Source organism: Dromiciops gliroides, chromosome 6 (assembly GCF_019393635.1).
Source record: "Dromiciops gliroides isolate mDroGli1 chromosome 6, mDroGli1.pri, whole genome shotgun sequence".
Classification (NCBI taxonomy): Eukaryota; Metazoa; Chordata; class Mammalia; order Microbiotheria; family Microbiotheriidae; genus Dromiciops; species Dromiciops gliroides.
In genome coordinates, this window is record NC_057866.1 from 168,976,107 (window position 1) to 169,048,195 (window position 72,089).

Consider the following 72,089-nt stretch of genomic DNA (forward strand, 5'->3'; position numbering starts at 1 on the left):
CTATCTGGATACATTCCTCCTTCCCTCATTTCCCCATGCGTTGGAGGTCTTGGAGATAGTCAATGCAAGGGCATGAAGATGGATGAATGAACACTGCTGTGTGTAAGGAACAGTTAGAAGGTTCTAGACTAGTTAAAACTCATTAATCCTTCTCACAATGACTTCAAATATTTACAGATTATAGTTTTCTTCTACAATTGGGCCATTCTGGAGGGTGATTGAGTATTTGTTTATAATCCACAGCGTAATGTACATTTCTGGTACTTTTCCAAGAGAGGGATAGAGAGACAGGATATCACTGGCTTTGACAACCCTTGGAAACAGCTAATGGGCCTTAAGTGCTAGCAATTTAGACTGAGAGGCAGCATGGTAATAATGATAATTATTGCAGACATTTACTTAGCACTTTCAAGTTTATGGAGTGTTTAACATACATTATTTCATTTGATCTTCACAATAACAAGGATATAGAGAAGTTACATTATTTCCCAGGAATCCCCAGTTAGTGTCCAAGGCAGGATTTGAACCTAGGTCTTCATGACTACTGGTCTAGTGCTGTATCTACTATACCATGCTATCTTGGAATATGCAAGTGATTCTAGAGCCTGGCTCTCCTTTTTTATTTTTGTATGATCTTGGGCAAGCTGAGTTACTTAACCCATCCATGTTAGCTTCAGTTTCCCAAGCTGTATAATGGATGATGACCAATGAGTCCTGGGAATGTGTATTTGGTGATTTTGCTTTTGGAAATATCTGATGATGCAGAGTAAAGGGGCTTACTTTTCTATTTCTAAGGCCCCTTTCTGTATTCTTCCTTCATGCTTTTTTTTTGATTGGCTGCTGTGCCAGAACTGGGTGTGCAATGCAAAAGAATGTCACCAAGAAACTCAGCTCTCCTGTCTGGCTGTATTTTTGTGAGGAAGCAAGAATGGCTGTAAACCTTTGGGTGGGGCAGAGGGAAGGAGGGAGAGAGAGAAAGAGACAGAGAAATGGAGACACACAGAGAGACACAAAGACTGACAGAAAGACAGAGAGAGAGAAAAGAAGAGAAGAGAAAGACACACAGAGAGACAGAAACAGAAAGAGAGACTTACTCCTCCCACTGGGGTTTGCATGAAGTCATGAGTATGTATCCCTGTTCAGTTTATTCTTTCCTACCTTAGATGAAGGAATATTGGAGATGGAATGGATTGGGTTGCACTGTGAGGCAAATGTCAGGAAAGCCACCAGAGATCTAGTGATGAGAGTCCATGCCAGTCTATGGCTACAACCTTGAGGAACACACTATGGAACTCAGTCTAGCAATGAATGGATTAGATCTGGTAGTTAAGAAATTGCTTTCTGCTGTGACTTTATGGATTAACTATGACACATTTAGAAGGGAACTTGGTATAATGAATGTCTCCTCCTGGACCAAGGAAGCATAGAGGGGAATGTGACCCCCATTCAGGAGAATGGGTTATACTTCTATTCTTGCTATATCTTCTCAATAAATGTCCCCTTGTAAAAAACTAATTGATGTTCACTGATTAAATGAAATAGCAGTTCTGATCACTGGCAATTAATATTGGGTAAAATACACCAGAATGGGGGCTTGAGCTGTTAGCAAAGAAAGAAACCCTATAGTCCCTAAGGGGTACTTCTAGAACCCTAAGGGGAAGATATAGGCAGTTTTGCTCTGGAACACCTAACTTGTCTGTGCTAGTGAGAGTTGAGATAAGGAACACTAGATTTTAGAAGAGCTACAACTATAAAAAGTGACCGTTGTACCAGAGCAGTGACTTCCAAACTTTCTAGATCAAGCACTACTATCAACAAATAGAGGTGGGTATTCTTGGGGAGGCAGATAAGTGAGTGAAGGGATTTCCCCACTAGTGCATATGCAGCTGTTCCTGTGGGTGCCCATTTGTGGATCAAGTTATAACTTACTGAATCACTCTAGTGAGGATCAAAAAGGGAAAGAAAGGGGGGAAACCCATATAGTGGTGGGAAGGGGTGTAGTAGGAGTGTTGTGCTATAATGGGGGAATGGTAGCTGTGGCTGGACTGGAGATATACCCTGTGATTTGCTATTGTGCATAAGGTCGAATACAACTAATTTTCTGTTCCTCTTATTGTTCATTACATATCATGTGGAGGTCAATCCATAGTCATTATTTTGAAGAACACTGAGTCAGAGGCTCTCTAAATTTTCTTCTAAATCTAGAGCTGTCTCTGACCAATGATAAGCAGTTCAACTCTTCCTTGTTTCCTTTCACTCTCGTCCAGGCATCCTCCCTATTCAACCAGGATGTAACTATATAGACAGTGCCCATAAGAATTGTTAATGCTATTTTCCATTTGGGAGATTTCATGCCCTCTGGTGGCCTGTGTCCCCAATGAACATGTGAAGGAAGAGAAAATCACTGTAAGCCCAGGTTTTTGTTGAACTACATCCCTTTGGCCAAGACTAAGCAACATATGTTCCATTCCTAGGGGAATTAGCAAGCAAGGGTCAATGACTTTATGCACTTTGTCCCCCAGAGCAAATGGTTGACTCCTGAGTCTGTCATAAATTCCTGGGATGAGACAAAAATCTGTCCTGTTATTCCAGAATTCCACATGGTTCAATCATCAAGGACCTACTCCAAGCTTTGGTGACTCGCTGACCTTCCTGTTTGATCTTAATGGATGGCTTGGTTAGGCCATGGTAGAGACTGCCCCAATTATTCTCAGGAATTTCCCTTTTGATAAAACCAATAGAGTAAATAAACTGTATTTCTATTGCTCAAAAGCCTGCTCTTTTCAGAATGTCAGGGTTTCCCTGGATAGCTTCTTTTAGCCTCTTGTGGCTCCTGAACTCCGTCTCAGAAGCAAAAGAGGTGATTCAAATGAAAGTCAATGATGTTGGGGCAGCTAGATGGTGCAGTGGATAAAGCACCGGCCCTCGATTCAGGAGGACCTGAGTTCAAATCCGGCCTCAGATGCTCAATGTGACCCTGGAAAAGTCACTTAATCCTTGTTGCCCCGGAAAAAAAGAAAGTCAATGATGTTGCCTCTCTCTGAGAAGTAATTTGTCAGCCATTAGAGGAGAACCAGATCTCTTCTTCTTCTTCTTCTTCTTCTTCTTCTTCTTCTTCTTCTTCTTCTTCTTCTTCTTCTGCTGCTGCTGCTGCTGCTGCCTTTCACTGATGTCTGAACCCATAATTGTACAATCATCAGTTAAAGAGAAGAGAGGTATGTTATTGGCACAGTGGACGGTCTTGACCTTGGAGTGGGAAAGATCTAGGTTTAAAGTCTGACACAGACCCTTCTCAGCTGTATCCTGGTTAAGCCACCAGGTAACTCACATTTTTTTTCCCTCATCTGTAAAATAAGGATAGTCTCATCTGTAGTATCTACCTCACAAAGTTGTTGTGAAGATTAAATGATATAATGTATTTAAAGTGCATTGCCAACTTTAAAGTTCCACATAAATGTTATATTTTATTGTTATTATATTAGCAAATGTCCCTGCCAGTGGATAATACCATTACGGGTTGAATCTCGCATGAAGTAAATAGTTACCATTCTAGGTACTCATTCCTTCCGTCAGTGTTATTTTCTGGACCCCAGTCTATGCAGTGACCCTCTATTAACTTTGGACCCATCTCTTCCAAGTTTGGACACCTGTTACTGTCTAGTTCCCAGAATCTGTCCCCTTATGGATTTGGTGCTTTGAACTTTAGATGTGATTGGCTTTGAATCCTGGCCCTGAGAATGACTGAGTGACCATGGATAAGTTATTTCTCTCCTCTAGAGAATTATCTTCCTCATCTAAAAAAATAAGAATCAATCTCTCCCTCCCTCCCTCCCTCCCTTACCACCCCCTCCCCTTCTTCCCTCCCCTTCCCTCTTCTCTCCCACTTTATTTGTCTTGACTAAAATACAATTGGGAAATGTTTAACAAAAGAAAAATACAACACAACATAGATGATGTTATTTTATGGTTTTCTATGTTAATATGAGGCCATTAGAGATACATTTCTATTTGAGTTTTACACTGATGAAATTGCAGGCCCCATAAAAAGTACTTTAGAAAAGTGAGTTATTAGTATTACCATTTGCCCTGTTTGATCCCTAGATTGGGGCATTAGTCCTAGATCCCTTTCATTTCCTTGGCTTCATTGACTCTTACTTGCTAATCGCCCTACTCACTGGTGAGAGCTGACCCCCTAGAGCTGCAGGTTTTTATTCCCAGTCTATCAAAGGCTGTCTAATTAGGAGATATGAATGATAGCCACAGTTTTATAGAATTTTAGAGATGGGAGGGATCTTAGCAGCCTTCTAGTCCAACCAATACTGAAGACTTTCATAGATGTATTCTCACTTTCAAAATGTATTTACACGGGGGGCGGCTAGGTGGCACAGTGGATAAAGCACCGGCCTTGGATTCAGGAGTACCTGAGTTCAAATCCGGCCTCAGACACTTGACTTACTAGCTGTGTGACCCTGGGCAAGTCACTTAACCCCCACTGCCCCGCAAAAAAAAAAGACATCATTATTATAACATAACTCACTAAAAGAACAACACACCCAGTCAATGATCATCTAGTGGTTAAGTGGTGATCTCGTCCTTGAATAATTCGAGTAAGGGAGAACTCAGTACTTGTTGAGGAAGCCCTCTCTACTTTTGGTTAGCTCTAATTGTTAGGAAGTTTTGCCTCACATGTGGTCTCAATTTGTCTCATTGGGACTTTTACCTGAGGCAAAATAACACATCTCTAGTTTCTTTTCTATGTGACAGCCTTTCCAATACAGGCATACCTCGTTTTATTGTGCTTTGCTTTATTGCACTTTGCAAATACTGGGCCGGGGGGGGGGGGGAGTTGTTTTTTGGTTGTTTTTTGTTTTTTACAAATTGAAGGTTTGTAAAAATTTTGTATTGAACAAGTCTGTTGGTGCCATTTTTTCCAACATTATGTGGTCACTTCATGTCTTTGTGTCACATGTTGGTAATTCTTGCAATATTTCAAATTTTTCATCATTATTGTATCTGTTATGGTGATCTCTGATCTTTGCTGTTACTACTGTAATTGTTTTAGTGTCACGAACTGTGCTTCTATAAGAGAGCAAACTTAATGAATAAATGTTGTGTGTGTTCTTCCTGTCCCACCAATTGGCCATTCTTTCCAACCTCCAAAGGCTTCTCTATTTTCTGAGACACAACAATATTGAAATTAGTCAAACTAATAACCCTATGATGGCCTCAAGTGAAAGTAAGAGTCAATCCATGTGGCAAGCTTCATTGTTGTCTTCTTTTAGGAACTGCCACAGTCACCCCAACCTTTGAAAACCACCACCCTGATTGGTCAGTGGCCATCAGCATCAAGGAAAGACCCTCCAATAGCAAAAAGATTATGACTCGCTGAAGGCTCAGATGATGGTTAACATTTTTAGCAAATTTTTAGTATTTTTAATTAAGGTCTACACATTTTTTTAGACATAATACTCTTGCACAGTTAAAAGATGACAATGCAATGTAAACACTTTTTATATGCATTGGGAAATAAATAAAATTTATGTGACTTGCTTCATTGTGATATTCACTTTATTGCAGTGGTCTGGAAATGAACCCACAACATCCCTGAGGGATGCCTGTAATTGAAGAAGTTTCATGTCTTCTGTGAGTCTTCTCTTACCCAGGCAAAACATCCCTAGTTCCTTCACCCTCTTGGGTCCTTCCCCATCCTGGCTTTACTCCTATTGATGATCTCAGCTCAACAACATCTTTCCTAAATGCTTGGGTCAGAGCTGAACACAGTACTCCAGATGTGACCAGTCCAGGGCAGAGTACTGTGGGACCATCCCTTCATTATTTCTGGAAGCTGCACCTCTTTTAAGGCAGCCCAAGAACACATTAGCTCCTTTGACTGTGATATTTTGGCTAATTCTGAGATCGTAATTGATCCTCAACAAGCATGAAGTGTCTATTATATGCTAGGGGCTACATTAGGCATTGAGGATGCAAAGACAAAAAATGAAATAATTCCTTGCCCTTCAAGAACAAGGAGAATAACTCATCCTGGAACTCTAAAGAGTCCTTTTCTTTCCTTCAAGAAACATCTCAAGCATAACTTTCTGCATGAAGTTTTCCCTGGTCCTTACAACTGTGAATGCCCTGCCCCCTTCCTCCCAAATTATCTCACATTTAACTCTTTGTATTTACTTATTTCTTATTTTTCCTATATATACTTATAGATGTACTTGTCTCCTCCATTCTTTGTATTTCTAGAGCCAAGCACAATGCCTGGCACATGTTAGGTACTTAATAAATGCTTATTGGGTGATGGATTTCTTTTTATTCTACTTTTTGATTCATAGGTTTACTTTTTATTCATAGGTCTTTTTGCCATTTCATATGTAAGTAATCATTTGCAATGTGCTGTTCAATTGTTTTTCAGTTGTGTCTTACTCTTCATGATACCACTTGGGGTTTTCTCAGCAAAGTTACTGGAGTGGTTTTATCCAGCTCATTTTACAGATGAGGAAACTGAGGCAAATGGTTAAGTGATTTTCCCAGAGTCACACAGTTAGTAAATATCTGAGGCCAGATTTGAACTTCTAATTCCAGACCCAGAATTCAGTTAATACCTGTCATACTTCTCAACATGCTTCTATTTGTGGATGATATTGTAGTAATTGCATCAAGTGTTAGAACTCTACTGAGTCACATCATTGAGACTGTTAGCTCTGTAAGTATTTAGTGACTTTTCATGCTAACTTTAACTTATCTCCTTTGTGTCAACTGCTTGCTGGTAAGAAATTAAGCTTTTGTTTGCCACTGTCTATTACTAATATTCATGAACCTGGAATGTCCCAGTCTGCTCCAGGTGTGGGTATGGAGAAGCTACTCATTGATCGCTTTCAGATGCTATTCCTAACCAGAGTAAATGTTTTCACTAGTATTGTCCTAGAGAGTAAACTATATCCTGGGATTAAATAAGACAGATTCTTGGCTTTGTTTAGAATGTAACTAAGACAGCATAATGGACCAAACAATGTTTATTGGAAGCCATTGTTAACTGCTGTCTTTATTTCTCATCAATGATAGGAAGTTAGGAACAAAAATTTTCAGTAGCATTTTTGGACATAGTGATTATGTTGGAAATTAAAATTTTGTTTTTGTTGTTGTTTAGATTATAAAAACCTCTAGACTCATAGTACTATTCTGGGTGGTCTGTCCTCCCAAGGGGAAAGAATTTGAGCTCGCTTGGGAGTCCGGGAATCTTTCCTTTTGTTAGTTCTCATTTTCCTTGGAATTCATAAAGTTTACATGACTTGAAGCATCATTGAAGAGATAGATCTGGGTTGCTTTTCCCTGCTGTGCTGGTCTTTGCTCCCCAGTGTGTCTTCTTTCTGTATCACTGTCCAGTGAGAGCTTTTTTCTTTCTTTGTCTTCTCAGTTATGAGGAACTCTCTGGAGCATCAGGTGTCATCTTCCTTTGGAGGACTTCTTTTCTCTCCCTTTTGCTTTTGATTCCCTCCCCCAATATGGCACTAGTTTTTGGCTGGACATGGGTTGGGAGGGAAGATACATAGGCCTCCTTGGAGGTACCAGCTTCTCTAAAGTGTGTGGTCTAGTTGTGAACCCGAGTTCCTGCCAAGACAAAGGCCCCATCAGTGGGACAATGAGGAATCAGGTTAAGGGAAATTTGCACCTTGCCAAGAAGACACAAGAGAGAAGAAGGCCTCATAAAGGTTATCCTTGGGGTGTGAATGGGCAAAAATGCTACACTAGGAAGAAATCTGTGTTAGGGGAAATGAATACTCTGAAATTACACAGACAGAGTAACTAAACATTGCCATAAATGTTTAAAAGCCTAGAAAGTGTTCTTAAAATGCCTGGAGAATCTCTATGAAAATTTTCAGTTGGAAAATCTTCATCTTTTTAGTAAACTTCTTTTTCTGCCAACTCCAGTAGAATTCAAGATAAACAAAAATCATTTATTTCTCAACATTATCATTTACCTGCATTACTGGGACTTTAAAGTTGGCATGTCCAATTTTATCCAACTTATCTCTCCTCTCAATTTCCCTGCTTCTTTTGATTGTGTTGCTTTCTCCAAACTTGAACCCTCAGAGTCGTTTTTTTACTCCCTTGCCCTCAGATATAACCATTTGCCAAATCCTGTCAATTTTACCTTTCACCAATTTGCACCAATTCATAACATCTCTATTCTTCCAATTTCTTTCCATTACCATCCTTAGTAAGGCCCCTGCCACCACTCACTTTGTTCCCTGATCTGTCTGCCTATTTCCAGTCTCCTGTCTCCAAGTAAACATTAAAACAATCTTCCTAATGAATGCACAGACCCCTACCCAGCTCAGAACACTTTGGCAATTTCATATTTTCTTTAGGATAAAACACAAACTCTTCCGGTTGGCCCTTAAGGCTCCCCCAGCCTGATTCCAAGCTACCATTTCAATCTTATTCCACTTTACCCCCCTTCATACAGCGTGGGTCCAGATCTGCTAGCTACTCCCTGAGGTTGGCCTGCTGGTTTTCTGCTCCTCTGTGGTTATCCAAGGCATCCCTCCTTAGGAGTACTTGTGGAAATCCTTCACTTTCTTCAAGGCTCAGTTCAGTTGCCAAGTTCCCCATGAAGTTTTCCTTGATCTCTTCAGCTGAAAATTTTCTTTACTCCCCCAAGTGTTACCATAATACTTTGTATCTTTCATCTGGACATCACCTTCTACCTTGTAATGCATACGCACATATGGATGAGTTGCTTATATGAGTGTAAGTGGACTGTGGACACATGACATTCACCTTAGTAGATTCTAAGCTTCTTGAGGCCAGGGGTCCTGCTGATTTGTATCTTTGTAGCCCCAGGACAGAGCTTTGCACATAATGGATGCTTCATAAATGTCTGATGAACCAAATATTGTAACAGTATTTTTTCCTGCAGTTTTTATTGCAATTGTTCCACATTTCAGGTAAATTGTGGGTTAAGTGAGTTTATATGGGCTAGCCTGGGAACCTAACCCTAATTTATAACATTGTTTCCATGGGAAAATGTGTTCTGTTCTCTAAACAACCAACTCACAAATGAACTTTTGGAACGTGGCCTTTTTGAAAGTTGGGGACTTCCTGTATTAATGTTTTTTGGCCCTTGTGTAGCCCCGTGGCCAAACGTGCATAATCCTGACATGTGGTTTAAGGTTCATATAACAGCCGGTTCATTTAAATAATGTTAACTGGAGCTCAGTTTTCAAGTTCTCAGATTTCTGGCTAATTTGAAATAGTGGAGACAACAGACTAGAAGCAGTGAGTCAGTCAATGGCATGGACAGAGCACCCAGCATTATGTCAAGCTTTGTCAAGAAAAAAAAAATGGGAAAGACAGAATTCTTGCCTTCAGAGAATTCACAACCCAGTTTTTTCGAAGTCAGCATCTCTGTAGTTCAGACTTTTTAGTCCTGTTGAACAATTTATCTTAGAAAAGAAAAATTCCCTTTTAGAACCAACTGTGGTTTCTAGCCTCAAGCTTCAGTCTAGGCTATTCTCATTTATTGAGAGCAAGGATTCTCTCTGCAGGAAGAGAAATCTAATTGTAACTCTTAGTGGGGCCCTTCTCTTCCCATGTCTTCTCCTTTCCTCATCCCCCCACCCATCAGTGGCCTCAGTTTTACAGGAAGGTGTCCAGACAGCTAGAATGAGACATGGCATTTCCCATTTCTGACTGCTGTTCCTGAATCAATAAGTATCACAAATACATCCCTTTTTTTTTTTGAGATTTCTGGTCACTTAAAGCTGGTCCTTCGGAATAGGAGGAGACCCCATAGGTCAACTAAGGATGCTGCTGGAAAACCTCAACCTGACCTGGAAACTATTGGTTAAATTTAGGTAGCTAGGTGGTGTGGTGGATTGAGGATTCATTTGGAAGTCAGGAAAACCTGGGTATCCAGCCTGCCTTAGTCACTCATTAGCTTAGTGATCACAGGCAAGCCATACAATCTCCCTCAGCCTCAATTTCTTCATCTATAAAAAGGGGATAATCTGCAGCACTTACGTCAGAGTTAATGTGAGGCTCAAATGAGATTTTATTATTGTTATTATTCAGTCATTGTCGGTCATGTCCAACACTTTGTGAGCCCATTTGTTGTTTTGTTTTGTTTTTTGTTTTATTTTTGCAGAGATACCAGAGTGCTTTGTCATTTCCTTCTCTAGCTCATTTTATAGACAAGGATCTGAGGCAGACAAAGTTAAGTGACTTGCCCAGTGAAGTGTCTGAGGCTAGATTTGAACTAAGGTCCCCCTAACTCCAGGTCTAGTGCTCTGTCCACTGCAGTATCACCTAGCTGCTCCAAAATGAGATTATATATATATATATATATATATGTGTGTGTGTGTGTGTGTGTGTGTGTGTATCTGTCTATCTCTATATATGGTTTGTAAAGATATGTGTATGTATGTCTATGTCTATATGTAAACACAGGCATACACACACATGCACATCTTCATAAACCTTAAAATGCATATAAATACTAATATAATAATGATGATTGTGATGATGAGGATGATTACTATTCCTGGTTGGACCTAGGAGAATGCCAGTGGTATTCCTTGATATTAGGGGTAGATGATGGAGGTACAGTGTGTGTTGAATACACAAAGGGTAGCCTATTATGAGAGAAATGTATCTAAATCTTCCTTAAGTCAGACCTTTACTAGACCCTTTACATCTCCAGGACTTGATATATTTTCCATTTCAAAAATGTGGACATAGAACCCTTTAGTATGGCCACATCGTGGGGTCGGCTAGGTGGCTCACTGGATATAGCACCGGCCCTTTCAGGAGGGCATTTCAGGAGGACCTGAGTTCAAATCTGGCCTCAGACACTTGACACTAGCTGTGTGGCCCTGGGTAAATCACTTAACCCTCATTGTCCTGCAAACAAACAAACAAACAAATAAATAAATAAAAAAATAAAAATAAGTAGTATGGACATATCCCTAAGTCACTGTACCCTTATCCCGTTTACCTCATAGTGAGAAATTCCTGCAGACATAGATTCAGAATCCCAGAGCTGGAAAGGACCTCAGAGTCTATTGAGTCCACCCCACAACTTATTGAAAATCTCTTTATGATAAATGGCCACCCAACGTCTGCTTGAAGACCTCCAGAGAGGGGGACCTATGAATTTCTGAGGAAGCCCATGCCACTTTTGGGCAGCTATAATTATGATGTTTTTATTATTTTGGGCAGCTAGGTGGCATAGTAAATAAGAGTGCCAGTTCTGGAATCAGGAAGATCTAAGTTCAAATGCAACTGTAGACACTTATTGGCTGCATGGCCCTGGGTGAGTCACTTAACCCTGTTTGTCTCAGTTTCCTCATCGGTAAAATGATTTGGAGGAGGAAATGGCAAACCACTCTAGTATCTTTGCCAAGAAAATCCCAAATGTTGTCACGTAGAGTCACATATGACTGAACAATAACGGCAACAATTACTGGGTGCCCTACATTTTCGTCTTTGCAACTTCTCCAAAATCCTTCAGATTTTCTCTCTGGGGCCAAAGAGAACAATACCACCCCCTTCTCCATGCTAGAACCCTGGCACCGAGGCAGCTAGATGACAGTGTTTTGCTAAAACGTCAGACCTGGAAGTAGGAAGAGCTGAGGTCAAATCCTGACTCAGATACATAGTGACCCTGGATAAATCACCTAATTTCTGTATGCCTCAGTTATTTCATTGATAAAATGATGATGGTGGTGGTGATGACCATGACGGTGATGATGATAAAGAGGAGGAGGAGGATGACGACAATGATGACAATAGCACCCACTTCCCAGATTTATTATGAGGATCAAATGAGTTATTTATAAAGTGCTTTGTAAACCTTATGATGCTATGTAAATGCTAGTTGTTCTTCTTATTCTTATCATTATTATTATATTATAGCCCTTTAGATCTTTAGAGATAGTTATCACATACCCCTTCTAAGTCTTTCCTCCTCCGGCTAAAACATCCACCACTCTTTCGATCCAACCTCATATGGTATGAATTCAAGGTTTCCCCTTTACCATCTTGGTTGTTCTCCTCTGGACACCTTTCAGCTTGTTAATATCTTTTCTAAACCGTGGGGCCCCGAATTGAAAATAATATTCTAGATAGGATCGTGCCAAGGCAGAAGAGAGTAACTCTGCTGCCTCCCTTGTCTGGCACACTCTTCTCAAGGCGGCCCCTTTCTTTTCTATAGGTCACAGGATTGAAAATGAATCCTGGCCTAACTCAAAGTTATCAGTCCCTTGTGGATTCCATTGAGTTACACAGTGACTTCAGAAGATGTGGTCTTCACACTGTGGAGAGACAGTGGAAAATGTGTAGACTGGATATGGAGTATTGCAATATGGGCTTTGGTTCTGGCTCTGGTACTTTCTACCTGGGAGCCTTTGGAAAAACCACTTTATCTCTCCAGACCATGTAATGAGGTAGTTAAATGAGATAATCTCTAAGGTCCCTTTTGGGGTGGATGGAATATTCAGGGAGGACTAGCACCTCTGGTGTGAGGGTTTGCTGAGCCCTCTCAGGGCTGCTCACCCACCTTTGGTGTCTACTTGTCACCCAACTCTCACCTGTGGCTCCAAAAAACTGTAGCATGCACATGGGACACAATCCTGCAAACTATTTCGGCACATGGGCTAAACCAGATTAAGGGCAACGGACAGGCCTTAAACCCTTGGGTGAGTTAGGGGGATGTTTACCCCAAGCATGTGAAGACTTCCCTCTGCAGAATAGGCAGATGAGAATGATTTGTTCCAGTGAGCCATTAATGTGTCTGAAGCAGGTTCTGTGGAGTACTTGGAGCTTGGTCAGACATCAAAGACACCAAAGTCATCCAAGGCATCCCAAGTCATTAATATGGACTTCTGTTTTGATACTGGTCTTAGATGAATCAGGAAGAGAGAATGAGGCTGACAACTTTGTGCAACTCGCTCTGCCTCACCGAAATATTCTCCCCAAAGTCAAGACATCTCCCCATCTTGTCACTGGTCCTCTTCAAAAATGGAAGGACAGACCACAAGGTCCCTTCTAGCTCGAAAGCCCATGACTTTGTGATCTCATAGAGGCCACCCCCTTGTGTGGATCAATTCAGAGAACCATGGAAAGTACTTACCTTTGCCTTCATTTAAATTTCTTTAAAAGATAGAATTTGTATTTGTCACAATTAAATTCAGACCTGAGTAAGTATGATCTTTGGGGCATTCAATTATGCATGGCAATAGTCTCAGTCACAGGTAGGAACAGGTGTGTGCTTATCTACCTTATAGAAATGGTTAAGCTGGGTTACTGACAAGAACCCAGAAGAATGGGTTCTGAGTGGAACCCAGGTCTGTGGGAGTCTAGCATCAACCTTTATCAAAACAGTGGGAAAATATGCCTTTAGCCACATAACATTCAAATGAAAAAAATGCACGACAAATGAGTATTGGAGATACAACTGCCTTTCCAGTTTATTCTATTAATGCAACAATCCTAGCACGTCACATAATAGCTTAGAATAGGGCACACATGGTGTTCGTTTTTGTAATAAAACACATGCTTGCAGTATTTTGGAATACATGAGAAATGGAATACTGACTTCTTGATTGTTTGTTGCTTGTTTCACCTCTTCATTGGGAGGGATTTAAATGATTCCAAGCAACTCAATAGTTATAAATGGAAATTTTGTGCAGGGCGTGTTGTTCAATTAGGACTGTTCTTTAAATTTAATATCTCAGTATAAAATTACTTATGCATGCTTAATTTTTACAGTAAACAACGTCTTGCTGTGTCTATGGAAGAGGAAAATTTTCATTGGCATTGTTAATGGGGTGGGGGCCTGGCTTCCTAACTTAGTATCAAAAGGACTAGAAAAATAAACTGCATATTGAAGGGTTGGGTTGGTCTTTACTAGTTTGAGAAAACTGACCTGAACATCTTATGGGAATTCTTTAAATGTGCCATGTCCTTTGGAAGTGACTTTGCAACACAGTGAAATTATCTTTGAGGTTATCTATTTGAAGATTTCAATCCAATTCAACAATCAACCATTAAGCTCTTAGTGTGTACAGAGCAACGTGTTAGACCCTGGAAGGGAGAGAAATATTAGACAATAGCCTCTTTTAGAGCTTAGAGTCTAGTAGGGAAATGACACAAACATGGATAAGCAGGAGGCAGTGTGGTGCAGTGGAAATGGCTTTGGAGTAAAATGACCTACATTTAAATCTTGCTTCTGTCCCTTACCAGTAAGTTTGGGGCAAGTCACTTAAACTCTTTGAGTCTCTGTTTCCAAATATTTAAATGAGAGCGTTGGATTGAATGACTGCTAAGGTCCCTCTAAAGCTGTGATACAAATTATTTAAGGAACTATAACCCATAATGTTGCCTAGAAAGTGTATAGTGACACCAAGTGTTATGTAAGGCTCAAGGGAGGAAGAACTGTTACAGAGGGATCAACAAAGGTTTGTTTCATGGAGCAGGTGACATTTGAACAGGACTTTAAAGGAGTAGCAGGAATTCATCCAACAAAGAGAGTTAGGGAGGACATTTCAATACATGGAATTCTCTAAGCAAAGGCTTGGAGGTAGGAAAGCTTAGAGTGTGTTCAGAGGGAAAAATAGTATCATCTAGCTGGAGCCTAGAATTGGTTGAAGGGAGTTATATGAAATAAATCAGGAAAGATTGAGCCAGATCGTAGAAAGCTTTGAATGCCAGGTAAGGGAGTCTGAATATTACTTGGTAGGTAATAAGATGCCATGCCATTGAAGACTTTTGAGAGGAAATGAGATCAACAGATCCATGGTGATGGGTTCTTTTTGGATCCATAATAAGTATGGAGTCTTGGATAGATGCTTCTTCAATCCCTCCTCAATTCACCAGTCTTTTCCTTCAATTTGCCTAACAAGTGATCCACCCAGAAACCAAGGCCTGCTTGGACATCTTGCCATCCATCCTGATACTTCTCTCCTCCCTATGGAGAACTGTAACTCTCTAGACTTGACCTTTAGAGATCATGTCGTTGTGGTTGAATTGTTTCATTCATGTTTGACTCTTCGTCAGGACCAAAGCAGGTGCTGTGGAGTGCTTAGAGCTCGGTCAGACATCGAAGATGTCAAAAATGTCAAAATCATCCACTCATGACTTTGGAAGAGAGAGTGAAGCTGATAAGTTCGAGTCTCTCTGCCTAATTTAAACCCAGTTCACTCATAATCATGACGTCACTCTGTGATATTATTGGTCTCCTTTGAGAATGGAGGACAGACAATAATAACATTTGAAATAAGTCTTGAAGTTGGAGGTTGAGAGGGAGGGCATCCCAGGCAAAGGGACCGTCCGTGTGAAGACACAGACAAGGGAGATGGACTTTTGTATTCAAGGAACTGTAAGGGAGACTCTTTGACAGGACCATAGTGTGCCTGAAAGGATGTAGAATTTGGAAAACTGGAAAGCTAGGGAGGGGCCGGGTTGCGAAGCTCTTTAAGCATCATACAAAAGGCTTCATATTTCATATGAGAGGTAATAGGAAACCAGTGGTGCTTATTGAGGCCAGTGTGGTGTTGGTAGTGGTTACACCGTTAGATCGATGCCTCAGAATTATTGGCTGAATGGAGGATGGATTAGAATGCGCAAATAGCTTAGTCTTACTGGGTCTCAGTTGCCTCATCTGTATCCTGAGGGGAATGGGCCAGATCACCCCTGAGGATAATTTTAACTCTAAACCAGGGGTTCTTAACCCTTTTCATGTTGTTATGGACACATAAGAGACTACAGAACCCTTCTCAGAATATTTGTAAATGCATAAAATGAAAAGCATAAGATTGCAAAGGAAGCCAATTTAATTTAAACACAATTAATAAAAATATTTTTTCTTTGTTTGCCCCCCCCCAGGGCAATGAGGGTTAAGTGACTTGCCCAGGGTCACACAGCTAGTAAGTGTCTGAGGTGGGATTTGAACTCAGGTACTCCTGAATCCAAGGCTGGTGCTTTATCCACTGTGCCACCTAGCTGCCCCCAATCAAAATATTTTTTAAAAGTTGCAGACCCCAGGTTGGTTAAGGTCACTCTAAATCTATGATCCTATGGACTGCATTGAGGCACCTATAGGCCCATGACTATTTGCTATTCCTTGTATGTTGTTCTAGCTGAGGACCTGAGAATTGGCACCTTATGGATGATCCCACCCTAAAATGTGCCAAGCATGTGACCTAACTTGCTGACAGTGGGAAAACAAGATAGACACAGATATTTTAGCTGGTTGAAAGGTTGGATAGTCAAGCTCTATACTGCTCCCTTCCCAGTCTCTCCCATTAAAAGACATTTCAGGACAAATGAGAAGACAGTCAATGGGTAAAACATAGTGTAAAGTTTATATACAAGAATATAGTGTTTATCTGAAATATTTACAGTGTTGATTAAAGCAATATTTTACAACTCTCTTAGGTAAATCACTACGTATATTACAGGCAGGCTACAAATGGTTTAATTGTAAAATTAAGTAAAATTATTTTAAAAAAAGTTTAACGTTGTATTCAGATCAGTTATAATACTGTTAGTCTGTTTTGCCTTTTATTGGAAGGAAACACGCTAAAGACATCAATCCAAGTCCTGTACCTGGAAATGGAATGATGCCACATACAAGAACCATAATTTCCCAACCATGATGAAATAATAACAGATGAATGTTGAAAGGCTCAGACCCTCAAGTGCCAGGTCGGAGCGTAGGAAGATTAAGGGGTCGAGATAACAGCCAGCTCTATCTCAACCTATTTTGTTATGCACAATAGAGACTGGTTATATAGAACTGTGAAGCATTAGGCATGTTACTGCATCGTAAGTGACATAAAAAATAGATGTTCCAAATAAGAAAGAAAAAAAAATTGAAGCCCGAGTCATGTGATTTTTGAACGGATACTGGGTTTCCCTATCTCGCCCAGGTTGCAGCGTACACTCACCGGCCTGATTCCATTACTGATCGACATAAAAGCTCTGACCTGCTACAGAAGAGGGTTGGTTCACCCTCTTCTCAGGCAGCTTGGTGGCTCCCTGCTTGACCTAGTTTGGGGCACTGGACAAGGCTTTGTTCCTACTGCATCTCAGAACTCTTCAAGCCAACTGATGCACTGGCCTCAGTCTCCCTGGTAAGCAGAGTTTACAAGGTGTGCACCATCATGCCTGGTCCACATTTTCCCTTATCCCAAACTAGCCTAAAGCAAGCTATTTTAACATTTCATAAAATATTCATGATTTTTATTACAATTTTTAATATATACATATACAAATAAGATTTGGTGGGTTTTTTCCCTATTTTTCTTTTTCTTTTAAGTGAAAAATAGCTCTCTATTCTCTTGGCTTCCTGGGAATTTCAAAACTCAGGAAATTCTGGAGTGAGAAGGTGCAAAAGGCAGTGATAAGTATAGGGCTGGGTGTGGAGGCTAGTTAAGTGAGAGGAAGTTGTCCCTGGTGGACACGCTCAGCCTGGCGGGGAGCAGAACCACCAGTATGCGCCACGCAAGGAACCCAGGCAGACAGAAGGGATTATTAGCACTGGAGCTTGCGGATGCTGCGGGAGATTCGCTTAAACTCTCGCTGCCCTTTCTGCCACCGTTTCACGGAGGTAATCACCAGCTCTCCACCCTGCTTCTGTCCCATGACCAGGTACGGGGCATTGATGTCATTCATCTCCTCGCAGGTACACTGTAGGCTGTCTTTGAGCCACAACACGGATTTCTTCAGATCTCGCTCTGACACTCCATTCAGCTTGTATATTGTCTTGCTTTTCGTTTCTAGGATGATCTTGGTGTCTCGATTGATGTAAGTTATCTCCTTTACTTTTATCTTCAGGGCTATGGTAAAAAGAGTGGTAGATGAGTAAGATGGAGTGTGGGGTTTGGTGGGGGGGAGAAACAGAGACCTTCTCCCCCTTCCATTAGTGCCCAGAAACACGACCTGGGGGAGGGAGGGATTTCAGACTTCCATGGAAGCTAATGAAACTGCCAGAGGACACCAAGATGGGGGGCAGGCACAGGTGGCTTAATTTCTATAGACTTAAAAGGCTTGCCAGGCATTTTGTTTCCAATCAACCATCCCTTCCTCTCCACTCCCTTCCCCTCCCTTTATTTTATTTTTCTTTCTTTCTTTTTGGGACTCAATTAACTTCTCTCCTAGTTTCCTAGCACTTCCAAAAGAAAGCCCCTGGAGTGCATGTGTTTGTATGTAGATTGTATGTGGTACATGCCCAACAATTGACTTCCCCTATTGGAAACTTCAGTATGAAAAGAAACGTCTGACTCTTAGGTGAAACGTGATCCTCATTGTGGCTGTAAACTTTAAACTCAATTTATTATGTCGGAGAGGTTTTTGGACAAACCTATAAGGAAATTGTATTACACAATCATTGTTTTCTAAAGGACAGATTACAGGGAAGGGGAATTGATCTCACAGCTGCATTTGATTTGGTAAAGTAACTAGGAGGAGGGGAAAAGCCATGCAAGGAGCTTTTTAAGAGTACAACATGTTTAACTGTAAAAGGGTTTCTCCAAATACCTCATCGTCATATGCTATCACTGGCTTAGCCAAGGCACTTACAGATCATATATGTACCATTTCCAAAAATGGGTAAGTAAACTCAATAGATTGCTAAAATGAAAAGTAAGTGATTTGCTATAAAAGACACATTTTACAGTCATGAACAGGATTCCTAGGGACCAGAATAAAAAAAAAAAAAACGAAACTCATCTGCTGTAATTACAGTTCAAGACTCCATGAAAGGAGGGAAAGTGAGGAATGTTAAGAGCCGAAAGGGGTCTCAGAGATAATCAGCCTGGCTCAGCCATTTTGTTCATTTACAGATGTGGAAACTGAGGCCCAGATGGGTCAAGTCATGGGATTAGTTAATAGTAGGACTGGGATGAGACTCTAGGTTTTCTAACATCCAGTCTGGAGCTCATCCCATGATACTACATTGCCTCTCAGAGAAGAGTATTAATAGCCCCAAGCTATTTACTGGGTCTTTGTTACTAATCTTAGGATTGGTGGAGGTGATGCTGTGTGGCAGTGTATAGAAAGGTCCTCAGACAACCAGAAATTCCATTCTATTGCTTGGGAATATAAAAATATAAGGCTTGCAATGAACATCGGTGGATGCTTTTGTTTTTATTTATTTTCATTTAATTACTTCATTTAATTCATTTAATTACTGCAGGATTATTTTGTTTGTTTGTTTGCAGGGCAATGAGGGTTATGTGACTTGCCCAGGGTCACACAGCTAGTAAGTGTCAAGTGTCTGAGGCTGGATTTGAACTCAGGTCCTCCTGAATCCAAGGCCGGTGCTTTACCACTGTGCCATCTAGCTGCCCCAGGATTATTATTTTTTTTAGTTCTTAATAATTTGTATAAACTCTGAATATGGGGGATAAGTGTGTTGTAATGAAGAGGAGACTGGATTTGGGAGCAAAGGACTCTAATCCTGGTTCTGTCATTTCCTACCTGTGTGAGTCAGTTGACTTCTCTCTGAGTCTCAGTTTCCTCATCTGTAAAATGAGAGACTCAGGCTAGATGACCTCTAGGATCTCCTCTGGCTCTAAACCCATCATCCTATCATCTCATGGCTTCTCCCAGTAACTAAGAAATGATAAAATGTCAACTGAACAGTGCTGGAGACCGTCTAACTTCTGCCTGGTGTTTTGCCTGCACTCAGACTACAAAATGGAGTCTTCGGCATTCACGAGACTTAAGTTATGGAAAAAGCCAATCTAAACACAGTGAAGATGTCCTATTGTGTCTTTTTAAAGCGAATGGAAATGCCACTGGCCAACTCTTCCTGCTGTCTCTTTCATCTCCCTGCTCTCTGCTTCAGGGCTAGCAAGAGAAGGAAGATGTATACACTGGAAAGTGTGAACTGACTCAGGTATCAGGAAGAAAAAAAAAAGGAGTCAACATTGGAAGGTATTGTTTCAACTCCTCTTACCTCTAAGATACTAATCTTTGCCCAGATTTCCCAGGGAACTCCTTGACTTTGGAACTGAGAACAATCTAGGAAATTCTAAATAATGTAAGATCTTATTTCCTCCCCTGAAAGTTCCCAGTCTAGATGAAGGATGTCGTCCATATATATTGTACATATCCAAGAATGGAAGTGAGGGGAAGAAATACACAAGAGAGAAAGACTCACATTGATTTCTGGTTTTCAAGTGGTAAGACTTGAACAGTGTTTATGCCTCAGAACTGTACTGGAGAAGGGGTTGACGCTTTCCAGGATAAAGCAAAATGAAGGAAATACACCATTTCCACTCCCTTCTCTCTCCTCTCTCCCCAAATCTGTGCTATAAAGCACAGTTAGAAGAAAATCTCCCCTGCTTCAGATGGGAGGGAAGGAACATTCTGAGTCTTTCTGCAAGGTCCATCTTCCTCATCTACTTGAATGGGTGACATGAGAAAGATAGTTGTGGGGGAGTAAAATCATTGAAAAGCTATTTATAATCATAAAGAACCGTGCAAAATGCAAAACAAAATGGGCAAAACAGCTATGTTCAGCTTTAACTCCATGTCCCCACTGTGAAAAGAGAAAACAGGCCTACATGACCACTGCAGGTTCCCAAAGGTAGGAGGGCATGGAAAATTATTTCCCTGTCAGGCTATACTATCGTTGTCTTTTGCGTTTATATAGTGTTTTTAAGTAAATTTTCTCCCTTTGCACTCACAACAAGCCTTTAAGTTTGGCTGGGCTGGTATCATGATTTCCATTTCTCAGAGTGTATAGATGATTTGCCCGAGTTCACATGAGCAAAGGAAAGCATTGAATAAAAATGTTTTGATTTTAAGTCAGAATTTACCCAGGATTATGCCAAATAGACTGGCTATTCTGTATAAGGAGATGGGTGAAAAGTGTTTTTTTTTCTCCCTTCCACATTCAGGAATCTATATTATGACTATCTTTTTTTTTTTTTCTTGAGGGGCAATGAAGGTTAAGTGACTTGCCTAAGGTCACACAGCTAGTATGTGTCAAGTGTCTGAGACCAGATTTGAACTGAGGTCTTCCTGAATCCAGGGCTGGTGCCTTATCTACTGCACCACCCAGCTGCCCCCATATTAGTATCTTTCTTGTTGTAAAGGGAAAGAATAGAGCACAACACCTCCAACAACTCTTCTGTAGTTCATTGACTCACCAGGAGAGTCATTTATTAAATAGTTAACTGTCAATCTGTTTTGGGACTTATCTATAGTGACTTCAAAAGCTCCTCCCTTTTTACTCTACCCCATGGTTCTGGAACAAAAATATATGGAAGTGTGTGTGACTGCACTCCGAAGTGAAATATATTGGAGACAACCTATAGAAGGCAATATGCTAACGGGTAGAATTCCATACCAAAAGTATGTTTTGGACGTTGTCCAAAGGGAGATTAGTTCCTGGAAGAAACTCATTCGAGGGGCCTAATCTCTTATAATGAGGTACCTCAGCATGTAACCTGAGACAGCATTTTAATGAACTTCTAGTAATTTTTGGATCATCCATTTTTTTCCCCCAGTACTAATCACGACTCTTTAAGAATTTATTATTTTCACCAAATAACAAGCGTTTTAGTATTAGAAGGATCTTCAAAGAGTATTTAATACCCAAATAGCAATATTTTCTAAAATTGCCCCCAAAGACATTATGCACGTTTTACTTGAATGTTTCCAGCCATGGAAAGGCAGCCCATTCTGCTTTTGGAAAGCTTAATTGTTAAGTTTTTAAACATCTCACAAATAAGGGGGCAGGACTATAATTATGTCTTTTTTTTTTTGGTAGGGCAATGAGGATTAAGTGACTTGCCCTGAGTCACACAGCTAGTAAGGGTTAAGTGCGTGAAACCGGATTTGAACTCAGGTCCTCCTGACTCCAGGGCCGGTGCTCTTATCCACTGCACCACCTAGCTGCCCCTAATGATATAAAACTAACTGAGATGTTAATATGCAGGAATACTTTCAATTCAGGCTTAGTGATCATGGGAACATAACCTGGGTAAGCCATCTCTGCCTCTTTTTCTTGTTCCCCTTCCTTGTTAGCTGGGATTCCATTCGAACCCTAAAGCTGTGGAGTGATTGTCCTTCTAGTGTGTGAAACAGTTAATTGTCTACCTTTTGACTTAGGCGGGTACCACTGAGGTTAAAAGTGATCATGGTGATGCCAACTGAATTTCTGTGTCTCTTGCCAGCCTACTTCAAGCTAGGGACTTAGTCTTGGAGAAGATTCACTCAGCATTAAGTTCTGGAAAGAACACTTGGCTTGGAAGCTCATATTTTTGGAGACCCTGTGACTGAAGTTTCCTGGATGAGAGAGCATATTGCTGGGGGAGTTGTGACCATTCCTCCCAAAATGGAAAGTAAGGACAGATGGGGGCAGAACTGGGAAGCCTGGTTTTATTCATTTATTATTGGATACTTTTTTATGGAACAAGGATTGGAAGTAGTTACAAATCCTGTATGTGTCTGACTTGACCTGTTTATTTCAGGAAGAATCAGGGATGCGAATGGGGGAGTGTTTGGGTGGTAAAGAGCAGGGACCATCTGTGTTTTACTTGTTTTATTCCCAAGATAGTACAACATGTATGAATTAGTGCTTTATAAATTTTTAATTATGTTGGGGATACCTTGGATGACCTGAAGCTGAATGGTTAACTGGCCTCACAATGGAATAGCTCATATTCTAAGGAGGCTGAGCTCATAGGAAGCAAAGTTAAACTTTCAATGCATTCAAAAGTCCATCCAGGAGGCAGCAAGGTGGTGTAGTGGATAAAGCACCGGCCCTGGAGTCAGGAGGACCTGAGTTCAAATCTGGCCTCAGACCCTTGACTTGCTTTATCTACCTGGCTGCCCCTATACATACAATTCTTAGTTCTTTGACTATGGCAGAAGGCAAGGCAAGGAGGATATAGAAGAATATACCATTTCCCCCAAACTGAGTATCCAAAATAACGTATTTGGCTTGGAGTGAATGATGATTCCTTTTGGTGGCAGATTTCCTGAGGAGCATAGTATTTTAGAGCTAGAATAGACCTTAGTAATCATCTAGTCCCTCACCCCTCATTTGACAGATGAGGAAACTGAGGCTGAGAGAGATGAAGAGACTTGCCAAAAGTTGCGAAGGTAGCAGTGAGTGGAAGAACTGTGATTTAAGCCCACTTCTGACTTCAAATCACTCTCTGATCCATTACATGATCAAATTTTCCCTGGGCTAATGAGGATTTTTGTTTGCATTATCTTGACAGGCATGAACTGATCAGAGAAGAAGGTGGCCCTAGCAAGTTCTTGGGAATGAGGAAATACTAGTACATTAATGTGGGATTAAAACAGAAAGGCAAAATGGATAATCTACACAGAGGTAATAAAGACCGGACTATACTTTCCTGGAAAATGTATTATACCCACGCAGATAAAAGTTTCTTTAAGCGATGAGAAGGAAATGGGTGCAATTGTCAAATGATGGGTGAAGCTACTATATAGCTACTTCTGGTAACATTAAGACTGAAGGTTTGTCCTCTGATAAAACTTTCCATGTATGAAATGATGCCCCAAGTGCTCCTGTTTACACTCACCAAAGTCATTTTTGCAAAGGGTTTCCATGATGTCGTTGTCATCATCATTTCTGTTTTTGCAGGCTTCACACACCTTTGGAGCTAGAAATGGGAAAAATAGGGTTTAGTAGGTTTGGTTAAAAGGGAACAGCAGGTGGCGTTGGGTAACTTTAAAAAGAACTTAACTTTTCCATCCAGTGGTTTGTAGCAGTGTGTGCTTCCCCCAGTACCTCAGCTCACACCTTCCTTTAAGGCTGCAACTGCTCACTGGGTAAATATTGTCTTTTTATAGGGGGAGGAGAACCATTTGTTTCGAGGGGACTAAAAGTCCCCTTTTTGGTCCATTACTTTCTGAGAGCAGTAATTTGCTGTTCCAATGAATGCCTAATGAATGGGAAGGAAAAGTTGAGTCTCTAAAGAGTAAGATCTAGGAGTCTGTGCACAATCACCTAAAACCAGAACGAGACCTGGGCAGATCTGGCTCTTTTTCTATGAAAGGTCCCTGAGACGATTCCTTGATGTAGCCTGATTCCTACGAAGACTTTTGTCTTGAAAGTTCATACCCCAAACAACCAGGGTTTTCTCCCCAACAGCAACACCGAATCTTTCCTGACCACAAATTTGCCAGAAACCCAAGGCTCCCTCCCCAATCATCTCTTCCCTTCTGCTGGAGGGAGAGGACAAAAGATGCCACTAGAGTTAGATTTTTCCTCCTAGATCAGCAGAGCCCTGAGCTTCAAGTAAAAAATTCCAAGATATTTTGAAGACCGAAATACAGGGTCAACGTTTGAACAATTCCTGTATGCAAGTACCATTTCCATTGGGGAGACTATACTTGATGGATGAATACCTAGGACTTTGTGGGAGGACTGTACTTAATTACATTAGCATACTGGAACAGATTCTGCATTACCTTGCAAATGTAGCCAGCCTGCTTTTTGTTTTACCCTGAATTTATTTCACATTTAAAAGTAACCTAGAATAGAGTTCTCTCTTTCCTTTTTTCCTCGAATTCAACCCAAATCTGAAAAGCTACTAATTAGACTCCATCCGAAGATAAAGCAAGGTGGGCTGTGTAGCCAATCTCTTGTCTCTGAGACTGAAAACTTGCGTGCGTGCGTGCGTGTGTGTGTGTGTGTGTGTGTGTGTGTGTGTTGGGGGGTGGGGGTTGTGGTGTCATGATCATCCCCATTGTCTTGTCTGTTTCAGAAGAGGATTTGGAACTTTTTTTCCTGAGAAAAAACATTTGGAGCAGCTAAGCTAACTTTAAAAAAACAAACAAAAAACAAAGGCAATAATTTTTCCTCCAGGCACTAACATTTTAAATCGTATTTATTCACAGTGTCTCTAAAGTATATGTTGAATTGGTGATTGTCACTAATGTATACTTGAGTTTTCTTTAGGAAGCTGTTTGTGAGTCCTAGGAGGCAGAGACCACTTATGATCCTTTATCATGTTAGCTACATACACAGCAAAAAACACATATCTGAGCATATAAACTTCATTTTTGGAAGGCAAAAAGACCTTAGTGGAGAAATGGACAGCCCAGAACACGAGGGAGAGAGTGTAAGTAATACGAACCAAAAGCAACAGAAGGAACCACAACATTTCCATTAAAGCTCTAGGAATGTATATAAAATGTTACTAACCTGCATTGGTTGGTCTATGGTATATGTTGGACAAATGCTTGAAAAATGCCAAACATTTGCAGTAAATTAGAAATCTAACCAATAAGATGATTGCAAACTCCCGATGCATGCCAGGAAACACTGCTAAGCAACTTTGCATTTTCTTTAACTAATGATGGCTGTAGAAAGCAATTAGAGATTGAAAAGGAGATCCTGCTGAACGCCCTGAAAGGGATTAAGGAGTCCCCTTGCCATCCCTTGAGGAGCCCAAATCAGTTCAGGCACATTGTCTATTTTTTCCTTTTGGGAAAAATATCAAGAGCCCATGAGGTTTTCATTGCTTTGATGGTTTCTGCACAGGAACTTTTCCCCCCTGTTTTTAAAAACTTGGGAAACTCTCTTTTGCATGATTTTCCCCAGTTAATTAAAACCAGCCCTCAGATAAAAGCAGATAGTGGTAGAAAGATTATTCCCTGAAGACTCCTTTGTGCCCTCTTCACATATTTCTTCTTTAACCACCTTTTACCCAAACACTGTGCATTTTCCCCATCTCCTTCTTCCAATTGCCCCTTTGTAGGAAAACTAACTCGGATGCAATGGACGGCTAACGTGCCCTTTTTTGAGCTTCCTGCAGGGAGCAATTTCTGACTTTATTTCCATGATACAATATTGAAATGGACAAAAAAGTGCCTGTTAAGGTAAAATCGAGGTGAATATTTGCTTCTACAGATTTTGTGATGGGGACTGGAATTATAACCAATGGCAATATTGCACTGACTGTAAACACCTGTGGAAGCTTGCTCCTTCCTTCTTTCCTTCCTTCCTTCCTTCCTTCCTTCCTTCCTTCCTTCCTTCCTTCCTTCCTTCCTTCCTTCCTTCCTTCCTTCCTTCCTTCCTTCCTTCCTTCCTTCCCTCCCTCCCTCCCTCCCTCCCTCCCTCCCTCCCTCCCTCCCTTCCTTCCTTCCTTCCTTCCTTCCTTCCTTCCTTCCTTCCTTCCTTCCTTCCTTCCTTCCTTCCTTCCTTCCTTCCTTCCTTCCTTCCTTCCTTCCCATACTCAGAGGAGGGGGGGTATCCACAGCCCTCTCACTTTATGCTTCACGGCTAGGAAAAATCACAGCGTCACCTCTACCCGAGTGAGATGGGAGAACAAGAGTCACCTAGCCTGATCTGGTACCCGATCAGGTTATTTGGGGTCGGGAGGGATCTAGCAGAGCAGCCTGACGCCTCTTCACTGCAGACTCTACCGGAGAAGAGGTGGGGAGGGCACAAAAGTCTGGGAGCTTGGGGGGTGAGTTGCACCTCCTTCTCATCTGTTGGGGACTACTGGGGGGGGCGGGGCTCTTACCTTCCTCAGTGGCCGGCAAGAGGTGGTCGCTGCTGGCCAGAGGGATGCACAGGTCGTTGTCCAGAGGAAAGCGGTCACACTCCAGCATATCTGGCCAGGGGAAGCCGAAGGCGGACATGACCGGGGCGCAGCGGTCTTTCACCTGCACGCACAGCGAATGGCAGGGTTGAATGGTCTCGTCTAGGTCATCGAGGCAGACTGGGGCGAAGAGCGAGCAAAGGAACTTCTTGGTGTCCGGGTGGCACTGCTTCATGACGAGCGGGATCCAGGCGCCCGCCTGTTCCAGCACCTCCTTCATGGTCTCGTGGCCCAGGAGGTTGGGCAGCCGCATGTTCTGGTACTCGATGCCGTGGCACAGCTGCAGGTTGGCGGGGATGGGCTTGCAATTGCTTCTCTTGTAGGAAAAGTCGGGTTGCCCGAAGAGGAAGAGTCCACGAGCGGAGTCCAGGCAGCAGTGGGAGGCGAGGAAGAGCAGAAGCAGAGAGCCGGGCCCCTGAGGCATCTTGGGCTACTCGACCTCGGAAAGGGTTCTAGCAAAGGGGAAAAAGCAACTGCGACCTCCTAAGCAACCCCACTCTCCCCCCGCCCCCTCGACCCGAGCTCTCCGCGCCGCTGGTCAGATTCAAGGAACTAAGCAGTGGCAGGGGGGAGGAGGAGCAGGAGGGTGGGAAGGGGCGCGGAGAAAGAGACGGCGAGGGGCGTTCTGGGGGCCTCCTTAGACCTCATTCAGTTTGGGAAACCACTCGGGGTTCGGAACCGGTGGCGGCCGCCGGATCGGGTGCTAGGGGCCAAACAAGCTATCCTGGCTTTTTTATGCAAATCGAGGTGGGGAGGGGAGAAAGGGAGGAGCCTTTCGCTGGTAATCCGAGGAGGATTGGTCACTAGTTCTGGGGCTGCTTTTCTTGGGGGTGGGGAGGGTGATGTTGGGGGTTTTCTAGTTGGAAATTCTTAACGGCCCCCACCTCACCCCACCCTTTGCCCCAAACACACGAAGTACTCCCCAGTTCTTGTTCTCTAATTGTTTCAAACAAACAGCCCCACTCTGAGCGCAAGCCCCCCGAACAAAGAGCTAGGCAATGGAGCGCGCGCGCTGCGGACCTCAGCGTTCCCGGGAGGCGGACAGAGCGCGCGGAGCCCGCCGTCCTCCCCAGGAGTTTTTTACGAGGCAAGTGGCCCCGCCACCGCTGGGGTCACCAGGGCTGAATCAGTTTCTGCCCTCCCCCCTCCCCGCTAGCAAAGGGCGAGCCTCGGTCTCCGGTCAAACCTGGGTGGTAAGGAAGGGATTCTTTCAGAGAATTGCGCGTTGGTTTGGGGAGATCTGAGCAGCTCCCGCCACCCTCCAGATGGAGAGGGGCTGCAGGCGAGGCGAGGCAAGGAGAGGCGACGAGCTGCTTTGTCCAGCCTGGCTCAGACCCCTGATCCCTGTGCACAGCTTAGTCCGGCCTAACCCAGTCTATCTGAGGAGGGTGCTCCACCTCTCCTTTCTATGGATCTCCAAAGTAAAAAACTCTGCTGTCACATCCCGGCCAAAGTGTTAATCTGCCGCCCTCCCCCCCCCCCCTTTCTGGAGGAAGCGTAAGAAAAATCTCTGTGGTGATTGTTTTGAATAGGACATGCGTTCATAGATTGAGTGCGGGAAGGTATCCTAGACGTCATCTAGTCCAACCCCTACATTTCACAGAGAAGAAAACTGTGACAAACGTGTAATGACTTGCCCCCAAGTGGCAAAGTCAGAATTTGAACTCATGGCTTTGAGACCAAGTTGAGAAGATTGATTACCTGGGGAATGGAATGCCTACCGTCATGATTTAGTGGCAAGAATGCTAGATTTGGGGACCTGTGTTCGAATATCATCACATCGTCTATTTATGATATGTGACCTTTTCCCTCATCTGTAAAAGGGGGGTGGGCCTAGATTATCCAGAAAATTATCTCCCTTTTCAAACTTCATTTGGTCGGTGGAGATTCCTCTCCGACCAGTAGAAGTGCCCTCACTCTTATGGAATAGGTAGAGCAACCTGGGGAAAACCGAGCCTGCAAAGTGTGAAAATGGAAAACTAATGATGGACAGAGTCCGAACTGGAAGAATTTTGAGGGTCAGACATTTTCTCCCTTCCGCTTCTGACAACACAATCTTACTACCTCTTTAAAAATGATTCTTCTTCTCCTTGAGATTTTTTTTTTCTTTCTAATTAAATGGATAAACCTGTAGAGCCACTAAGCATCAGATATATGCCCATTGTTCTTAAAATCGATATCCCTTTGCAAGTTGGGAGAGCTAATGAGATCAGGTGTGACACACTGAATATCAGCTTAAAATTGCACAGTCTGGCAGCTAGGTGGCGCAGTGGATAAAGCACTGCCTTTGGATTCAGGAGGACCTGAGTTCAAATTTGACCTCAGACACTTGATATTTATTAGCTCTGAGACCATGGGCAAGTCACTTAGCCCTCATTGCCCTGCAAAAAAAAAAAAAAAATTGCACTGTCCTTGAAAATATTTCATCAGTTTAATTGAACAACTCCCTGTGATCCACGCAGGTGTCCCACTGATCCAGTAGAAGATAACCTCCTTGTGGGCAAAGAATTTATATAATAACCATTGCTTTGCTGATATGTTTTTTCTTTCAGCAACTTCATCGAAGTGGGGATCTCCTGGTGTGGAAACTCCTCACATCAGTGCAGATTCTCAGCAGTTTTGTAACTTAGAGCCTTATAGTGTTGTCTGGGGGCACTGAGAGGTTAATTGAATAGTCCCTGGTCCCACAACTAATAAATATATGCCAGAGGAAGGGCATAACCCAGATCTTCTGGTATCTACAGCCATCTTTTTTATACACCTCTGTGTGAGGCTGCCTGCTGCACATATTGTGTACTTAATTTAAAAAAAAAGTTTAATTGACTTGAAGTTACTTAAAATAGCTGTTTTTAACCGAGAAGCTAAATTTTAAGTTTCTGTTTTAGTGAAGAGAGTTTTCAACTAGGCATCAGTAGTTCTGGGTTCTAGTTCCAGTTATAACACTCATAGCCAGGACTATGACTCTGGGCAAGTCTCTTTTATTTCTCAGTTTCTTGCTCTGTAAAATGGGGCATAGCAACGCTTATCTGATGGTTCTTTTGTTTGTGAAGATAAAATCCTATATGTAGAGGTATAGCATGGTTTTGTGCCAAGTTCACTGGATTTGACTCAGAGAACCCTCGAGACTTAATACTTGTGCTACTTTGGGCAACTTATTTCCCCTGTCTTTGTTTCAGTTTTCTCATCTGTAAATCAAGGGAGTTAGAGTAGGCAATCTCAAAGGTTTCTTCTGGATGAAAGTATTATTATTCTATCATATTTGCCAAAGCACTCTGTAGACTCTTCAGAGCTATAAGGTAGGCTCTCCACTTGGCTAGGCCACCACCTTGGTTAAGACCCTCATCATCTCTCACCTGGACTATTACAATAATCCAACTGGTCTCTCTTTTCTCCAATCCATTCTGCACACACAAAAGTCGGTAGAGCAATTTTCCCAAGACACAGGCATGACTGTCAGGCCTCTGCTCGTTGTCTTTAGGAGAAGATACAAAGGCCTCTGGCACTTGAAGCTCTTCACAGCCTTCTTCTTTTCCATGGGTACAATCCAAGAAGTCTCCCTGCTGTTCCTCACACAGGACTCGTTTCTCTTGCCTCTGTGCCTTCGTTTAAGCTGTCACTCCATGCCATGCTTGGAATGCACTTCTTACCACTTCCAGACAGTAGGATCCCTAACTCTTATGGAATTCCTAGCTCCTTCCTTCGGTGTTGATTTGGCTGCTGCCCAGTGCTGAAAGAACTAACAGGACGAGGTAAGCCCTGAGTGGTGGCTTGCTTGTCTTCCCTTTCTATAGGAGCCCTTTCCTGATTCCTTTTTCCCACCCCAGTTAGGACCGTTAGCTTCCCTCCAGTTAACTTGCACTTATTTTGTATATGGATTAAAAAATTTTTCTCGTATATTTAAACATTGTTTTCCCCCAACGGAGGACACCCTTTGAAGGCAGGGGCTGTTTATTTTTTGTCTTTTCCAGTAGCTCCTAGAACAGTGCCTGAGCTTAATAAATGCTTGTTGTTGTTGATGATGATGGTTGGTTGCTACCTTTCTGATGGGAGCCCAAATTTTCAATAGGTTTATGGGTAGTCATCTGCTTCCCTCCCAGCTATAATCACTTCCAGGAATTGCCTTGAAAGGCTCCATGGTTTCCCAGGGAGGCTTTCCAAAGACTCACAGGGTTTCTCCCAAGACTCTCTTCCTATACTTATTGCTGCATGTAAAATGAGGAGTTGGGGAGGGGGAAGGGAACGGGGAATGAGACAAAGGCTGATTTCTCTCCCAAGTCTTCCCCAGACAATCCGAAGCTCCATCCTTTTACTGAACTACTGGGCAGAAAGAAATATATCAGATCAGGGACCTAGGGCTGGTATTTTTAGTCTTTACAAATCGATTCGTCTGCACCCTTTGGTACAATACTCAGGAGGTGCTGGGAGGCAGAAGGCGCTTTGCTCTTAAGGGATCAGTACTTGGCTTCTTGTGGTTCTGCATACATTTGGCTAAAACGAGAAAAACAAACGTTCCTCCCCTCCATACCCCTAAACAACACAAACTACTTAGAAACCGGTCTTTCCAAGAAAATAGAATCACGCAGCTGCAGACTGCATGACCTGTCTGGGCTCCCAAGGGAGGTACTTAAGAGAGGTACAGATCTGGGGAGGGAGTGGTGACGACTGGAGGCAATGGGGCATGGTTTCCAATTCCTCTCCCCTCCCTTTAGGTGCACTTGACTGACCACACCTCAGCGAAGCCCCATCGGAACTCTGGGCGTCCAAGATAAAGGTTTCTAACCTAGGAACAAATTGCTTGCAGACTAAGCCAGATGGACTCTTTTCCCTCACAGTTCTCGCACGGGTCAACACAAGACTCAGTTGCCTAGCCATTGTTCTAGATTGTACCTCCAGCTTCCACCTCCAGGTACCAGAAGGCCTCCGAATTGGGGTGGTGACAACTTCCCCGTGTCCCTCGCTTTTTCGACCTACCTCCTTCCATCCTTGCCTTTCCAATCTCACGGTCCCCTTTCTTACCCTGGATGAGTCAGGCCTCAATGCACGAAGTACCATTTGTACCTATTGGCCACCGGGAGGCGCGCGAACTCCTCTCTGTCTCCAAGGATAGCGGCACATGGGTAGATTTTCTGGGCTGCGCCTTGCCTTTCCCCCCTCCCATCCTTCCCCACCCTGGGAGCCACGGGCGCTCGCGCGCACACGATCTCACACTTCCAGCGGGTCTGCGGGATCGGATAGAAAAAGAGAAGTTACAAAGCCTCACTACGGGCTGGCCCTGGAGATTGCTTGGGTGTCCTTTGAAAAGCTGCCAAAGAGGAACGTGGCTAGTTCTAGGTCTCTTTCTTCCGGTGCTGAGGAACCTCCCAGCTCTTCTTTGGGACAAACGAGTCACTATAATTCCACGTCCAGTCGGAGGCTTCTAAGTGACACATCACACAGGGGGACAGTTACCGTGGTTTGCTGCGGATTACACGAAAGCAAACTTTCAACGCCAACCCCTTCTCAATTTCCCATCTAAAGGCCGCTTGTCTCTCTGTCTCTCTGTCTCTGTCTCTTCTCTGTCTCTGTCTCTTCTCTGTTTCTGTCTCTGTCTCTGTCTGTCTCTCTCTCTCTCTCTCTCACACACACACACACACACACACACACACACACACACACACACACACATACAGAGAGAGAGAGAGAGGACTGACACACCTCTCTAGTAGTACCTGGCCGTCTTCTAAGAACAAGCCCCCACGCCACCGAAAGGGTCGGGGTTGGAAGGCTGGGGTCTAGGGAACTCCTCACTCTTTCTAACTTGGCTAGTCCAGACTGCCTAGGGGAGACCCGCCTTAAAGAGAAGCTACTCTAGGGGTCACTGCTCCAACCAAAAGGGTACCCTTCCCTAAAATCCCAAGTGCTCAGGAACAAAAACCTTACCGAGTAATACCGGATGGAAACACTCCTACTCCACATTGCTCCTTTCTTTGGGGGAGGTAGGGGAAGAAGGTCATACTCCAGAGTCAGTGGTCCTATTTTTTTCCCTTTGTTATCAGGACCTGGGGCAGTTTAAAGGAGAAAAATAAAGCCATCCATATCCCAACCCCTCCTCCCCAAACCTAACAATTCCTCTCCTTTTATGCAGGAGGGTGACAAGATTACTTCCAGAGACCTTCTTGCTCAGTCTTGGTACATACCGGGCCTCTGAAACCAGGTCCCTGTTTTGTTTTCTGCTACATCCACAGTTTCTAGCGTCAGGAGGAACAGGGACTTCGGACTTCTCTGAGAATGCATCTGCTCTGGTTGGTGTTGAACTGGCCTAAGAGGACCTGCTGCCGATAAGCCCCTCAGCCTTCGCTGGAGACAAGACGTTCCTGATCTCCTCTAGAACACGTTAGGCAGACTCATTTTGTACTGCACCGGGGAGCAGAGAGGAAACCTGAGCTCCGGCCATAAGAGAGAATGGTTCAGATGCCACCATATGCCATGTGCTCTTGTCAGCCCCACCCCCACGTCCCTCTCCTAATTACGTTTATGGATTTTTTTATGTATGGGAGAATGATAGAGCCAGAGCAAGCATGGGAAGAGACATAAAGAGACAAGAGCACTCTGGGATGAGGCAGGAAGAAAGGTGTTTTTAATTCCAAGGTCATATTTATCTTCTGTTCACTGGATTCCCCCCCCCCCCTTTGGAATATTCTCTCTTCTCACCTCCGCCTACTGGCTTTTCTTCAAGACTCAGCTCAAATCTTACCTTCTTGCAGGCTTTTCTGCCCTCTCCCTCCACTACCTTTCCTCTGAAATGACCTGCTATTTACACCGGATATTGTATCTTATATACACAATATTTCTTTGCATGTTTTCTTCCTCAGTGACTGTATTTTTACCTTTCCTTGTTGGGAAGCTTAGTACAATGCTTGGCACCTTAATGCAAGAAGGCTTGTTGACTACCCAAGGGCTACCTCTCATGCCTTGCACATAGTTGAATTGTTGAATTCAACTTAATTTTCGTTGAATTGAAAAGGCAGCCTCAGAGAGTCTTGTCTCATCCATGAATATCAATCCCATGGCCCCTTTTCCCATCATTACAGCTACATTCCTTTGGTTCTTGGCATAGGTGTTCGAGGAAGTAAAACAGGGTTCATGGTGGGGGGGCACAGAAGTAGGAATGGGCTAGTGTATAGAAAGGTTTAGGGGCAGTGTTGCAGGGCACCAGCATACCCAGGTGCCCTTGACCCATGTTCTAAGTACATCTTCTCCCATGGAACATGTTTAGGGTTGCCATTCCTAGTTAAAAATATAGGTGCTCTGGAGCTTGGCTCTCTTTTCCTTCTTCTCTCTTCCCACCCTAGCCAAGGGTCCTAAGAAGGAGATAGGAGCTGTCTTGGTATCTTTTTTGCAGGGGAAATGCAAACCCTCCTGGAAGTTGTTAAGTCTCCTCAGTTCACACATCAGCATCACTCCTGACAGCTTGGTGAGAGCAGATCCAGAGAAGAAAAGGTTTCTTGGAAACAGATGACAAGTATTTCCTTAAAAGTCACATGAGCAGGGGGCAGCTAGGTGACACAGTGGATAAAGCACTGGCCCTGGATTCAGGAGGACCTGAGTTCAAAGCTGACCTCAGACACTTGACACTTAATAGCTGTATGACCCTGGGCAAGTCACTTAACCCTCATTGCCCTGTTCCCCCCCCCCAAAAGTCATGTGAGTAGATGAGTAATACATTTTTGCTTAACTTTTCTTGAAAAGTGAGAACCAAGGCAATGGTTTGGAGGCCACAAATTATTTCCATTCAGATTCCGGCAAGTAGCAATATACCATCCTGTTCTGTGAACTCATTCTGTTATGTGCTGGTGACATTTGTCCCCTCTTTGGTTCTGGGTTGAGTAGAGAACTGTGCCTATTTGCCGAGGACAGGGTCAAATTGGCTGGTGATTTTCAGCATTGCAGTAGTTGATATTATCTACTGAGTTAGTGCCTTTTTACCTGGTTAGGTGCAGCCACATAAATGAATCTGGGCTGTGTGTGGTGGGGCATTGAACAAAGAAGACACTTTGTTCTTCCTTGTTGTGTTTCCTGAAATTTGGCTGTTGTTGAATTTGGAAGGGGCCTGACGGTGTACTACACTTGTGAATTTCAGACATCTGCTAGGTTATTTGATTATTACTTAGTTACTTTGTGCTACTCTCCCTTCTTCTCCTTTCCCTCGTCCAGTGAGAGTATTATTTATTTTTGACCTAGGCTGTTTAAGAGGTACAATGAATAAATTCTAGAGGGCAGCTAGGTGGCACAATGGATAGAATGCTGGACCCAGAGTCAGGAAGACCTGAGTTCCAATCTGGCCTTTTTACTAGCTGTATGACCTTGGGCAAGTCTCTTAACCTTGTTTGCCTTAATTTCCTCATCTGTAAAATGAACTGAAGAAAGAAATGGCAAACTACTCCTGTATCTTTGCCAAGAAAGCCCCTCAAAGGGGTCACAGAGAGTTGGACATGACTGAAACTGACTAAACAACAACAACAAAAAGAATAAATTCTGGAAAGAAATCGAAAAGTGGGGCTGTTAGCAAAGTAAATGATGCTCCAAGACTCTAAGTGCAGATTTCTGATCTTGAGATGGGGTCTGCCCTTTTCATTTGAAAAGCAGGGTCAGAGCATGAGATTCACTTGTTAACTGTATTTCAAACCCAGGACCCTTTTATAGAACTCATTCCCACTCATATTTAACAAGGGCTTTGGTCTCTCTTTTGGAAACATGAAAAAAGAAAGATGGATTTGAGTCACCAACAGATAAAAGGACTCTGGTTCCTCTTTGAGGACTTCCTCTCTTTGGGGCACATGTCCAGTCCAGGGTACTTGCCTGTCCTGAGTAGGTGTGCTGTCTTAGAAGAGGCTGATAAACCACAACCAATGGTATCTTCCTTCTTTCTGTAAGACCCAGACACCTGCTTCTAGGACTCCTCACCAGCTGCCTTGACCACCTTGGAATGCCTCTGTCCTTAGCCTTGCTTTCTGATTCGATGGGACTTCAGACATGCTGTTCATATCATTTCCAGCTCACTTCATTCTCTTCACCTTGTCACCAACTGCTTTCCTTCATCCTCCATTTAACAGCTCCCCTTAATTTTTGTCTTCATCTATTAGAATATAAACTCCTTGAGAACAGTCTTTTTTTGTATCCCCAGTACTTTAACATTGTGCCTGGCATATAGTAAGTATTTAATAAATGTTGTTTGCTTTTAGTTGTATACATATATGCATGCATGCATATACACATGTATGTGCATGTATGCACACATATATTTGTCCATTATCTTTCTTTTTCTATTTCCTTCCTTCCTTCCTTCCTTCCTTCCTTCCTTCCTTCCTTCCTTCCTTCCTTCCTTCCTTCCTTCCTTCCTTCCTTCCTTCTTCCCTCTTTCCCTCCCTTCCTTCTTCTCTTTCTCCTCTATCATTTCAAAGCAGTTCTGTTTTGGCTAGGCAAAGCTGACAGGTATGATGAAAGACAGAAGCAACAAATCCACACATTTGAAGTTCAGTTAAAAAAAAAAAACACCCAGCTGGAAGGTGAGGCAGTATGTTTTAGAGAAAGGAGCACTGGACTCACAATCAGGAGATCTGGGGTCAAGCCCAGCATTGGGCAAGTCACTTAACCTCTCTCTGAGCTTTAGTTTCCTGGTCTGTAAAATGGGGATCATAAGACAGAGTGTATGAGAGCACTTTACAAAGAGAAGATATTTAATTGCTATTCCTGAGCATGGCTGGATCTATGGGGACATGTGCAAGAGGAAGGCTGGCTGGAGGAAAGCAGTTACATGATATTTTTCTTTTGTGCCAAAGAAGAACTCAAGCTAAAGAAGCTGAAATGAGACTTTTGTTTTTAGTTGAAACCGATTAGGGGCCAATTAAATTTTTTTTGGTGAGGCAATTGGGGTTAAGTGACTTGCCCAGGGTCACACAGCTAAGTGTCTGAGGTCAGATTTGAACTCAGGTCCTTCTGAATCCAGGGCCCTACTCTATCCACTGCCCCACCTAGCTGCCCCTACGGGCCAATTTTGAAAGCCCTGAATATGGAAGCAGGGGACCTGGGTGTGAATCTAACCCAGTCCTGATCTTGGGCAAATCAGTACAGCCTTTCTGGGCCTAGATTTCGTCATCTGGAAAATGAAGGGTTGGATTAGAAAACCCTCTAAGGTGACTCCCAGATCTTAAGGTTATGAGTTTTCCATATTCAAAGAAAATAACCTTTTGGGGAATTGTTTATTTGGGCAATTCCAGAGATGAACGAGGCTGGCGGCGGTGGGGGGGGGCACGGTGGTGGTGGTGGTTGAGGAGTGGGCAGAGCACAAACTTGGCAAACAACTGAACTGTACTATTCCTACCTTCCTGGGCTTTTACTTCTCAAAAAGACACTCTTGTCAACCTGTAATCCTTGCTTCTGTTGCAAGATATTTTATAGGAAGGAATTTCTTTTAGTAGATTTCTCTAAAAGAGAGCTCCTCAGGATAGTTACATGCTGGTAGCACCTGGTGGACTCATCACCACACCCCCCTCCGCCCCCCCCCCCCAAAAAAAACTTGAAGTCTTGAACATACTAGTTCAGTGATTCCTCAGTCCTAGCTTCTAACCAAGACTTTAAACCATTAAACATTCATATGCCTTCCTTCCTTCTCTTCTTCTTCTTCTTCTTCTTCTTCTTCTTCTTCTTCTTCTTCTTCTTCTTCTTCTTCTTCTTCTTCTTCTCCTCCTTCCTTTCTTCTCTTTTCTTTCTTTCTTTCCTGCCTCCCTCTCTTCCTTCTTCATTTTTTCTTTCTTTTTCTTTCTTTCTTTCCTGCCTGCCTCCCTCCCTTCCTCTCTTTCTCTCTCTTTCCTCCCTTCCTTTTTCTTTCTTTTCTTTTCTTTTCTTTTCTTTTCTTTTCTTTTCTTTTCTTTTCTTTTCTTTTCTTTTCTTTCTTTCTTTTTCTTTCCCTGTTCCTCTCCCTAACCCCTATCTTGCTAACCACTCCTTTCACTTTCTGGGGTTTGGGCAATTTATTATTCCATTGATCTGTTTTGGCCCCTTGTGAATTTCCTTTAAGGTTTAAGCAAAGAATCTTGCCGCACACTAGGGAATCCTGAATGGAAGCAGCGAGAAACAGAAACAATCAGCTAGCGCAGCCCAGAGATCCTTGTTGTGTCTTAGATTGGATGTGCTCTATTGTATGCTTTAAGCAGCAGGGGTCACTGGTGAAGTTGGTGTTCCACTCTGGACAGGATATTTATTGCCATCAGAAAAGACAGCAAAGTCAATACAATAAAGTCCACTGTCTTGAAAGCAACAGATGGAATTTGAGTTGCTGAACATGCCACACACAAACACATAGTCCTTTTGGTGAGGATCCTAGAGGTGAATTTAGATTTAGAAATAATCCCGTCATTCAGGCTAGAGGTATTTGGGGCAATGTTTTAGCAAATGGCTTACTTTGCTCTATCCTGCATTGGGAAAGCAGAAATGAGACTGGTCAGAATCTCTCAACATAGGGACGGATATTTTTGCATATGTGTTTGCATACCCACATACATGCTTGGGCTTGAGAACATCAATGGAGTCATTCAATCATTTACTTTCAGAACCAAAAAGGGCTCCATGAAAATTGAAAGACATAGTCTCACGTGCATTCATGGTAATGATGATGTTCATTAACTGGATTTGAAAAAAGAGCACTGGTTTGGGGATGATTTGGACTAACATCTGATCATGTCATTACTTTTTTTTTTTTGCAGGGCAATGGGGGTTAAGTGACTTGCCTAGGGTCACATAGCTAGTAAGTGTAAAATGTCTGAGGCTGGATTTGAACTCAGGACCTCCTGAATCCAGGGCTGGTACTCTATCCACCATGCCACCTAGCTGCCCCCTGATCATGTCATCACAAACCACATGTTCAGAAAAGGCAGTGTGGAATACTCGATAGAATGCTGGCTTTGGAGCCAGGAAGAACCAGATTCTAGTCCTGCCTTTGTCCAGTCCTGGCTGTGACCGTGGGCAAGCCTTTTACCACGCTAGGTCAGTGGTGTGAGACTCAAATAGGATGGATCTCTGTACATATGGAATTAGACAACCACAATTAATATGATCTATCTTGTATTTTTTATTTATTCTGTTAAATATTTCCCATTTACATTTAAATCTGGTTTTTCACCCAAGAGTATTGTGAGTCTTATGCCACTGGTGGGTGGAATATTTGACACCTTTGCTTTAGGTAATACTCTGAGATCATAAATTGCAGAGAGGATGCTGATCCGCACTGACAAAGGAAATTTCCTCATTTAGGAGGCCCCCACATCACTGAAATGATAGGTTGAGTCTCTAGCCTTATGTACAAAGAATATAGTTGGATCACTAGAGCTGAACTTACTGCCACTGACTGTGAACACTTGGAATGTTCCTTTTTTGTATGTTTTCTAGTCATTTACTTATCTCTAACTGAACATTGTTGTTCAGTCTTTATTTACTTGTGTCCAACAATTCATGTCCCCATTTCAGGTTGTCTTGGCAAAGATACTGGAGTGATTTGCCATTTCCTTCTCCCAAGCATTTTACAGATGAGGAAACTGAGGCAAAAAGGGTTAAATGACTTGCCCAGGGTCACATAGCTAGTAAGTGTCTGAGGCTAAATTTGAACACAGGAAGATAGGTCTGACTTCGGTTCCAGCACTCTATCCATTGTGCCACAGAGCCTTTCCAAATGTCACATTGGTTTTATAGTTTGGATGAATGATCCATAAAATGTCTAGAAGTCCTTCTGGCTATGATGTACAGAATCTTACTGTTTTGCCACAATCTTGCCCCCCTCCCCCATTCTATTTTTTTGTGGGGAATTGCTTAATGAGAAGGATCCATCATATGCTCTGTATGGGAAGAAAAGAAGAAAAACAAGAGGGTTGAAAATTAGTACGGTCATCTCACATTTGTTCACTCTATTATGGGAGACTGTGATTCTATGGAAAGAGTGTTGACTTTGCGGCTCAAAGGAACTTGGTGTAAATCCTACTACTGACACTGTATGAGTGTGAGCAGGTTGCTTACACTCAGTGCTTCAGTTTCCTTTTCTACAAAGTGATGGGGTTGGGTTAGATGTTCTCTGAGGTTCCCTCTAGTTCTAGACCTGTGCTGGGAGTCACTTCCCAAAACCTAGCTTGGTTCAAGCTTAGTAGTAATAATAATGAATAATAACAGCCATAGCATTTATCTAGTGCTTTAAAGTTTGCAAAATCCTTTAGAAATATTTTCTCATTTTGTCTTCATTACAACCCTGGGAGAGAGAGCTATGTTTATTCCCTGTTTTATAGGAAAATAAGACTGGAGAGAGTTTAAGTGACTTTCCTGAGGTTACATAGCTAATAAGTGTTGGGGGCAGATTTTGAACTCCCGTCCTCCTGACTCCAGATCTAGGTTGTATTATTACCTGAGCCTTTCTATTATCCACACCTATACACTACTTCACTGGTCTAGCTAATTGAGAATCATCGAATAGGTGTCTTCCTTGCTTCTCTTTCAAAATTGAAGTTTTGTAATTTGCCCCATGTGACACAAACCATACACTTGTATTACTTTTTCTTCGTTTTAGTCTCCTGGTATTATTTTCCTTTGACAAATTGTCATGGATCTGCCTCCATCCAACCTATAGTTTGGGTCACTGTAGTGAGAGAGATGACACTGGGGAGGACATTCCAAAAGTGTTTCTAGGCTGTGGGAATTCCCAAGGAAAATTGTGAGGAGGAGGTCCTTCACTGCTATTTAGTTTTTGGATTTATTGCCTTTCAACATGGCAGGGTTTTTTTCCTTGACCTTTCCTTTCCTTGGTCAACCCCCTTTCCTTCATTATAGCTTCATCTTTGTTAAAGCCACTTCCAGCTTTTTCCAATCTAACAGCTGTATCACATTAAGGTCCCAATAACCTCAAATCCCAGTCTCCTTCTCTGGACTCCTGTGTGAAGTAAAGCTGTGTGAGAATATGGTCACAGCCAGATGAGCTTCATTCAGTGAGCTTTGGGTTTTGTTGGATGAAGGAGTGGTGTAATTATAGAGACAACAATCTTTGCCCATCAGGCAGAGCCCTGGACAAGGGACCAAAATCTTTTTTTAATATCTCCACTACTGGGGTCATCTTTTGTACACCCCATGACAAATCCTCTTAACCTCCCTATGTCATTTTTGTTTGGACTGGACTTGAGATTTTATTGATAATGGTGGGGACCTCCTTGAGGAATTTTTTCTACCAGGGAATCTCAGCAATAGCCTTTGGGCATTGAGATGGGAAATGATTTGTGCAGAGCAACACAGTTAATATTACTCAAAGTTGGTACTTAAACCTGGGTCTTCTTGATTCTGAGACCAGCTCTCTGACAATTCTTTCATATTGCCACTCTAGTTTGAGAATCATATATTTGTAAAATGGAATTCATAAGATTCAAGTTTTGAAAGAGGAGGGATGAGGGACAGCTAGGTGGCACAGTGGATAGAGCATCGGCCTTGGATTCAGGAGGACCTCAGTTCAAATCCAGCCTCAGACACTTGACACTTACTAGCTGTGTTACCCATGGCAAGTCACTTAATCCCAATTGCCTCATCAAAAAAAAAAATAAAGAAAAGAAAGAGGAGGGACTTTAGAAGCCATCCTGTCCAACCCCTTGATTTTACACATACATTGGCAGTAACTGAAAGAGGCAAGATTTGAATTTCGCACCTTTGCTTATTATGTTGTTCTGTACCAACATCTTGCATAAGCTATATGTATAAAAGCTCTGGGGATCCTTATCCCAATTCCAACTCTCTTGGATGAGTCGACTCAAAGTAAGATTTTATCTCCTTCCCCCACCTCCAGAGTTCTGGGGGTACCCCAAGGGACAGTGGAATGATTTTTCTAATGCAATCAGCTTGAGCCCTTGTTTTTGTATATTCTCCCAAATAGTAATCACTAGTTAGTATTTCCCTTTTATTACTGATAATTTCCAGTCATTATCACTCCAGTATCTCTTAACCAATAATGCCAATTAGCTTTCACAAAGTTGTTTGTTTGTTTGTTTTTGCAGGGCAATGAGGGTTAAGTGACTTGCCCAGGGTAACACAGCTAGTAATTGTCAAGTGTCTGAGGCTGGATTTCAACTCAGATCCTCCTGAATTCAAGGCCAGTGCTTTATCCAATTTACCACCTGCACAAAGGTTTTCATTGAGAAGATATAATAAAGGGAGCCAAGATATCAGAGTAGAGAAGCACTTGGCTGAGTTCTCCTAACATTCCCCTACAAACAACTTTAAAATAACACCTCAAATAAAATTCTGGAGTGGTAGAGCCGACAAAAGCTCAAGGTGAGACATTCTTACAGTCCATGACAACTTGGAAAGAGAGATCTGTGACATGGGGGAGGAGGCTGACCCAGAGCCTATATGGTTGAAACACCAGTAGTGGGACTTGATGGTGGTGACTGAAGCATCTGTAGCTTCAATAGTTGTCAAGTCAGAGATGTTAAGGGGACCTAGCAGTTGGTCAGAAAGAGATATTAGGGTACCTCTGTGCTGGCACTAGATGCAGGACCAGATGTTATTTGGCAACTCCTTGCCTATAGCCACTTTTGGCTCATAGTTCAAAGGCAAAGAGGAGCACTTTCATTAAAGAGGGAATGGAAGCCCCAAGGGGTAGTATCACTTCTGGCTCCAGGGGACCAGGGACTTTTAGCAACAATATCATTTCTGATCCCAAGGGAAGAGAGGTCCTGAGGAGCTGTATTGATTGAAGGTCCAAGGAATTAGGGGCCCTTCCTGGTTAAGGGCCAGAGTGTGGACCAAGAGAGCAGTGACCACACTTATTCCCAAATCATACCATATTGTAAGAACTGAAAATTTCCCGAAATCCAGAACTAGCTTTGAAAACATAAGTGCAAGAAACCCTGAAGGTTGAGATAGACTTCCCCCAAACTCTGCAACCAGGAACAGAGCCTAACTTTAACATAAAGTTCCAAATGAAGAAATAAAGTGTAAAAATGAGGAAACAACAGCAGCAACAACAAAAGAACCTGACTATAAAAAAACAACAACAAACTACTATGACAGGTAAGATCAAGACACAAACACTCAGAAAAAGATAAGGGCGTCAAAACAGCAAAGCTTCAAAGAAAAAAATGTTAATTGAACACAAGCTTAATAAAAATCTGCAGAAGAGCTAAAATGATTTTAAAATTCAAATAAGAGCTATAGAGGAAAAATGAGGTAAAGAAATGAAAGCAAAGGAAGAAAATTATGAAAGAGGCACAAAAAGTACTAAAGAAAATAACACTTTAAAAACAGAATTGGCCACATAAAAAAAAGGTACAAAAGTTCACTGATGAAAATTACTCCATACAATATTAATGTTACTGTGTACAGTATTCTTCTGGTTCTGCTCACTTCACTTTGTCTAAGTTCATATAAGTCTTCCCAGGTTTTTCTGAAATCGTTCTGCTCATCATTTCTTTCCTTTTAAACAAATTAGTTTTCTTGTTTTATTTTTTTTGTCTGTTTCCTTTTGCAAAATGGTTAATATGGAAATGTTTTGCATTAATCCACATGTATAATTGATATTAGATTGCTTGCCTTCTTCAGGAGGGGGAAGGGATGGGAGAAAGACAAAGAATTTAGAATTAAAAAATATTGTTACATTTTTTACATGTTATTGGGAAATATTTAAAGACATAAAAATACATGGTAAGAGGGGGCGGAGCCAAGATGGCGGAGAGGAAGCAGCAAGCTGCCTGAGCTCTCCTTCTGTTCCCTCAAAACGAACATTAAATCAAGCCTCTGGACGGATTCTGAAACTACAGAACCTGCAAAGAGACAGAGAGACACAGTCCTCCAACCAGAGATAATTTAGAAGACTTCAGGAAAAGGTCGGTCTGACTCGGGCAAAAGGGAGGCCCAGCGCAGGGCAGCAACCCAGCGCCGAGGGGGTCGGGGCAAATCAGCAGGAGCTGCGGGTCACAGCCGAACAACTGAGGCTCCCGGAACCTGGTTCAAAAATCTGGTGGCCAAGAAGGACAGTGGAAAAACTTACCTGCACCGGCCAAGAGGGCCACGAACGGCGGGATCAGACGCCGGGGTCTGGCGCCTGGCTGGCCGAGCACAATCAGACAGGAAGTGCAGGACAGGGGATCTCCACACACCATAAAGGCCTCAGAGTAAAAGCCCGGTCACACAGCACCTATACACCTGCACAAGAAGCCCAAAACAGGGACCCTGGTGCCCCCAGAGCAGACCTCAACTTAAAGAATAAATAAATAAGCTGCAATAATGAGTAAGAAGCAAAAAAGAGCCCTCTCCATTGAGAGCTTCTGTATCAATAGGGAAGAAGCCAACACAAACTCAGATGAGGACAATAGCCTCAAATTGTCTACATCTGAAGCCTCACAAGGGAAGGTGAATTGGTCGCAAGAACAAAAAGCCTTCCTGGAAGAGCTCAAAAAGGATTTTAAAAATCAATTGCAAGAGGTAGAAGAAAAAATGGGGAGAGAAATGAAAGCAACACAAAAAAACTATGAAAAAAGAATCAGCAGCTTAGAAAAGGAAGCTGAAGAAAACAAAGCCTTAAAAAATTCACTTGGCCAAATGGAAAAAAAGCTGCATAATCTCACTGAAGAAAACAATACCTTAAAAAATTCACTTAGCCAAACGGAAAAAAAGGTACATAATCTCACTGAAGAAAACAATACCTTAAAAAATTCACTTAGCCAAACGGAAAAAAAGGTACATAATCTCACTGAAGAAAACAATACCTTAAAAAATTCACTTAGCCAAATGGAAAAAAAGGTGCATAATCTCACTGAAGAAAACAATGCCTTAAAAATTAAAGTGGGACAGTTGGAAGAAAAGGAATCCATGAGACACCAAGAATCGGTCAAGCAGAATAAAAAAAATGAAAAAATAGAAGAAAATGTGAAATACCTCATTGGAAAGACAACTGATCTGGAAAACAGATCGAGGAGAGACAATTTGAGAATCATTGGACTGCCTGAAAGCCATGACCAGAAAAAGAATCTAGATACCATATTCCAGGAAATTATTAAGGAGAACTGCCCTGATATCATAGAATCAGAGGATAAAATCATCATTGAAAGAATCCATCGATCACCTCCTGAAAGAGACCCCAAAAGGAAAACTCCAAGGAATATTGTAGCCAAATTCCAGAATTATCAGGTGAAGGAGAAAATACTCCAAGCAGCCAGAAAGAAGCAATTTAAATATCATGGAGCCACAGTCAGGATTGCTCAGGACCTGGCAGCTTCAACATTAAAGGACCGCAAGGCTTGGAATATGATATTCCGGAAGGCAAAGGAGATTGGATTGCAGCCGAGAATCTATTACCCAGCAAAAATGTGCATTTTCTTTCAGGGGAAAAGATGGACATTTAATGACATTGGGGACTTTCAATCTTTCCTGGTGAAAAGACCAGAACTGAATAGAAAATTTGATCTCAACATACAAGACTCAAGAGAAGTTTAAAAAGGTAAACAGAGGGGGAAAAGAAAAGTTACCCTATTAGGTTAAACTGTTTATATCCCTACACAGGAAGATAATACTCATAACTCTTAAGAACTGTAAATGTATTTGGGCAGAGAGAAGGACTTTATATAGAGGGTATAAATATAAATTGTCTTTGATGTGATGATACAAAAGAATTAAGGAGATAAAAAGGGAGTCTATGGGGAGGAGAGGAAAGGGGAGGTGGAATGGGATGAATTATATCATATGAAGAGGTGGAAAAAAAACATATTATAATAGAGGGAAAGAAAGGAGGGGGGAACATGGTTTCAACCCTATTCTCATTAGATTTGACTCAAAGAGGGAATAACATATACGTTCATTGGGATAAAGAAACTTAACTCACTCTTTAGGGAAACAAAAGGGGAAGGGAAAGGGGGGGACTGAGAAGGGAGGACAAAAGCAAGGGAGAAAAGGGTAAAGAAAAGAGAGGGGGGTGATAAAAAGGGAGGGCAGATCGGGGGAGGCAGGGGTAAGAAGTAAAACGTCGGTGAGGAGGAATAGGGTGAAAGAAGGGGGGAAAAGTACAAAGGGGGTAAATAGAATGGAGGGGAATAGACAGTCAGTAATAATAACTGTGAATGTGAATGGGATGAACTCTGCTATAAAACGGAAGCGAATTGCAGAGTGGATTAAAAACCAGAACCCTACAATATGCTGTTTACAAGAAACACATTTGAAGCAGAGAGATACACACAGAGTAAAGGTAAAAGGCTGGAGCAGAATATATTATGCCTCAGCTAAAGTAAAAAAGGCAGGGGTAGCAATCCTTATCTCAGACAAAGTGCAGGCAAAAATAGATCTCATTAAAAGAGATAAGGAAGGAAATTACATCTTACTTAAAGGTACTATAGATAATGAAGTAATATCAATATTGAATATGTATGCGCCAAGTGGTATAGCATCCAAGTTCTTAGAGGAGAAGTTAAATGAGTTACAAGAGGAATTAGATAGTAATACTATACTAGTGGGGGATCTGAATCTCCCCCTCTCAGAATTAGATAAATCTAGCCAAAAAATAAATAAGAAAGAAGTGAAAGAGGTGAATAGATTACTAGAAAAGTTAGACATGATAGATGTCTGGAGAAAATTGAATGGGGATAGAAAGGAATATACCTTTTTCTCAGCAGTACATGGCACATTTTCAAAAATTGACCATGTATTAGGGCACAAAAACATCCTAGTCAAATGTAGAAAGGCAGAAATAGTAAATGCATCCTTCTCAGATCATGATGCAATAAAAATTACATGTAAGAAAGAGCCAGGGAAAAGTAGAATGAAAATCAATTGGAAACTAAATAATTTCATTCTAAAGAATGAATGGGCCAAACAAGAAATCATAGAAACAATCAATAACTTTATCCAAGAGAATGACAATAATGAGACAACATACCAAAATCTATGGGATGCAGCCAAAGCAGTGCTTAGGGGAAAATTTATAGCTCTAAATGCTTACATGAATAAAAAAGAGAAAGAGGAGATTAATGAATTGGGCATGCAACTTAAAAAGCTAGAAAAAGAACAAATTAGAAATCCCCAATTAGACACTAAATTAGAGATCCTGAAAATTAAAGGAGAAATCAATAAGATTGAAAGCAAAAAAAACTATAGAACTAATCAATAAAACTAAGAGCTGGTTTTATGAAAAAACCAATAAAATAGATAAAATACTGGTTAATTTGATTAAAAAAAAGAAAGAAGAAAACCAAATTACCAGTATCAAAAATGAAAAGGGTGATGTTACCACCAATGAAGTGGAAATTAAAGCAATAATTAGGAAATATTTTGCCCAACTGTATGCCAATAAATTTGACAATCTAAATGAAATGGATGAATATTTACAAAAATACAAACTGCCCAGGTTAACTGAAGAGGAAATAAAATCCTTAAATAAACCCATATTAGAAAAAGAAATTGAACAAGCTATTAATGAACTCCCTAAGAAAAAATCCCCAGGGCCAGATGGGTTTACGGGTGAATTTTACCAAACATTTAAAGAACAATTAATTCCAATATTATACAAATTATTTGGAAAAATAGGTGAAGAAGGAGTTCTACCAAATTCATTTTATGACACAAATATGGTGGTGATACCAAAACCAGGCAAAGCAAAAACAGAGAAAGAAAATTATAGACCAATCTCCCTAATGAATATTGATGCTAAAATCTTAAATAAGATATTAGCAAGGAGATTACAGCAAGTGATCACCAGGATAATACACTATGACCAGGTGGGATTTATACCAGGAATGCAGGGCTGGTTCAACATTAGGAAAACTATTAACATAATCAACCACATCAATAAGAAAACCAACCAAAATCATATGATTATCTCAATAGATGCAGAGAAAGCTTTTGACAAAGTACAGCACCCATTCCTAATAAAAACACTAGAGAGTTTAGGAATAGGGGGAGCTTTCCTTAGAATAATAAACAGTATCTACCTAAAGCCATCAGCAAGTATTATATGCAATGGAGATAAATTAGAGGCCTTCCCAATAAGATCAGGGGTGAAACAGGGATGTCCATTATCACCCCTATTATTTAATATTGTCCTAGAAATGTTAGCTTTAGCAATCAGAGAAGAGAAAGGAATTAAAGGAATTAGAATAGGCAAGGAGGAAACAAAACTATCACTCTTTGCAGATGATATGATGGTATACTTAAGGAATCCTCGAGAATCAAGTCAAAAATTACTTGAAACAATTAACAACTTTAGCAAAGTAGCAGGATATAAAATAAATCCACATAAATCATCAGCATTTCTTTACATGACCAACAAAGTCCAGCAGCAAGAGATAGAAAGAGAAATTCCATTTAAAGTAACGGTAGGTAATATAAAATACTTGGGAGTCTACTTGCCAAGACAAACCCAGGAACTCTATGAACACAACTACCAAACACTCTTCACACAAATCAAATCAGATCTAAATAATTGGAAAGATATCAATTGCTCATGGATAGGCAGAGCTAATATAGTAAAAATGACAATACTGCCTAAATTAATTTACTTATTCAGTGCCATACCAATCAGGCTACCTAAAAATTATTTTATACAGCTAGAAAAAATAATAACAAAATTCATCTGGAAAAACAAAAAAATCAAGAATATCCAGGGAAATAATGAAAAAAAATTCACAGGAAGGTGGGTTAGCGGTACCAAACCTGGAGCTTTACTATAAAGCGGCAGTCATCAAAACTATCTGGTACTGGCTAAAAAATAGAGTGGTAGATCAATGGAATAGGCTAGGCTCAGGAAATGCAGTAGTAAATGACACTAGTAATGTAGTGTTTGATAAACCCAAAGACTCCAGCTTCTGGGATAGGAACTCAGTATTTGACAAAAACTGCTGGGAAAACTGGAAGATAGTATGGCAGAAATTAGGCTTAGACCAACATCTTACACCTTATACTAAAATAAGGTCAAAATGGATACACGATTTAGACATAAGAGGTGATACCATAGGTAAATTAGGAGAGAAAGGAATAGTGTACCTATCAGATCTTTGGAAAGGAGAACAGTTTTTGACCAAACATGAGATAGAGTATATTATAAATGCAAAGTGGATGATTTTGATTATATTAAATTAAAAAATTTTTGTACAAACAGAAGCAATGCATCCAAAATTAGAAGGGAGGCAGAAAGCTGGGAAACAATTTTTGAGGCCAGTGCTTCTGATAAAGGCCTCATCTCTAAAATATATAGGGAATTAAATCAAATTTATAAGAATCCAAGTCATTCCCCAATTGAGAAATGGTCAAAGGATATGAACAGGCAGTTTTCTGATGAAGAAACCAAAGCTATCTATTCCCATATGAAAAAATGCTCTAAATCTCTAATGATTAGAGAAATGCAAATTAAAACAACTCTGAGGTACCACCTGACACCTATCAGATTGGCTAAAATGACAAAAAAGGAAGATAATAAATGTTGGAGAGGCTGTGGGAAAATTGGAACACTAATGCATTGTTGGTGGAGCTGTGAGCTGATCCAACCATTCTGGAGAGCAATTTGGAATTATGCCCAAAGGGCGATAAAGCTGTGCATACCCTTTGACCCAGCAATCCCACTTTTAGGCCTTCTGCCCAAAGAAATCATGGAAGGGGGAAAGGGACCCACATGTACAAAAATATTTATAGCTGCTCTTTACGTGGTAGCAAGGAATTGGAAGTTGAGGGGGTGCCCATCAATTGGGGAATGGCTGGACAAGTTGTGGTATATGAATACAATGGAATACTATTGTGCTGTAAGAAATGATGAGCAGGAAGAGTTCAGAGAAACCTGGAGGGTCTTACGTGAGCTGATGATGAGTGAGATGAGCAGAACCAGAAGAACATTGTACACAGTATCATCAACATTGAGTGTTGACCTACTGTGATGGACTATATTCTTCTCACCAATGCAATGGTACAGAAGAGTTCCAGGGAACTCATGATAGAAGAGGATCTCCAAATCCAAGAAAAAAAAAGAAAGAAAGAACTGTGGAGTATAGATGCTGATTGAACCATATTATTTCTTTTGTTTTGGGTGCTGTTGTTTTTTTTTTCTATTTTGAGGTTTTGCATCACTGCTCTGATTCTTTCTCTTGTAACAGGATTAATGCAGAAATAGGATTAATGTTATTATGTGTATATATATGTGTGTGTATATATATATCTATATGTATATGTATAGATATATATAGATATAACCTATATCAGATTACCTGCTGTCTAGGGGAGGGGGGAGGGAGGGGAGGGAGGGAGGGAGAAAAATCTGAAATTGTAAAGCATGTATAAACAAAAGTTGAGAACTATCTTTACATGTAACAGAAAAAATAAAATATCTCCAAAAAAAAAAAAAAAAAAAAAAAAAAAAACATGGTAAAAGGAAGATGAAATAAGAAAAGAAATAGAAAAAATGATTGTTTACGAAGGGCCATGCTTTCTCTCATACCTTGGTTCCTGGGGGAGAGTGGGTTCAAACTTAAAACAATTACTACTTAAGCATTCACTCCACCAAGTTTACTTCCAAATGGAGGTGGAGTTGATGAATGAAGTTGTCCTAGAAAGCAGCATCTTGGCTACTGGATCTAAATAATTGCTGGACTGGGTCTCACAAGTTGCTCTCTGGACTTCAGTGACTATAAACTGTGGCATGGACTTTTGTTCCTGAACTTGTGGCAGCTTTCTTGTCATTTCAGAGTTCACATGGTTGAAGCCCAATTCATTTTATCTCCAATATTCTTTCATACAAGGCAGAAAAGAACAGACATAATAGAAAGAGAAGCAACAACAGGGCCTTGTGCTCATGATTTTATGTCAACTTGGGTGAAGTGAAGAAACTTGGTGGTTTACAAAGCGCTTACTTTCCAACAGTTCTGAGTTTCATATAGTACAAATATTTAATATCCCCAGGAGATGAAAGAACTGATGATCAGAGTGGTAAAGTGACTTGTCCATGGTCACACAGCTAGTAAGTGGATAGGACTCTTGGTTTGAGTAGGCCTTGAGAGGTCCTTCTGCTCAAGACCAAGCACCTCATTGTGTGAATTCTCCAAATTCCTTCCAATAGCACTGGAAATCTTTTTGCCTTTGGGCTACCTGAAAATATCCCAGGAGCTGCTTTCCCTTCTGCCTTTTTTAAACCTATAGTTTAGCATCCATTTGGCTTATCCAGAAGGAATTTTATATCTTTCAGTGAAAATTAAAAAAAAAAGGAATTATACTTTTTTCTAACCTCAAAAATGATGTGGTTAGATTTTGAGAAGGTTTAGGTCAGTTCATACTTTTCTGAGCTAGTTTTCCCATTATTCACTTGTTAAAAATCCTTTTAATGAAATAATTGGAATGATTTTATCCACAGAGAAATCTATGCTTTGGAAGCCAGGAATTTCCAGTTCCCAGGGAATCTACTTGGTGAGCCCAGTTCTTCCTGTCATAGAGAGGATGGGAAAGTAGTCACAAAATCTAGAATTGAATCCTGGCTTGCCTACTCATTAGCTGTGTGATCTTGGAAAAGTCAATTCATTTCTCTAAACTTCATTCTCTTCATTTATTAAGTAAGGGGATTGGATGAGATCATTACCAAATTCCCTTCTAGCTCTGACATTCCATGGTTACATGATTATGGAACTCCTATCTTCCATTCATGGCTTTGTTCAAAGTTGGAAAGTGTCTTTCCTACTTTGAGCAGCCCTCAAAGGGGAAATGGTCAAGGCTTCACTGGTGGGTACATAAAATGATACTTCTCATATGGAATACAAGTCTGTTCCATGTACTCTGAAACAAGCATTTTTTACAGTACATGCTAGTGTATTGTCAGTGTTTTAATGTGATGCTTCTGACCTTCCATCAATAAAACATGAGCCATGAATGGCAGTGATGAGCTTATGGGATCCATGTTATCATCAGAGCCAACATAGAACAAAAGACAGAATGTTGGGATTGAAAGCAAGAATGCCTAGGTTTGAATCCCACCTTCAACACATATAAAAGACTTGGGCAAGTCTCATAATCTCTCAGATACTTGGTTTCTTATTCTATAAAACTGAGAGGATAATGATTACATCTGCCTAACAGAGTTGTCAGGAGGTTCAAATGAGAAGATGTATACACTTGATGACATACATTGTGAGATGGTTTGGTAGGATAAAGAGTGCAGAGTAGAGATAAATGGCCCAAAGCATACTCCTTTTTTTGGGGGGGGACAATGAGGATTAAGTGATTTGCTCAGGGTCATACAACTAGCAAGTGTCAAGTGTCTGAGGCCAGATTTGAACTCAGGTCCTCCTGAATCCAGAGCTGGTGCTTTATCCACTGTGCCACCTACCTGCCCCCCCCCCAAAGTGTACTCTTCAAAGAAAGAGAGAATATGGGTATGAATCTTGGCTCTGCTACTTACTACTTGTTTGACCTCGAATAAAGCTACTTTTTTATATCTGTGGCTTATATAATCTCAGATATAGAGCTAGAAGGAACCTCAGAGACTATTGAAATCCCCTCATTTTACAGATGAGAAAACAGAAGCATAGGGAGGTAAAGTGACTTGCCTGAAGTCACACAAATAGTAAGCATCAAAGTCAGGATTTTAATCCAGAGTCATCACACTTGTCATTGTACTACACTGTCTCTAGTTTCTTCTGCTATAAAACTAGGGATCTCGACCAAGTTATCTCAAAAGTCCTTCATAGCTTTCAGTCTATGACCCTGCGTGTATTATGCCCATGCCTTTGGTTTGATCCACATGCATCTAAGCTGCCACAAAGTTTCCATTTTGTGTTTTGCTCTCAAAAGCACCCAATTCACTTTTACTTCATTACTTCAAAGATTGTGGTTTTGTCCTTGTGGGAACTCCTTCACTGATGTCAATCATGACTTTTCTTTGCGTAAGGCTTAGAAGGTGGTATTTAGTGAGTAGCTATACCTGAGTCTCACCCTATGACCCACTTGGTGGGGCCTATCTGATGGCATGACAGATATTTGGTTCATCCCTACACTTACTTTATTTTTACATTCACTTAAAAATAGTGAGTTTCAAAAATTTCTCCCTCCTTCCCTCCCTCCCTCTTCTCTCCCTCCCTAAAATGTTAATCAATTTGATATAGGTTATATATGTGTAATCATATAAAATATATTTCCCTATTAGTAATGTTGTGAAAAAATAGTCCAAAGGGAAAAAAAACATGCAAAAATAAAGAAATGAAAATAGTGTGCTTTGATCTGCATTCAAACTACATCACTTCTTTTTCTAGATGTAGCTAGCATTTACCTTTATGAATCCTTTGGAATTCTCTTGGATTGTTGTATTGTTGAGAAGAGTTAAGTCATTTATAGTTGATCATTTCACAATGTTGCTGTTACTGTATACAATGTCCTGGTTTTGCTTACTTCACTTTGCATCAGTTCATGTAAGTTTTCCCAAGTTTTTCTGAATTCATCATTCTCATAATTTCTTTTAGCACAACAGTATTTCATTAACTTCGTATACTACAACTTGTTCAGCCATTCTGCAAATGATGGGCATACTCTTAATTTGCAATTCTTTGTCACCACAAAAAAAACTTCTATAAATATTTTTGTAAGCCTTTTCCTCTTTTTTATGATCTCTTTGGGATACAGACCCCAGACTCATTCCATTTTTTTCCAGTTTTATTTTATTTATTTATTTAAGTTTTCAACATTTGTTTAGATAAGATTTCCAATTTTTCTCCCTTCCTCCCCTCCCTCCCCCCCTCCCCTAGTAGACAGCAGGTAATCTGATATAGGTTATGTATATATATATATATATGTATATATATATATATATAACATTAAACATATTTCTGCATTAGGTTATATGAGAAGAATCAGAGCAAAAAATGAAAAACCTCAAAAAAGAAAAACAACAGCACCCAAACCAAAAGAAATAGTATGGTCCAATCAGCGTCCATATTCCACAGTTCCTTTTTTTTTCTTTTCTGGATTTGGATAGCCTTTTCCATAATGAGTCCTTTGGAGCTTTCTTGTACCATTGGATTAGTGAGAAGAATCTAGTCTATTACAGCTGATCAATACACAGTGTTGATGATACTGTGCACAATGTTTTCCTGGTTCTGCTCATCTCACTCATCATCAGCCCATGCAAGTCCTTCCCCTCCAGGTTTCTCTGAACTCCTTCTGCTCATCATTTCTTACAGCACAATAGTATTCCATTACATTCATATACCACAACTTGTTCAGCCATTCCACAGTTGATGGGCATCCCCTCAACTTCCAATTCCTTGCCACCACAAAAAGAGCAGCTATAAATATTTTTGTACATGTGGGTCCTTTTCCCTTTTCCATGATCTCTTTGGGAAAAAGACCCAAAAGTGGTATTGCTGGGTCAAATGGTATGCACAGCTTTATAGCCCTTTGGGCATAGTTCCAAATTGCTCTCCAGAATGGTTGGATCAGTTCACAGCTCCACCAACAATGCATCAGTGTTCCAATTTTTCCACAGCTTCTCCAATATTTATTATTTTCCTTTTTTGTCATATTAGCCCCAGGCTCATCCTTTTTTAAAAATTAATTAATTAATTTTTAATTTTTTTAATTAATAAAGTATTTTATTTTTTCCCATTACATGTAAAGATAGTTCTCAACTTTTGTTTATACAAGCTTTCCAATTTCAGATTCTTCTCCCCCTCCCTCCCCCCTCCCCTAGACAGCAGGTAATCTGATATAGGTTATATATATATATATATATATATATATATATATATATATATATACACACACACACACATAATAACATTAATCATATTTCTACATTAGTCATGTTATAAGAGAAAAATCAGAGCAATGATGAAAAACCTCAAAATAGAAAAAACAACAGCACCAAAAACAAAAGAAATAGTATGGTTCATTCAGCATCTATAGTTCACAGTTCTTTTTTTTTTTTTCCTGGATTTGGAGATCCTCTTCTATCATGAGTTCCCTGGAACTCTTCTGTACCATTGCATTGGTGAGAAGAATGTAGTAGATCAACACTCAGTGTTGATGATACTGTGTACAATGTTCTTCTGGTTCTGCTCATCTCACTCATCATCAGCCCACGCAAGACCTCCAGGTTTCTCTGAACTCTTCCTGCTCATCGTTTCTTACAGCACAATAGTATTCCATTGTATTCATATACCACAACTTGTCCAGCCAGGCTCATTCTTGAAGCTTCCCCAACACTGTAGGACCTTTTAGAGTTTGTGTACTTCTGGCCCAGGTTTCAAGGGTCTAGGATCATCCCCATGCCAGAATGAGGCATCAATGGATGGCTATAATGTAGGAGCATACTGTTGGTAATCAACAATCTCAAAAAACAGTTTTTCAAAAGTTCAATGCGACATTATGGGTAGAATGGAGGTAGAGGTTTTCCATTGACTTTGGGTGATCCTCAACCTCTGAGTCAGAAAGACCTGAGTTCAAGTCCTGCCATACTATCTGCATGACTATGGGCAAGTAACAATCTCTCAGTCCCTGGCAATTCCCTAAGACAGGAGGTCTTAAACTGTTCTGCATCATAGATCCATATGGCAGTTTGGTAAATTCCATAGACCCCCTTCTTAGACTTATGTTCTTTAAATTTTTTTGAAGTAGATACTATTTTATTTGTTATTCCCAATTACATGTAAAACAATTTTTAACATTTGTTTTTTCTTAATTTTTAGTTCCAGTTTCTTTCCTTCCCTTTGTCCTTCCCTGATATGGTAAGCAATTTGAGAATCATGTTCTTAAGTGCATAAAATAAAGCACATAGAATTGCAATAAAAACCACTTCCATTGAAATACAGCTACAAAAATATTAAAAAATTAAGCAAAAGTTCGTAGACCCCAGGTTAAGAATTCTTACCCTAAGGCTATTCATTTCCGAGCCAGTGGCTGATTTGTATTGAGAGAGCAGGTCTCCTCAGTTAGCCTAAGGACAATGAGAATTTTCTATACAAATGAAATCACATTGAGGCAAAAAAAAAAAAAAAAGGTGTAGTGCTGTGGTACATATGCAGACTGATTTATTGATTTGTCATGAAACCCCTTTAAAATGTGGTATTTGGATACAGATCTGGGTTAGTTATAAACTAATTATATTAGAGCAAGTTTTTTATTGAGTGTAGAAGTTCTATTTTGAAGGCTATGAGTTGATCTATAGCATCAACTGCTTTTCCTGCTTTTCCTCCAGGAAAGAGCACTGGCTCTGGGGTCAGAGGACGCTGGGTTCGAATCCCACCACTGACACTTCCTACCTGTGTGATCTTATGTAAGTCACTTAACTTTTATGGGCCTCAGTTTCCTCATCTTTAAAATTATGGAGCTGCATTAGATGGCCCTGCCCAGTTTTAAATCTATTATTTTATGATAAAATGACTGGAGTCACAGGGATACGGGCAGAACATTCAGTTTGACAAACGTGCCAGGGCCTGATCCAGGCTGGGCATACACAAAAATGACACAGTTACTGTCTCTAATCCTTACCCTTGTGAATCCTTTTCCTGCTCCAGCACTTGAATACTCAGATGGACTTTGAATCACACTGGTATGGATGCCCTTGCCAATGATGCAGATGGCAATCTATCTGCCTGTTTGTTCTGTGTGACTCTTTTTCATGTCCTCCTGTAAATCTGCTGCTAGGAGTTTATCCAAAATGCTTCAGACCTTCTTGTTCTCTTGCCTATGTGTAGCTCTTAGTTATTGCTCATTTGTAATGAGATTGGCTGATTATTTTTGTCCGGTTATACACTTCTCTGATGATATCCTTTCCCCTCCTTCTCCCGCATAAAGCTTCCTCGGCAATGTGGTTTAGCCTGCTCACCCCCTCCATGAACCCCTCCATTGCCCTCTGGGTTATCTCCAACATCGATTCTTTTGAGATTGTGGTATTCCATGATTCACAGCCATATGATACCAGAAGAATTTTGGTGGGGAAAAAGATGTTTGTTTCAAGGAGAGGTCTAGGGTCACTGGGGGAACTGTGCAACTTCTCAAAAGCAATACAGTCAACTCACCTCTTACTCCTCAATTCTGGGCCCAGTTCAACATCTGTTTGTAGTGTCTTTTCAGCAAAGGGGCACTGAGGGATGGCATCTACAGGTTGACCACTCAAATGGATAACATAATCTGGGTCAAAGGCATTCTTTATTCATTTTTTTCCCTCTGTGGACAGTCATTTGAGTGATTATAGATCTCACTGAGGAGGCTATGCAATGTTCCAAGGTTTAATGCAATCAGCACAATGTCATCCCACAGATCTTCAGTCTGGATGTTCTTCATACCAATGGTGAGCACACATCCCCTTGTTTTGTGCCTCTCGTGATGACAACAATTTGGGGATTCCCAACAGCCATCTCTGTTGTTATATCTTTCAAAGAGTCTTAGATGATTTTGACATGTGGGTGGAAAATGCCTTATGGGAGGAGAATTTTAAAGGTGGCCTTTTCTCCCCAAATAAAGTGCTTTTTTATAGCTAATAAAAAGGAGAGACATTGGGACCCTCAACTATCTACAATTTAAGTTAATTGTGTGACTTCAATGGAGTGCTCTGCTGTCAGATATTGTTTGCAAAAGCCTTCCTGCTCCCTTCTCATAATTTTCTGAATATCCTTGTGTGTTTGTGTACATATGTTTGTGTGCATGTGCATACGTTTATGTGTATGTGTAGAGATTATCCTCATGATATTCTCTATAGCACTTTTTTGGGGGGGGATGAATAATGATAAAGTATAATATTTTTTCTGTTCTTTTGATATCTTGCCCCCCTCCTTTTTAGATGTCCTGAGAATTCCCCTAGGGCCCTCAAAATTGTATTGCCGATGCCCTGGATCTCGACTTTGTATCCTTGGTAGTCTAGCTGCTTTTCTGCCCTTTGTTTTCTTCTGTGTCATTTTCTTTTAGTTATTTCTTTTTATTATTATGAGAACAACAAATATTAAAAGAACAGAAAAAAATCTGTTGTATTTGACAACTTGAATCTCATTATGAACAACTCGTTCAATCAGTGCCACTTCCAGTTTCTTAAGGAGCTCATCTGGGATGTTTGTGTTTCCATTCAAAGGTAGTGAGCTGTTCCTCCCCAGCTTTATTCAAGGATTGGCTTAGGACACCTCTTACAGGAAGTCTTTATTGATACCCATATTTGTTAGTTTCTTTTCTTTTCTCTTCTCTTTTTTTTTTTGGCGGGGGGGAGGGGAGCAATGAGGGTTAAGTGACTTTCCCAGGGTCACATAGCCAGTAAGTGTCAAGTTTCTGAGGCCAGATTTGAACTCAGGTCCTCCTGAATCCAGGGCCAGTAATTTATCCATTGTTAGTCCCTTTTCAAGTGATGTTGTTTTCACTTATCTGAGTACATTTCACTCCCACCCCCAAGCCAATATAATGTAGGCACGTCCAAGTTATGGTCGGCCTCATCTATTTGTTTTTATATCTCTTGGCCCAGTGTGTTACACATAGTAAGTGCTTAATAAATGGTGAACTGAAGAAGCTTATATATTAGTGGGGGAGTCAATTAACTACAATGCTTAAAAAATCCAGTTATTTTTGTTGGGAATCAGAAGAGACATGGGGCTTACAAGAATGTGTCTTAAGAGATTGAAGATTTTTAAGAATTAAAGTTATTCTTTGTATTAAATTACTTTAAAAATTCTGAACTTAAGAAATAAGCCAAGAATTTCCACAACAAAATAGAATTTTAGAAAAGATTGCAAATGAAATTGTAAATATATTTTGTAAAACTTGCTTTTCCTTTTAAATATATAATAATGTAATCATGTAACTTTCTTTTTTCCCCTCTCCCCCCTTAGACACAAATGTGTGTGTGTGTGTGTGTGTGTGTGTGTGTGTATGTATGTAAAGCCATAATATACATACTTCTATTTACCAGTCCTTTTTCTGAGACTGGTAGCATCTTCCTCCATATGTCCTTTGTGTTTAATTTGGATATTTATAATAGTCAAAATGACTTGGTTGCTCCAAATTGTTCTTATAACAATATTGCTGTTCCTGTATGCAATATTTTCTTGGTTTTGCTTATTTCATTTGTTATTATTTTGTGCAAGTGTATTCATATTTTTAAAAAATCATCAAACTCATAATTTCTTATAGCACAATAGTTTTTTTGTTTGTTTTTTGCGGGGCATTGAGGGTTAAGTGTCTTGCCCAGCGTCACACAGCTAGTAAGTGTCAAGTGTCTGAGGCTGGATTGGAACTCAGGTCCTCCTGAATCCAGGGCCTGTGCTTTATCCACTGAGCCACCTAGCTGCCCCCCTTATAGCACAATAGTATTCCATCACAATCATATACCATAACTTGTTCAGCCATTCCCCAATTGATGGGCATCCCCTCAATTTCTAGTTCTTTGTTACCACAAAGAGAGCTGCTATAAATATTTGAGAACATATAGGTTCTTTTCCTTTTGCCCTTAATAATCCTGGGAAACAGGCCTAATAGTGGTATTGCTACATCAAAGGGTATAAGCAGTTTTATAACTTTTGGGGCATAATTCCAAATTGCTTTCCTATTAAATTACATTTAACATATTCCTAGGTAAGTTGAAATATGTAGATGTGCAACCCCTCCTTTGCCTGCCTTTTTCTCCCTTACCTTCCTTCCTTCCTTCCTTTTTCTTTTTTTCTCTTTCTTTCTTTCTTTGTCAGGTCAATGAAGGTTAAGTGACTTGCCCAGGATCACACAGCTAATAAGTGTCAAGTGTCTAGGTCAGATTTGAACGTAGGTCCTCCTGAATCCAGGACCAGTGCTTTATCCATTGTGCCACCTAGCTGCCCCCCTTACCTTTCTTTTTATCCCAGCTTCCTCTTCTTCCCTCTCCTCTCATTTTCTTATCTTTCTTTTCTCTTTTTCTTTTATTCTCTTCCCATTCTTCCTCTTTTCTTCCCTTCATTCTTTTCTTTTCACTCCTCTTCCTCCTCCTCCTTCCCCTTCTTCTCTTCCTCTTCCTCTTCCTCCTCTTCCTCTTCCTCTTCCTCCTCCTTCTCTTCCTCCTTTTCCCTCTTCTTTCTTTTTTCTACCAGTCATCACTAGTTTTCAAAGATGACTTAGTCTGGCAATGCTAGATAAGCCAGCTATGAAAATATGTTTAAAATATCTACATTTCCAGGAAATTAAATGAATACCTAAAATGAGGTATGCATGATAAAAGAACAATCGAACTTATATTTATACTTTTATTTTTCATGGCACAAAAAGAAAGATATGGCTTAAGACTTCCAAGGAGACTGAACTTCTTTGTCAGAAATGGAAAAATGAGGATTGCAGATGTTTTCTTTCAATCTGTTCTTGAGCATAGTTGTATCCAAAGAAAGTAGATTTTGTGATTCAATTTCTGGGTGGTTTAAGGCATGCATTTGGCATTGGAAAGAATTTGGCATAGTATAAGATGGACTCATGATAGGAATAAATATCTCCAGACCTCCTACAACACTGTATAGTTGTCAGTACTGGCAACTGAAGAGGCTCCCCCAGGAGCATATTACTTGGCTGTGAAAAAGGGTTAAAAGACTTGCTCAAGACACACAGAAAGCCATTGAACCATTAACGAGTTGGAGATGGATATTAGATGTGCTGATGACCAAAATAAATTTGATATACAGTTTGGTTGAACTATAATACTATTTAGGGAATAGAACTACAGGTAGAACTGGTAAAGTCATTTAAAAATAATGATAACAGCTCTAATTATAAATTTGGCCTCTTTTTTTTTCTTTCTTGAGGAACAGTCCCAGCTTTTCATGGATTTTTTTTGCTTTAACCTATTTTATTTTTAGATACTTTAAAATGAATTTTTAAAAATCAGCAAGAATCCACCATTCCTTCCCATTATCCAGTCCCCCAACTGAGAAAGAAAGATAAATAAAATTTTGATTATAAACACATATAATTAAGCAAAGTAAATTCTTCCATTGGTCATGTCAAAAAATGTCTCTTTTAGTGCTCTGTCTTCACCTATCAGGAAGTGGGTACCATGTTTTATCATGAATCTTCTGGAATCATAATTGGTCTTTATGATGATCAGAGTTTCTAAGTGTTTCAAAGTTGTTTGTCTTTACAATATTATTGTCATCATATAAATTGTTCTAGATCTGATCACTTCATTCTGCATCAGTTCATACAAGTCTTCCCAGGTTTCTTTGAAAGAATTATCTTCATTATTTCTTACAATGCAATAATATTCCATTATATTTATATATCATAACTTGTATATCCATTCCTCAATTGGTGAAGACCCCTCCCTACCCCCTTTTCAAATTCTTTGCTTTTGCAAAAGAGCTATACATAATTTTATATATCTTTAGTTAGTCTCTTTTGCTTAGGACTAATCCCTCCCTTAATTGACCCTTCCCTTTATTCTTTTTCCCTCCTATATATTTCCATACCAGACTCTTTGTGTATGCATGTGTGTATGTATGTATGTATGTATGTATGTATGTGCATATTTTACTTTACTTTGATTAGTTCAGATGAGAGTATTCTACAGATTCCTTCTTCCCTGATTCTGTAGACTTCTGTACTCCCCTCTTCTTCTCACTCCCTCTCTCAGTGTATTCTTCTTCTCTTCCTTCCCTAATTATTTTTTCAATTTTAAGATCATTAATGGGCAACTTAATCATTACCAGGTCTGTTGTCTAATTAGATATCGTCTATGACCTCTGATCATGATAGAGTTGATAGGACATATATATATATATCATTTTCTCATATTAGAATGTAAAGTCAACTCTTGTTTAGTTCTTTATGATTGTTCATTTGTATTTATCTTTTTAATGTTTCTCTTGATTCCTGTGTTTGCACTCCAAAGTTTCTATACAGCTCTGGTCGTTTCATCAGGAATGCTTGGAAGTCCTTTATGTCATAAAAAGTCCATCCCCTCACCCCACCCCACCCCCCACCTCCGGTTGAATCATATTCAGTTTTGCTGGGTAAATTATTCTTAGCTGTAAATCTATGTTTTGCCTTCTAGAATATTGTATTCCAAAATTTCCATTCCTTTACAGTACTGCTAAATAGATTGTGATCTTGAATATGGCTCCTCAGAATTTGAATTTTTTTTCTGGTTACTTGAAGTATTTTTTTTCCTTTAGCATAGAAGCTCTGAATTTTGGCTATAATGATGATGGGAGTTTTAATTTTGATGTTTCTTTTAGGAGGTGACAGGTAGATTCTTTCTATTTTCGCTTTGGTCTGTTGGGTTTTTTTGAGGTTATGGCTTTCAGATAATGCAATAATTTTAAAATTAATTTTCCTTGATATATTTTCAGGGCAGTTGTTTTTGGCATGAGGTATTAGACTTTCCTCCATTTTTTTGTCTTTGTTTTAATATTTCTTGTCTCATGGAGTTATTAATTTCTATTTGGTTCATTCTAATTTTCATGCAATTTGCTGCTTGGTCAAAGTTTTGTACCTCTTTTGACAAGTTGCTAATTCCTTTTCCATTTTTTCTCTTCTGAAGTTCTCATTTCTTTTTAATTTTTTCCCCTCTAGCACTCTCATTTCATTTGAATTTGTGCCCAAGTTATTTATTTATTTATTTTTTGAGGATTTGATTGTAGATGTTTTGGGTCATTTTCTTACCCTGGGTTTATGTCTTGAATAAATATGTCGCTATAATTTTTTATGGTGGTTTTCCTTTTATGCTTACTTATTCTTCTAGCATATTTCCTGACCTTAGACTTATGTTAGGGTCAAGACCTAAATACCTCTAGAGGTAATATCTGGGCTGGTCCTGCTGCTGCTTTCTTGGGTTATTAAGTGTTCTATCATTCCAGACTATGAGGGATAGCTAAGATGAGGGACCTATAATTTTTTGTACTTCCAAATTAGTCTGATTCAAGGTAAGTTCTCATTTCTGACCTCAAAGTCTAAGTTCCACACCTTTCTGACCTAGATTTGAGTCTGAGCAATAGGCCTGTGGACTTTCACCATTGGAAATTTCAATAGACTGTTGTTGGACTTAACCACTATTTGTTATTTTTTTTGTGAGGCAATTGGGGTTAAGTGACTTGCCCAGGGTCACACAGCTAGTAAGTGTTAAGTGTCTGAGGCTGGATTTGATCTCAGGTACTCCTGACTCCAGGGCCAGTGCTTTATCCACTGCGCCACCTAGCTGCCCTGAACTTAACCACTATTATCCAGCTGGAAATGTCAACTAGAGTTACACAATTGGAATTCCTTCTCCGGTTATTCCTCTGCAATCATTAGACTGCACTAGAAGTTGAAACTGAGACCCTGCTTCGCCAAGTAGCCATCTAGCTACTTTTTGCTTCTGAACTTGTTCCTGGGTAGTTACACAGTCTAGGACCCTTACTATGGAGTGTTACCCCTAGGCACAGGTCCCTCTCTCAGTCTGCACTGGATCTACTGAGAAGCAACAGTTACTAGTTAACTGAATGAATTTAGAGTGACTTCTAGATAGGATTTTGGACCTTTTCTTTGCCTGATGCAGAGTCTCTCCCCATGCTGGAATGTCCATCATATGCTCCTGGCCAGAACCCATCTCCAGTGTCTGCAGAACTCTTTGTCTCTCTCCCCAGGATGATGTTGGCTGGAAAAATGACTCACTGTGATTTTTTTTTCTTGGATTTCATGATCAGGATTCATTATGATGCATTTTCTAGATCTGTTTGGAGGAGTTGTGGGGGAGGAGGAGGAGAAGGTTGCTTTACTTCTTGCTACTCTGCCTCCACAAAGTGGTTTGTTCTTGAGTTTAGTTGTTATTTAAAAAAATTGAACAGACTGGGTCCTGTAAAAAGTCAGAAACTGCCATAGCATCTGGGTGTCAATTCCTTTAGCACTTTGTTTCTGTCCCCACTGTGACATCCTACCCATAGCAGTGTTTTGGTGAATACTTGTCAAATATCCCATGAAATAGAGTAGAAAATAGGTAAAATTGGCTCAAATACTGGTCCATGTGAGTTCTGAAAGCATGAATTGTGCAACTGAAGCCCTTGGGTGTTTAGGCAAACTGCATTCTGTTGATTGGTTAAGGTCTTGGGGACTGCACTGACTTGGCTTTTTCTTCTTCTATCAGGAACATTGGGCCTGGCCTCTATCAGGAAGATCTTCATTGTCTTAGGACTTTTTAATGTAATTTGTAGGCTCCAAGACTAGTAGCACAGAGCACTTTTGGTCACCTCTCCTGACCATAAATCATGGCAGAGTACTTTGAATAAATACCCAGTGAGTGGATTTTCCTTCGATTCCTGGGGCTGAGACCTGGACATAGGATTATGCTCTTGAAGAAGACAGAAGGTAAAATCTTGATGGAGCCATTAACCTCTTCAATTATATTGTTTAGCTCTTTATAGTCATGTTTGATTCTTCGGGATCTATTTTTGGGTTTTCTTAGCAAAGATACTGGAATGCTTTGCCATTTCCTTCTCCAGCTCATTTTACAGATGAGGAAACCGAGGCAAACAGGGTTAAATGAGTTGCCCAGAGACACACAGCTAGTAAGTGTCTTAGGCTGGATTTGAATTCAGGTCTTCCTGATTCCAGGTCCAGCACTCTATTTACTGCCCCACTTATACTGCTTTATTAAAGATGGTCAAAATCCAATGGATTCTGGCCTGTCAGATTTTACCTGGACATTTTATTTCAAAAACAGTAGAGAAAGAGTGCTTAGTGACATTGTCCAAATAGGAAAACATTGGAAGGTAAGTGGATTAGTGTTTTAGAAATAAATTCCTGCTGTGCATGGTTCTTATGTGTGGATGGTTAAATCTTATGGGTACCTAGAGATTGTGTGACACAGGATAGAATGATGGATTTAAGTCAGGAAGACCTGAGTTCAAATTTGACTCAGACATGTTAGCTGTGTTATTCTAGGCAAGTTACTTGACCTCTATATGCTTCAGTTTCCTCAACCATAAAATGGTTGTTGTGAGGATTAAATGAGATAATATTTGTAAAGCACTTAGCATAGTACCTAACACATAGTACACACTTGGTAAATGCTTATTTCTTCCCTCTCCTACTTCTCACTTTCTCCTTTTCTCCCTCCCTCCCTCCCTCCCTCCCTCCCTCCCTCCCTTCCTCCCTCCCTCCCTTCCTTCCTTCCTTCCTTCCTTCCTTCCTTCCTTCCTTCCTTCCTTCCTTCCTTCCTGCCTGCCTGCCTGCCTGCCTGCCTGCCTGCCTGCCTGCCTTCCTTCCTTCCTTCCTTCCTTCCTTCCTTCCTTCCTTCCTTCCTTCCTTCCTTCCTTCCTTCTTTCCTTCCTATTCATCTGGTAATCAAGTTGGAATCTGGGCCCTCCACATTAATTAGGCTCCCTAATTCAACTTTCTTAGGAGAGGTAGAGAGACAAGTGGATTTGTTTGCTGCCTCTTTTGAGAGACTGAAAATGAAATGATGATTTCATTCAGTGGAAGACAGCATTGGATTGTTCTGACATGGCTGGCCCATTTCAATGAGTTATTATGAGATTAAGATGATAGAATAGAGAACCGGCAGGAGCCTTGGAGGTTGTCTAATACAGCTCCCTCTTTTTGCAGATGAAGGAACCGAAGTACAAAGAGGTAAAAGGAATCCCCTTGTTCCTCTGATTTTGTTTTCTAGCACGTGAGTAAGAACTATCACCACATTTGGGGGAGTTTGCTGATCCACCAGAGGGTGACAGTGAACAAGAGAGGATGTGAAACCTAAGTGTCAGATGTGAATTTAGTGACTTGGTAGCATTTCTTTAGAAAAGAAAGAACAAGATTTGTTTGGAGGTACAAGTTTGACATTACTGGCTAAAATGGCAGTGGGATTCCATCATCCTTGCTGTTCTTCTTTGTCATTAGCATAGACAATGCTGATTTGGCTTTACTTGCTAGGATGTTGGTGCAGTCATTTCCAAAGCAGAGCTGGCTGTATGCAGAGCTAGTGGATCTCGAATCCTGTGGATGATTCCTGGGTCCTGCTGGCATGTTGGATGTAGCAGCTGTCCAATTCTGCCCTCCCCTGAGATCACGGGAAGGTGGCCATCTCCCTAATTCCATTTCTTATTGCTCTTGTACTCTTTCCATAGACATGCGTAGAGGTGGGCCCGTGTTCTGATACACTCTGACCTGTATGACAAGAGTTAGAGCTGGACAGGTCTTGGCTTTTGGCAGCCATCTAGTCCACTCTCATTTTATAGATGAGAAAATGTAGGCCCAAGAAAATTCAGACTAGATCTTATTGTAAATGTCAGAGACAGAACCAGAATCAAGCTCTTTTGACTATATCACCTATTCTTTTTCCTGATTGGAGCTTCCTCAATGAATGGACAGAGCCTCCGGGTGGTGCTTGCCACACGCACTCATTCCTGTTGCATCCCATAAGATGGGAGGGAATTTGCCAGTTTCTCTCCCCTCTGGGGCTGGGCAGTTTGGCTTTAATGGCCAATACCTGCCCTCTGGAGTTTGACTTTGCTGTTTTGGAATGCTAGTATTTAGGAAGGGGTACTGAGGGTGCTAGGACCGACCTCTCATCTCCAATAAGTAGATTGATGAAAATGCTAAAACCATCATTTTCACCCTGGATGTTCTGATGAGCCTCAAAATGTCACCAGGAGGCTACTTCCCAAATGGGATGATGATGGAGTCTATTGATGCCTCACAAACAGGAGATCTTATTCTGTCAGATATTTAATGAAGCCTACAGATTTTTAAAGGAGGCAACTACCTTTTACTTGTCATTTAGTGATACTTTTAATCTCTTGGGTATATTTTTCTTATTTGTAATAAGTACATTTGTATTAACTGATATTTTTATCACACTTTCTATCATACATTATTACATACATACATAAAGCACTAAATAATCTATACAGGGTTTTTGTTGTTTTTCAGTTGTGTCTAACTCCTTGTGACCCCCTTTTGGGGTTTTCTTGGAAAAGATACTAAAGTGGTTTGCTGTTTCCTTTTCTATCTCATTTTTACAGATAAGGAAACTGAGGCAAATATGGTTAAGTAACTTGTAGCTACTAAGCTCTTATTATGCACTATACTAAGCAGTGGGAACACAAAGACAAAGACAAAGAAAGTCAAGACACTGCCCTCAAAGTAGCTTACATTCCAATGGGGGAAGGTAATGCATTAAAGGAAGCTGAAAGAGTTAGGGGCAGTATACATGTGAAATCAAGGTGGAAAAGTCTGGGAAGTCAGTGGCTGAACAAGGTTAAAAGTGAGTATGGCTGCCCTGTGTACTTTCTCAAACAAAGGTTCTGGAGAGGAACTCTCCAATTGGAGAGTGAAGCCATAGAAGTGGGACTCAGTATTCTCATCTCTCAGATTATGGGGTTGGGATAAGGGAGAAATTTAGAAAGATAGATAGATTAAAGTGGAGGGGAGATGATAAGGGAGGGACTCTGAGAGGGGTGGATAAATTAAAGAACGGGAAGGCAAGGTCCTGGGTAGAAGTAAAATATTAAGGAAAGGGTAAATAGGGTGAGAAGGATAGTGAAGAAAAATAGGATGAAGGGAAATACAAAATAAGTAATTATAACTTAGAATGTAAATGGAATGCATTTACCCATAAAACAGAAAAAAGATAGCAGAATGGATTAAAGACCTAAATTCAATAACACGTTGCTTTCAGGAAACAATAAAAATGATAGCTATATTGGGGCAGCTAGGTGGCACAGTGGATAAAGCACCACCTCTGGATTTAGGAGAATCTGAGTTCAAATCTGACTTCAGACACTTGATACTTACTAGTTGTGTGACCCTGGGCAAGTCACTTAACCCCAATTGCCTCACCAAAATAATAATGATAATAATGGATTAAAGATCTAAATTCAATAATATGTTGCTTTCAGGAAACAATAAAAATGATAGATACATGGAGGCAGCTAGGTGGCATAGTGGATAAAGCACTGACTCTGGATTTAGGAGAATCTGAGTTCAAATCCGACTTCAGACACTTGATACTTACTATCCCTTCTAACAAAGAATTTGCTTAAAAAGTGGAAGAAGAGTAAAAGTTCAGCAAAACTGACCAATACATGGAAAAAACTTGATTTAATGTTTTCTACCTGTGCCCCCCCCCTTGCTTTACTACCCCACATCTCTAACCTCTGCAAAGAAATAAGTAGAGGTCTTCTAATATCTTTTATTTGAGGCCAGATTTTTTGAACTTAATATCATTACTTTTCAATTGTTTTGCAATTATTGCTTTTTCTATATAGATTATTACAGTCATTTTGTATGTTGGTTTCTTGTCTTTCATTTTGCATCACTCATATAAGTCTGGAGGCATGGAAATAAGCTTCTGTGTGTTCATCATGTTCATGTTTTCTTATGGCATGATAACATGTTACATTCATGTACCACAATTTATTCAGTCATCACATCTACCATAATTTGTTTAGCAATAGATGAACATTGACTTTATTTTCAGTTATTTGCTGCCACAAAAAGTGGTATATAGGGGGCCTTTCCTGTAGCCCCCCCTTTTTGTGGGGCAATAAGGGTTAAGTGACTTGCCCAGGGTCACACAGTTAGTAAGTGTCAAGTGTCTGAGGTCAGATTTGAACTCAGGTCTTCCTGAATCCAGGGCTGGTGCTTTATCCACTGTGCTCCCTAGCTGCCCACCTCCCCCCACTTAAAAAAAAAAATAAAGTGGTGTCTTTTACCAAGCCATGGTAGTCTGTGTGCTAATCATGCAGTCGTCTTGTCCCAGCTACAGAAAAGGTGTCTATGTGTCTGAAAAGAGCAGGCCTTTCCATTAGAATGTTGGAAGTCATAGAAGCCTCATCCTTCTCTCCTTGCCTTAAGAACCAACTCTCCTCATCATAGAGGAAGTTGGTATTTTCAATTATTTCTGCAAGTGATACTTTCTTTGTCCAACACCTTTCTTGCCTCTTCTTTCCTTTAACATTCCTGAGGAAACAAGAATCTTTTGGCCTCTCAGCTTTCTTGCCTCTGCACAGAAGATGCCCAAGTTTTCTCAGATTGTTATTGGGTCCATAAACCATTTTCATTTTGGAAAAATAACTGATGAAATCTTCCATTATAGTATGTGCTGTGTGGACCTGCTGTGTCTTGGATGAGAGAATGGAGTAGGGGAGGATAGAATCAAGAATAAACAGACGGTGACTATTCCTACATATTGTCTTGTTCAGTCTCATTTGTTTACTTCTAGGTAACTGAATGGTACATTCATCTCCTCATGGAAACCTGCAACTCGTGATTAACTGGGGTTTCACTCTTCCAGTTGTTCCATTTCATGTTTCAACCTGAAAATGACAGTAAAAACAAGAGTACTCTCTTTTCAATCTACTGACTCCATGAAATGCCTGGGAAACCCTCCAGTGGATTGGGGACTACAGTCCTCAAATATGTCCCCCAAAAGTGTTGATATTGGAAAGTTTTGAAAGGGTGACAGGGTGCCAAGACCAGGCCTCCCAGTGTGCTATCTTACTCCTTGGATTGTGGAGGGGAGTAACCTATAAAGATCCTGGAAAGATAGGAAGGAGTTAAGTTATAAAGAGTTTTAAATGCAAAACAAAAGACTATAGTTGAACCTGGAGATAATAGGGTGTTACTGGGGCTTATTGATTTGGGAGGTAAGGATGAGTTATTGTTAGACCTGCATTTGACCAAAATCACTCTGGGAGCTGTGTGGAGGATGGATTAGAGATGCAGGAGGAACAATTGGAAGGCAATATTGCAACAGTCCAGGTGAGAGGTGATGAAGGTGTGAATGAAGGTGGTGGACAAGTTATATAGGAGAAGCATTGGGAAGGTAGAAATAAGACTGCAATTGATTGTATGTTTGAAATGAATGAAAGTGACAAGTTGATGACATGGAGGTTGTGAACCTTGGTTTCTGGGATAATGGTTATGTCCTCAATAGCAACAGGGGAATTTGGAAGAGGGGAGAGATAATGAGCTGTTTTGGACAATGGTATGCTTGAGATGCTTACAGGATATCCTGTTTGCGATATCCAAAGGGCAATCGCTGATTCAGGATGAGCTCAGGAGAGAGACTAAGGCTGGATATATAGAACTGGGAATCATCTTGCATGGGTGATCCTTGCACCTGTGGGAGCTGATAAGATCGCAAAGTGAGACAGCATATAAGGAAAAGAGAAGACATACCAGGGCAAAGTCTTAGCAAACAGCCATAGTTAGTGCACATGATGTAGATGAAGACAGAACAAAGGAGAGAGATGAGCAGACAAATAGATAGGAGGCAAACCCAGTAGAAAGCAGGGTCATGAAAACCTGAGGAAGAGAGAGTGCACAAGAGGAGAAGATGATCAACATTGTAAAATATTGCAGAGAAGTCAAGCAGGATGACTGAGAAAAGGCAATTAAGATAGCCCTGGCAATGTTGGAGAGGCCTTCTGTGGAACATCTTCTGTTCTCTCGATCATTCTTCTGGGTCCTGGGTTCACAACTTAGGAGTCATCTGATTTTCCTTCTCACTTGCCAAGTCTACCTCTCAAACTTCTCTTGTTTCTGTTCCCTTCTCTCTACTCACATACTATCACCCTAGTGATTACCTCTTTCCTGCCTTTGGAAGCAATCACCTTAAAACTGATGTTATTAAAACACATGCCATTCCCCTGATCAAGAAGCTTCCATGGCTCCAGTCAACTGTCCTTGTTTAATTTATAAATCCCTCTTTTTTCTTTGTGAGGCAATTGGGGTTAAGTGACTTGCCCAGGGTCACACAGCTAGTAAGTGTTAAGTGTCTGATGTCGGATTTGAACTCAGGTCTTCCTGACTCTAGGGCTGGTGCTCTATCCTAAATCCCTCTTTTTGGCATCTAACACCCTTAATGGTTTGTCTGGAGTTATTCCCAATTATGTGCTGTCTTTTCTAGCCAAACTGGTCCACTTCATTGACTCTTTATACCACATTTCATCCTCAGTCTTGTTATCTTTGCACAGGAAATCCCCATACCCAGAATATGTTCTTCCCTTTTCTCCATCTCATGGACCCCCTGCCTACCCTCGAGGCTGAGCTAAAGTGCCATCTCCTGCAAGTAATCGTCTCTCCTCCATTTTAAGTACCCTCTGAAATTTGATGAAAGCATCTTATATTTATTTATCGGCATACACATTATTTCTTATATTTCATACATGTTATTTCTTCCTATAGGAAGTAGGTTCCAAGACAATAGGGACTATTTCATTTTTGTCTTTGAGTCCCCAGCATCTACAAACACTTGTCACATTGGATTGAATCCTTCCTTTCCTTGGTGCTGGTGAATCAGAAGGTAAAGGAAATAGTTATATTCCTCTGAACGTTTATGTTTTTATGGGACTACCATTTATCTCTGTGCCCCTGGGAGGATTTAGCTTTAGATGTGATCTTAGAGAGAATAATGATGATGTCTGAGGGCTCAGTTCATCACCCAGGAGGGACCTATATTTCTTCATATGTTCTTATAAATCTTGCAGCCCAATCAGTGCCTCAAGTGTGAAATCCAGCATCCGGGGTCTATAAGGATCCTGGGGGACTGTGTTCTATAAACTGATGTGTCTGGTTTACAGTGATATTTTGTATTTTATGAAGCCTTCTACTTATGATACATTGTTTCAGTCCAAGGTATTATTTATTCCATATAATGCATAGACCTCAAAACAGTGGAAACAGATGTATATAATACCTTAATATATAAAGAGCATAACCTGTTCAAAAGTACTTCTATACAACTTTAGCATAGAAAGAAATACACTGTTATAAATTGGGAATATTAAGATTCATGATATCATGTCATTTTAATTTATTAAGTCTCTTCTATAGTCCAGGCATCATGCTAGATGTTAGGGTCACAATTTTCTTTAATTATATTTGACAAATATTTGTTACTTCTTCCTACATTCAAGGGCTCAGTATGCAAAGACAAAAATAAATCTGTCCCTGGCCCCAACTTGCTTACAGTCTATAGGAATCCATGACTGAGTGAAAAATAAGTATGAGAGTGGTTTGTGGGTAATTAGAATTTGGATCCAAGGAGGGTTTAACCCTTTTTGGGTGTGGGGGGCAGGGAGAGTGAGCTTGAGAGCAGCCTTCACAATTTGGATCTACCCCTTTCACTCACCGTACACAGCCTATAAAGGTGAGACTGAGAGTTTGCCCAGACATAGTCTTTTGGAGATAAGGATAAAAGACACCAGTCAGATATGTTATTTCCTACATGTAGTGACTCCCAGGATTCTCCACATGGGGAAAAAAGTCTAAAGATGGTACAAGTGAATCTAAAGGCTAGAGTATGAATAAAATCACAGTATGGGCATGATTTATTTACAGTGTGTACCTGTGTTCTGTGGTTCTGAATATCTTAAAAATAGAGTTTTTTTTTTAACTTTTGTGCATCAAACCAAAAATACTGGCATAATTGATTCTCTCTCTCTCTCTCTCTCTCTCTCTCTCTCTCTCTCTCTCTCTCTCGTGAGGAAATTGGGGTTAAGTGACTTGCCTAGGAAAACACAGCTAGTAACTGTCAAGTGTCTGAGGTCAGATTTGAATTCAGGTCCT

General features: G+C 40.7%; 1 protein-coding gene and 1 long non-coding RNA gene across 2 annotated transcripts; one reads left to right on the forward strand and one right to left on the reverse strand.

Moving 5' to 3' along the window:
* Positions 1-16,397: 16,397 nt before the first annotated feature.
* On the reverse strand, positions 16,398-28,051 carry SFRP2 (secreted frizzled related protein 2). The gene is made up of 3 exons (XM_043971563.1): positions 26,532-28,051; positions 23,580-23,660; positions 16,398-17,849 (listed from the first exon to the last, which is right to left on the reverse strand). Exons 1-3 carry the CDS (start codon positions 27,031-27,033, stop codon positions 17,545-17,547), a joined length of 888 nt encoding a protein of 295 aa, XP_043827498.1. The 5' UTR covers positions 27,034-28,051; the 3' UTR covers positions 16,398-17,544.
* LOC122731450 lies at positions 19,917-23,392 on the forward strand. The gene is made up of 3 exons (XR_006353594.1): positions 19,917-19,950; positions 22,200-22,367; positions 23,253-23,392. It is a non-coding gene; the product is annotated as an uncharacterized LOC122731450 (long non-coding RNA).
* Positions 28,052-72,089: the final 44,038 nt, after the last annotated feature.

Bases quoted from the DNA above. Each gene is read 5' to 3' on its own strand.
- SFRP2 (XM_043971563.1), bottom strand. From the start codon at position 27,033: ATGCCTCAGGGGCCCGGCTCTCTGCTTCTGCTCTTCCTCGCCTCCCAC. The intron at 23,661-26,531 runs GTAAGAGCCCCG...TCCCATTTCTAG, and splicing joins CTTGCCGGCCACTGAGGAAG to CTCCAAAGGTGTGTGAAGCC. The intron at 17,850-23,579 runs GTGAGTGTAAAC...TTTTTACCATAG, and splicing joins CCTTTGCAAAAATGACTTTG to CCCTGAAGATAAAAGTAAAG.